Below are 72,089 nucleotides of genomic sequence, written 5' to 3' on the forward strand. Positions count from 1 at the left end.
TGCGCTGTTTTGAGTACTCCACCAACATGGCCAGTGGCAATGACGCCGTTCTCAGCTTAACTATCCCACTTCTATGCCTCCTTGAAAAAACAATTCGGGCGATGATGGAAGAGGATGTGGCACAGGATGAGGAGGAGGAGGAGGATGAAGAGGTAACATTTCCAAGGCTTTCAGGGCAGTCATTCGCAAGGGGCTCCGAGGGTGGGTTCCTGCACACGCAAACGCCAGGGACGCAATTGTCCAGCAGGGGCACAGTTCTGGAGGATGAGGAGGATGAGGAGGAGGAGGAGCTGGAGGAGGAGATGGAACCATGTTCACAGCAGGGTGGCACCCAGGCCAGCTCATGGCCATCACTGGTGCGTGGCTGGGGGGATACAGAGGACACGGACGATACACCTCCCACAGAGGACAGCCTTTCGTTGCCTCTGGGCAGCCTGGCACACATGAGCGATTACATGCTGCAGTGTCTCCACAACGACCGCCGAGTTGCCCACATTCTAACTTGTGCTGATTACTGGGTGGCCACGCTGCTGGATCCCCGTTACAAGGACAACGTACCGTCCTTAATTCACTCACTGGAGCGCGATCGCAAGATGCGCGAGTACAAGCGCACGCTGGTAGACGCCATGCTGCTGGCATTCCCATCTGACAGCGGGGCCACAGTGGAAGCACAAGGCAGAGGAGGAGGAGGAGGAGGTCGCCAACGCAACCAGGGCACCGCCAGCACCTCAGAAGGCAGGGTTAGCATGGCCGAAATGTGGAAAAGCTTTGTCAGCACGCCACAACAAACAGCAGCACCAGCAGCTCAGATGGAACGTCTTAGCAGGAGGCAGCATTTTACCAACATGGTGGAGCAGTATGTGTGCACACGCCTACATGTAGTGAATGACGGGTCTGCCCCCTTCAACTTCTGGGTCTCCAAATTGGGCACATGGCCTGAGCTTGCCCTTTACGCCTTGGAGGTGCTGGCGTGCCCTGCAGCCAGTGTATTATCTGAACGGGTATTTAGCACGGCTGGGGGCGTTATAACAGACAAGCGCAGTCGCCTGTCCAGAGACAATGTGGACAAGCTCACGTTCATTAAAATGAACCAGGCATGGATCCCACGGGACTTTTCCGTACCTTATGCAGAATAGCAATGGATACCGACCTTACCCACCCATTGTTCCATTTTTGCTCTTTCTCACTCTTTTGGGGTGTACCCTCATTTAAAATTTTTGAAAAGAAGCAGTGTTGGCTACCTCGTCCTCCTCCTCAGGGCCAGATTAATGTAGGGGCTATTGGAGCTGCAGCTCCAGGCCCCTACCTTTTATATAGGCCCCGGGTTGGCCATATTCACTGTTACCGCTCTTCTGTCACTTGTAAACACAGAAGTCTGGCTTCTATGCTCGCTTCCCCAGGCAGCACCCTCAGAACCTCCCCACACAGCGTGAAGGCCGGACAAGGAGGGACAGTTGGCGATGCATGGATGTGTTTATGGGCTTCAGAGACAGCATCCCATGTTGAATTAGGCATGCATGGCTGCACCCTTCCTCCTCTGGGTGCATGGCAAGGCACGGCCCTTAAGGCCCTTCAAAATCCTCAGCACCAAGCCCATGATGCTGTTAATCCGGCCCTGGTCCTCCTCCACCGCCGCTTCCACCTACACCGCCCATAGGTGTGCGCAGCCTATTGCATTAAGGTGTGCACCCCAAAGTTGAAATACACATGCATGTGTTTGCCAGCAGGGAGAGTAATGTATCGGGGCCATGTACCTGTAGGCAAGGAGAAATAGAGCAGAGCAGGTCCCAGGGAGATCTTTCCCATCTCCTCACTGGCAATGCTATGTGCCCTAGGTGATTAGGGTGTGCCCAGGCACACCCAGCACACCCTGTGCGCACGCCTATGTCACCGCCACATCCACCACCACCTCAACCTCCCTCCTACTCCATATGGGCCTCGTCCTTCAGAGATGAAGAAGAACATTGTTTTATTTTTCTGTTTTTTTTTGTTGTTTTAAGTTATTTCCCTATCCACATTTGTTTGCAGAGCACTTGCCATGCTCTTAATTACGTTTTGCTGCCATTTGCAGCACTCTAGCCCTTTCCTTTGGTGTTTTAGAGCCATTTTAGTGCCTTAAAGTTCGGGTCCCCATTGACTTCAATGGGGTTCGGTGTCCGGGAAAAGTTTGGTAAAAGTCCGGGACACGGACCCGGACTTTTTTTTAAAGTTCGGCCGAACCCGTCGAACACGGACATCTAGGTGTCCGCTCAACCCTACTCACAATGCAAACGAATATCAATAGCAGAAAGAAAACAACATCGATCGCGCACTTCCGGGACGCCGTGCGCTCCACAGAACCGGATATGCGTTCCAACCAGGCGGATGTGATGTGATGACGCTCTACGCATTTCGTCTGTCCGACGTCATCAGGAGTGGCGTCATTACGTCATCCCCGCCTATTTATAGCAGCATGGTAAACAGGCCACCTCCGCTAATCCAATGAGAAACCGGGACGCGGTGTCCAATCAAGTAACGCCTTGACGCACGCTGTTGCCACGTAGACCCAGTATGCTTGTCAAGCTGATTCAGGACACTTCCTGTTCTCCATATAATCTATCCCCGAAAGCGGATGTTTATAACAACAGAAGTGTAATTCTTTCTTTTAAAACGCCTTTTTCTTTCGGCAGATGGTGGTATGATATATACAATTAAAACTATTGTTACCATGATGCTACAAGGTAATAACTCCGTGCACATCAGTTATTGCTAACATGATGCTCTAAGGTACTATCCCCGTACACATCAGCATAGTACACAAAAAACTATATCTCAAACATGAATAAAACATTTAAAAACAAGACTTGCATCCTACAATCTTTAGTATGAGACAATTATGAACCCATGTAACCAAGAAATAGAAAGAAATATGTATAAAAAAATATATATATAAAAAAAATATATAAATGAAATACAGCATAAAAAAGAAGAGAAAAAAATACAATGAAAAAGGTAAGTATGTTTTTAGGGGGATCGGGTCCTTTCACTACAAATATTTTCGGTCCCAAAATAATTGATGATGGACTATTGGTTAAAACTCTTATTTTAGTCAAGGCATGTCTCAAACTCAATTGTACCAGGATCAGACATATATGAAAATAATATTGATATTAATGATGGTGTTTCAGATTAATTCCAATTAATTAGATATTACTTAGATTTAATATTTGGCAACAAAAAGTAAAATTTATTAACTAGAGGGTGTAAAACCAGAAGGTTATTCCTTTGGGCCGAGCCCTAAGGGAATTTTTTTACAAATATTAATAAAAAGAGAAAGATACTAATGACCTACTTTCCAAATATATTAATATTAAAATTAATATTAAAAATTAATTTATCTGTATTGTTATTAAAAATTCCAAACGGACTAAGTGTATATATTTTAATAAAAAAAATTAAAAAGTTAAAGAATCAGCGCTCAACTCTCAATGAGGGGGGCCACTAAATCTAATTCCAATGTGTATTGAACAGACGTGTCTTAAGATAATAAATAGTGGTCAAATTAATAAATGTGTCAATGAAAATATGTCAAAAAAATGGGGTGTATAAAGTGATGATAGAATGAATAGTTACATAGTTACATAGTTACATAGTTAGTGAGGTTGAAAAAAGACACAAGTCCATCCAGTTCAACCCATGATGCGTGTGTGTGTTTGCTTTTAACCGTACATTGTGTACCCCTGTATGTTGTGGTCTTTAAGGTGTACATCTAATAGTTTTTTGAAACTATCTATGCTCCCCGCTGATACGACTGCTTGTGGAAGAGAATTCCACATCCTTACCGCTCTTACAGTGAAGAACCCCTTACGCACTTTAAGGTTAAACCGCCTTTCCTCAAGTTTTAGTGAGTGGCCACGTGTCTTATTGTATTCCCTTTCTCTGAATAGTTTGTTCCTTATGCTAGGGTCGCCAGTACAGTATTTGTACATTGATATCATATCCCCCCTCAATCGTCTCTTCTCCAGAGAGAATAGGTTCAGTGCTTGTAGTCTTTCCTCATAGCCGATGTCCTCCATTCCCCTAATTATTTTTGTTGCCCTCCTCTGGACTTTCTCCAGTTCCAGCACATCCTTCCTGCGGACCGGTGCCCAGAACTGGACAGCATACTCCAGATGTGGCCGGACCAGAGTCTTGTAGAGCGGGAGAATAATCTCTTTATTTCTGGAGTGGATCCCCTTTTTTATACATCCCAGTATTCTGTTGGCTTTGCTTGCGGCGGCTTGGCATTGCATGCCACTGCCAAGCCTGTTGTCTACCAGTACCCCCAAGTCCTTTTCCATCCTAGACTCACCCAGAGGTTCACCCCCTAGTGAATAGCTTGCTTTCTGGTTTCTGGCACCCAAGTGCATTACTTTACATTTTTCTACATTAAACCTCATCTGCCATGTGGTTGCCCACCCCGTTATTTTGTTCAGGTCTGCTTGCAAGATTTCCACATCCTGCATAGAAGATATTGGCATGCCTAATTTAGTATCATCTGCAAATACTGAGATTGTACTAGATATCCCCTCCTCTAGATCATTTATGAATAAATTAAACAGGATTGGTCCCAGGACAGAACCCTGGGGGACCCCACTTTCCACACCCGCCCAATCCGAGTACTCCCCATTAATCACCACCCTCTGTACTCTCCCCTGGAGCCAGGTCTCTATCCAGGTACTCACCTTATGATCCATACCTACCTTCCTTAGTTTGTACAGTAAGCGTTTGTGAGGAACGGTGTCAAAGGCCTTTGCAAAGTCCAGATACACCACATCCACAGGCTTACCTTTATCTAGGTGGCAGCTCACTTCATCGTAGAAGGTTAACAGATTGGTTTGGCACGAACGATTTTTCATGAATCCATGCTGATTTCTACTTATAATACCATTTTCATTACTAAAGTCTTGTATGTGGTCCCTTATCATCCCCTCCAAAATTTTGCAGACTACAGATGTTAGGCTGACCGGCCTATAGTTACCCGGGATATATCTCGGCCCCTTTTTAAATATTGGTACCACGTTGGCTTTTTTCCAATCAGCTGGCACCATACCCGTCTGTAAACTATCCTTAAAGATCAAGAATAATGGTCTGGCAATCACCTGGCTGAGCTCATTAAGAACCCTCGGGTGCAAGCCATCCGGTCCCGGGGATTTATTTATGTTAAGTTTCTCTAGTTTAGCTCTAAGTCTATCCTCTGTTAGCCATGGCGGCACTTCCTGAGGTGTATTATTTAGTTCGGCCTTACAAGCGGGTTTCGTGTAGACCCCCGATTCCTTTGTGAAGACTGAAGAAAAGAAATTATTTAACACTTCCGCCTTTTCTCTGTCCTCTGTGGCCATTTTTCCTTTATCATCTTTTATGGGGCCAATGTGCTCTGGCCTGGCTTTCTTACTGTTTATATACTTAAAGAACTTCTTGGGGTTCTTTTTACTCTCCTCCGCTATATGTCTCTCGTGTTCTATTTTAGCCGCCCTGATTTCGTCTTTACATTTCTTATTACACTCTTTGTAGTGCTTAAATGCTGCCAATGACCCCTCAGTCTTGTATTTTTTGAAGGCCTTTTCTTTAGCTCTAATATACATTTTAATGTTGGAGTTTAGCCACCCAGGGTTTAGTTTTGCTCTTTTAAATTTATTTCCCTGTGGAATGCACTGGCCCACTCCCTTGTTAAGTATGCTCTTGAAGCACTCCCATTTTTCCTCCGTGTTCTTTGTTCCCAGGGTTCTATCCCATTTGATATTTTCTAGCAGCGAGCGCAGTTTAGGGAAATTGGCTCTTGTGAAATTCAGCGTCCTTATATTACCCTTGTGTTTCCTATTACTGTAATTAATACTGAAACCAATTGACCTATGGTCACTGTTCCCTAAGTTGTCCCGTATTTCTATATCCGTGATCAGGTCTGTATTGTTGGTAATCAGTAGGTCAAGTACCGCATTGCTTCTTGTCGGTGCATTCACCATCTGACCCATGTAATTGTCCTGCAAAACATTTAGGAACTGCCGAGCCTTGGCTGAGTGTGCGGTTCCTTCTGCCCAGTCTATATCTGGATAATTAAAGTCCCCCATTATAATGACATTTCCCATCCTTGCTGCCAATCCTATCTGTAACATGAGGTCCGCCTCACCCTCCTCCCTCTGGTTGGGGGGCCTATAGCATACGCCCAATATTACCTTCCCCGCCGTGCCTTCCCTTTGAAGCTCTACCCATAGGGATTCTGCCTCGTCCATAGCTCCATTATTAATATCATCCCTCATATTTACCTGTATACTGTTCTTAATATACAAACATACCCCTCCCCCTTTTTTACTTTCTCTATCTCTGCGATAAAGGGAATACCCCTGAATGGACGCCATCCAGTCATGAGAGCTGTCAAACCAAGTCTCAGTTATCCCCACAAAATCTAAGTCCTCCTCAAACATCAGCAGCTCCAGCTCTCCCATCTTGTTGGCCAGGCTTCTGGCATTGGTATACAAACCTCGTAATTTTGATCGGTTATATTTATCCTCTTTTGATGTTTTTAGGCTGCTCTCTTGATTTTTCCCCGTACCCACCCTGGGTATAGGAGCTCCGCACACCCTATCGCTAATGCCCCCATTTCTGCCCTCTGAAACTTGCTTTCCACTGGGTAATTCTACATCTGTACCCTCCCCCCCATTCCCTAGTTTAAAAGCCCCTCTAACTCTTTGGCCATCCTCGCACCCAGTACGGCTGCACCCACCCCATTTAGGTGCAATCCGTCCCTACCAAAGAGCCGGTGACCGACTGAGAAGTCGGCCCAGTTCTCCAGGAACCCGAAACCCTCCTTACTACACCAGCTCCTCAGCCACTCGTTAACTTCCCTAATCTCCCGCTGCCTCTCTGGTGTGGCTCGAGGTACAGGTAGTATTTCGGAAAATATTACCTTGGAGGTCCTAGTCCTTAACTTAGCGCCTAAGTCCCTGAAATCGTTTAGGACTCTCCGTCTTCCTCTGCCTATGTCATTGGTACCCACGTGTACCATGACAGCTGGGTCTTCCCCAGCCCCACCCAATAATCTGTCCACCCGATCCGCTATGTGCCGAACCCGAGCGCCCGGCAAACAACAGACTGTTCGGCGCACACGGTCTTGGTCACAGATTACACTGTCTGCCCTTCTAATAATTGAGTCCCCTACCACCAGCACCTGTCTTTCCTTTCCCTTTCTCCCAGCCTCACTGGAGGAGTTCTTCCCCTGGCTGCTAGGGGCGTCGCTCTGCTCCAGCAATGCTGGTCCCTGACTGGTTTCCCCATATACAATAATGAAAATCCAATCGAAAGTGAACCAAGTGAATAAAGTGCAATGCTGAGTGACTATTCATGCAAAACAAAATCATGTGTAGCTCTTATATGATCAAATAAACATGAGCAAAGTGACCAAAATAAAAACACCTAAAAATATAGCAATGATGCGCTAAAAACGTGCTTCAACAGTCCATAAAATGCATATAATAATCTAAAAAATACACATGATGATAGTCCCAAATAAAGTGAATAAAGTGCAATGTGCCAAAAAATTCTTCTATATATGGTGGTCTTTCCAATCAACTCTAAAGGTGAAATGTGCTCTTCAAACACAGCAAGGTGAGTGTGTCCCGGTGAGCGCACAATCCAGACACCGAGTGCAGTGGCCGCTCACCTCCACAACACTCAGATTGAGCATTATATATAAATATCCTGGCAACCCTTTCAACTCGTTCGCCAACAGCCCAGCGTGCTCCAGCAGCAATGAATCAAATAATGGGAATATAGCAGCATAGGAAGCTCAAAAATGCCTTAGTTCCTGTGTTGGTGCTTAAAAAGAGAGGCTCTCATGGTGCAGAAACGTAGGGTAGTATTTATTTAAAAAATTTTTATTGCAGGCTACTCACATTACAGAAGATACAACAGTGCAGACAGTGTCACAAACCGCCGATGCGGTGCGATCCGAAGCTTCCGGTCACGGCCGAAGACCCGAAGTGACGTCAGTACGGCTTACCCTGACGCGTTGCGCTACGAACACCCCTTTGAGAAAGCTACGGGTGTTCGTAGCGCATATTAAAAAATATCAACCAGACCAATAAATATATATAATAGATTACTTTAGACAAAGGAGACCCTTAATAGTGGCCTAAGTTCCCAAAGGGTACGACAAATAAATAAAACATGTCCTGCAGATATATAGAATGTCCTGCAAATATATAAAGAAGTGCTGGGCTTAAACTGACCAGAAGGACTTGTACACACATAAACACTGCTTAAACACGTATTCAGATATACAATAAAAATAAAAAAATAAAAAAAATAAAATAAAAAATATATATAGTTAGACCTAAACTGACCAAAAAGGACTTGGACACGAATAAATACTACTTAAAAATATAAATATTAAGGTAATAATTTAAAAATTTGAAATAAAACAATTTAGGTCTATGTCCAAGTTAAGTCCTTTAGGCTGGAGGGATTCGAGTAGATAAATCCACTTTGTTTCATTCTGGGAGATTTTTCTCTTTTTGTTCTCCCCTCTCCAGTGGCCATGAATAGAGTCTATGCCATAAAAAATTAAGTCCTTCGGGTTTTTATTATGCACCTCTAAATAGTGTCTTGAGAGGCTGTGTTTTGGAAAGCCGTTCTTTATATTTGTGATATGTTCTCTAATCCTCACATGGAGGGGTCTCGTGGTGCGTCCTACGTATTGCAGATTACATGTACATTCTACTACATATGTAACATGTGTGCTGTTGCAAATAATTAAATTGTTAATTTTGTATTTCCTATGGTTCGCTTTAGATTTAAAGTCCAGCATTTTCCGAGGCTGGGAAGGGTTGTTTCTACATGCCAGACACTTCCTGCATCTGATAAACCCCTTCATATCAGGAAAGATTTTTACATTTTTAGGAGGGTCTATAACATTTTTAACCAATCTATTCCTTAAAGTCGGTGCCCTACGGTAAATAAACCTAGGCCTTTCTGGAAGTACTTTGGCCAGTACCTTGTCCGTCCTCAATACTGGCCAGTATCTTCTGAATATTCTCTCCACATTTTTGTATTGTCTGTGGTACCCTGAGATGAAGGCACAGTCAAACGATCCGTTCGTTTCTTTTACTTTGGTCTCTAATAGGTCCTCCCTATCCATATTTCTAACCCCTGCCTTCATCTTTTCCAGGGTATCCATTTGATATCCCTTTTCCTCAAACCTCTTCATTAAAATTGATGTTTGTTGGTCATAGTCTTCCAGTCTTCCACAATTTCTCCTCATCCTCATAAATTGCCCCTTCGGGATATTGTTCTTCCACTTTGGGTGGTGGCAACTCGTTTTTGGGATATACCCATTTTTGTCTGTAGTTTTAAAAAAAGTTCTTGTTTGTAAGTAACCCTCTTCTTTAAAAATCTGCAGATCCAAGTAATCTACCTGATCTTGGCTCCAGTGGCCGGTAAAAGTGAGTCCATATTGGTTAGAATTAATCTCTTCTAGGAAATCTGGCAAAGATGATCTGGTACCTTACCAAATCATTATTATGTCATCTATGTAACGTTTATATAATTTAATCTCGGGTATGTTCTGGTTGTAAATTTGCTGTTCCTCCCACATATTCATGAAGACGTTCGCCACGCTGGGGGCATATCTAGCCCCCATGGCGACGCCTTTTGTTTGAACATAAAATGATTTCCCATACCAGAAATAATTACTTTCCATTGCCAATTTGAGGCCTTCAAGGATATACTGTATTTGAGTTTTCTTCAGACTTTTATCTTCATAAAGTGCTTTTTTTATTGCTCTAAGTCCATCTGTTTGTTTGATGCTTGTATACAGTGAATTTGCATTGATTGTGACTAAGAACTGAGATTCATTAATGTTTAAATTCCTAATCTCCCTTAATAATTGTGTGCTGTCCTTCAAGTAGGACCTTCCTTTGGAAACAAGGGGTTGGAGGAATTTATCTAAATATTCTCCCAATCGGGAGAACAGGGAGTCCACCCCACTGACTATGGGTTTCCCTGGTGGTTTCTCAAGTCTTTTATGTATTTTGGGTATGTGGTATATCACAGGTGTTTTAGAGGACTCCGGAACCAGATATTTTGCTTCCTTTTCCGTTAGGATCCCTATGTCTTTTCCTTTTTTTACGTATTCTTTTAATTTCCGCAAGTATTCCATTTTGGGGTTTTTCTTTAGTTTCTTGTATGTGTCTGGAACTTTAAGGAGGTTTTCCATCTCTTCCTCATAGTCTTTTTTAGTCAAAATGACCAGCCCTCCTCCCTTGTCTGCTGGTCTTATGACAACCTCTCTGTTTTTCTCGATATTCCTAATTGCTTTCCAGATCCTTTTGTTATCCTTTCCATGGATCTCCAATTTCTTTATATCCTCCTCCACCACCATCTTTTTAAAAGCGTTAATACAATCATTATTTGGTACTTTTGGATTAAAAACAGACTTATTCCTTAAAACAGTATGTTTAAAACGTGTAGAAATGGTGTTCTTATGTTCGCCCTTGATCTGGAAAAATTTTTTAACATTCAATTTCCGAATGAACTTCTGAAGATCAATATAGGTTTCAAATTTGTCTATATCCTTAGTAGGTACGAACTTCAAACCCAAATCTAAAATTCCCATCTCTTCTTTATTAAAAACAATGTTGCTGAGGTTAAAAATGCCTGTACCTAAAATTCCCTTCTTCGCTTTCTTCCTGCCCCTGCGTTTGCCTCTTGCCCGTTTCCTCTTGCCCCGTACCCGTTCCAGTTGTTCCAGCTGTTCTGTTGGTAGGGGATGTAGTTCCTCCCTTCTTCTCTTTGTGGGGATGCTTGTTCTCTCATAGGTCCTTGTGTCCAACCCCGGTTCCTCATGGGGTCTGGGAATCCTCTGTGGTAATTGGGTCCTTGGGGTCCTCTTCCTCCCGGTCTTCTGTATTGGTTGTACCAATTCTGTTGTCTCGGGGGTCTGCCAAGGTTGTTCCCATGGAAAAAAACCCTTCCCCGGTAGTTGTAACTCCCTCTTCTGTCATCTCTAGGTGTATACATTCTATCGTCCCTTAGGGGGGAGTATCTATTAAACGTGGGGACTCTGTACCCAGGTGAAGTAAATCTAGAGTCCTGAAATCTTCCTCCCTATTATAAGTGGGGATCCTGCTCCCAGGTGAATTAAATCTGAAGTCTGGGGGTCCTCCCCCTCTGTTATTCCTAGGTCTTGCTCCTCCGTGATTCCCAATGTTCCTAGGGGTCTGAGGTTTATCCTCTCTAGTAGTATTATCAAAGTTCACATTTCTAGGTGTTCTTTGAGTGGGGGTATCCGGGTAGGAATCTTGTTTCTCCACTTCCGGGGTGGTTTCCCTTGAATCCGCTACTAAAGTGGTATCTTGTAATTTCATGGCTTCGTCTTCCATGGATGTCTGCCAGTTATAAACTCTGTTATTCTTGTAATCTAATATATCCCTGCTGTATTTCTTCTGTTTCTTAGTTTGTATCTCTAGATCATATTTGGTGACATTTTCCTGAATTTCTTTTTCTTTGTTTTTGTACTCATTAGTAAGAGAAAAGGGTGTCAGTGATTCTTTAAGTTGTTTAATCAATTTTTCTACTTCCTTAAGCTTGTATTTCCTCCTAGTAATAATCTTTTGTAGGAGTTCAGTCTCACACTTATTAAAGAAGACATACCAACTGTCAGAACAGGAAGTGTCCTGAATCAGCTTGACAAGCATACTGGGTCTACCTGGCAACAGCGTGCGTCAAGGCGTTACTTGATTGGACACCGCGTCCCGTTTTCTCATTGGATTAGCGGAGGTGGCCTTTTTGCCATGCTGCTATAAATAGGCGGGGATGATGTGATGATGCCACTCCTGATGACGTCGGACAGACGAAACGCGTAGAGCATCGTCACATCACAATACTACTCTATGTGAGGCCCTTTCTTCCCCATATACATCTACGGAGCACATATGCAGTGTACAGTGAGAGTGGACTCGGGCAGGCTATAGGACAGCGCACAGGGTAAAGAGGATCGGCCAGCGAATCCTTACAGGATCCAGGGGCATCAGAGGCGATACTATACCCAAGGCTTGTCACCCCTGTAGGGGTAATCATTTCTGGTGAGTGCGGTACAGGGGACATGGGGAGCACAGAGTGATCACCATAGCCAGCACCCTTAAGGAATTATTGGAACACCTGCACTGAAGTCACCTTGTTGGGAAATTGTCTCTCTCTACACCAGAGTTATTTGTGATTGCCATATTCATGCTCTGTGGAATATAAGTTATTGGACACTTATTGTGGGACTTTTTATATCCAGTGAAAACCTTTTATCCCATCGATTGAAAGTGTGTTCTGATATTTATTCTTGCATTTACCCCAGTTTTTATGTGGAATTCCCTGCTGTTTTATAAGTTTATAATTTTATACATTGAGTATCTCTTAGCCAGTTTGTAATTAGCATCCTGTTGGTTTTACACCTTTTAAGACGTATACATTGTGGATCCTTTTTCACCATATTTAATTTTCTTAATTTTTACCAATATTAATTGAATTTTTTATATAATTCTATATTTCACACCATTACACAGAGTCACGGTACTCACCTTTTTACCACTAAATTGATATTTCATATATTTTTAGATATATGTACTCATCACTTTATTTATTCACCTAATTTTCTAATCCTAATATCCGCTATTAATTTCACAAGGTCACATTCTATTTATTTGCACTACAGCACTTTTTATCTCAACCAATCAGGAAGCTATAGGCAGCGCCACATACCTCCCTCTCAAGACTTGAAAATTGCTGTTCACAGACCCTCTCCATCCAATCTGACAGAGCTTGAGATATTTAGCAAAGAAGAATGGGCAGAAATGTCCCTCTCAAGGTGTGCAAAGCTGGTAGAGACATCCCCAAAAAGACTTGCAGCTGTAACTGCAGGGAAAGGCGGTTCTACAGAGTATTGACTCGGGGGGGGGGGGGGGGTTAATACAAATGCACACCACACTTTCCACATATTTATTTGTAAAAAAATGTTGAAAACGATTTATCATTTTCCTTCCACTTCACAAATATGTTCCACTTTGTGTTGGTCTATCACATAAAATACATTTACATTTTTGGTTGTAACATGATGGTTGAAAATGTGGAGAATTTTCAAAGGGTATGAAAACTTTTTCACGGCAATGTACATTTTTGAGTTTGGGGTTTACTACTGCTTTAATCTGAGCATGAAGCCTGACTGGCCAGGTGGGACCCGTGGCAAAGCTGATTGTCCCCATGAAGAGGAAGACAACAGCCTCTTTCCCTCAACCCTTTGCATTTTTCTAATGTCTTTTTCAGTGTTCTCTCTCTATCCTGGTGTCGCCATGAACCGTTGGCTCGTCCTCCTCTCTGTTCTCTTGGCAGCTGAATATGCTCTGGGTAAGCGCTCACTAGCTTTGGCGATATGTTGTAGAGATGTGTTGTAATATGCTGTCCCCATGCCTATGTAGTTGTTAAAGTAGCTATAAACCTCTGAAAAAAAAAAAATGAACAAAGCATATCCCTTTAGGATGTGTACTAGCCTCAGTCCAAAGCACCAAGTGTTGTTCCTATCTGATCTCACCTCCCTCTGCCAACTGCATGAGTCACTTCTCTCTGCCAACTGCATGAGTCACTTCTGACAGGTTATGCCAACACCTCCGAAACCCTGGAGACGGCCCTGCCTCCTCTCCAGCACACAGAAGGTAATTGCTTCCCTATGAGACTGTGTAGAGATGTGTGTGTCCATTCCCTCCACTCAGGTCTCAGATTACACTCAGCTCCCTACTCTATGCTACAAAGGTAATCACGCTACAGATAGAGCCACTGCATAATACCTCTGTTCAAAATGGAGTGATGAATGGGTGCCGGCTCAAAATGCACAATGCATAGCAGTGAAAGAAGACGTCTGCAAGGCCGCACTCCAATTAACTCTAGTTTATTTCAAAGAAAAAGCACAGCTACAGGATAAACAGACTGACATGTTTCATACTAAATCAGTGCATATTCATAGCCCCGCTCTATGCTGTACAGCATGTGACATCAGATCTCCACCCCCTGCCTTCTGCAACTAAGAAAAAGGCTTTGTTCTCTGTGTTTTAGACGGTTGTAAGAGATGGCTGCAGATAAACAGGTACAACTTATGTATGAGTATCTGTTTTATCACTGTGTATCACCTGAGGCCAGTCATTCCACTGGGTATATGTAAGGGTTTACAACCAGTTTAAGGGAGTTGTAGTGTCACACCAATCGCAAGCAGCCCCAAAAAGTTTATTGCATCTTCAAGACAGTGTACTCAACACATAAAAACCAATATGTTTAAAGCCTTAATGGGAGCATTACCCAACCTACTTGGCACCATGGACCGGGCGTGTGAAAGTCAACCCCCCACCAACCGGGGGGGGGGGGGGTTAAGGGGATTTGTAGTCTATAGAAGTAGTAGATATATGAAATATTCAAAAAACAATAAGGTGTGACCACCCTCCTCCTGCGCTTGGTATCCAGGCCCCTCGACCACACTCCTCCCGGGACTCACAACTGGCTTCTTAGATGGCTTAGGTCTTGCTGCCCATAACGGACTGGGGTAGTCCACCGGTACTGAAAGCAAAGAAACAAAAAAGGGCGCACCGACCTAGCGCATTATCCTCAATAGAAGGCTTTATTAAAGTAACATTAAAAAATGGCTACTCACAGACGTAGATAAAATAAATCATATCAAGCTCAATTGCTCAAACGTCCGGGTGTAGTCCATACAATCGTTCATAACTGATGAGTTGACAGCCGTCAACTCATCAGTTATGAACGATTGTATGGACTACACCCGGACGTTTGAGCAATTGAGCTTGATATGATTTATTTTATCTACGTCTGTGAGTAGCCATTTTTTAATGTTACTTTAATAAAGCCTTCTATTGAGGATAATGCGCTAGGTCGGTGCGCCCTTTTTTGTTTCTTTGCTTTCATATATGAAATATTATCTGTATCTTTAAAAGTTGCAATTTAGTTAGTCCAAGTACAGCAGCTGAGAGTAGACATGTGCAAAACAAAAAAATGTGCTTCAATTTGATTTGTTATTTAAATTATTTTGTTTAGTTAAATTAATTTAATTCATTTTCAGAAATTGTTTATTCATTTTTAAATTCAATTCAAATTTTCAGAATTTGAATCAGCATTCGAATGTGAATGTATTCTATTTGAAATTCGAATTTTCGGAAGACGGTTATAATCTTTCGATTTTATTCTATTGTTTTTTGTCTACTATTCTTTTCTATTCTATTCCCTTTATTTCTATTATATTTTATTCTATTATTTTATTTTCTATTCTATCATGTTTTATTCTCTTCTTTTCTATTCTATTCTATTTCTTTATTTTCTATTCTATTTTATTCTATTCTTGTTTTGCGAATTCCATTTCCTCTTAGAATCTGATTCAAATTTCAGCTGAATAATGAGAAATGTGTCTGAATTTTGATTCGGAATGAAATAAAGCACACATGTCTAGCTGAGAGTATAAAATGAACACATAAAAGCGTGATATCAATGCATCCGGAGTCCAGGCTGGGAACCCAGTGCCTGCAAAAGAGAGAGGGGAAAAATAGGGGCACCAGGTAGCAGTATTGGGTAGTAGTTAGTTTTATAGTGAAAATACAGTTTTACAGTTAAAAATACACTCACAAGCACTCTGTGAACAAAGGCATGTCACTGTAGAGAAGATGTGCAGGATCCAAGGTCTGGAGTGTGGGATGGATGGGATGGTGAGCTGCTGCAGGCAGGCCAGGACTGGCCATAAGGCAGACCGGGCACTTACCCGTTGGGCTGGGGTGGCATGTCTTTGTGGGGCCCAAGGAAGCTAGGCTGCTCCTTCAGCCCACGCCTCCCACCCGACCTCTTAGGCTGCCCGGCCGCCAGTTCATTTCAACCGTCGGCATTTGGGGGCACAAACATTAAGGGGGAGGAGCTAGAGGAGACACCTTTGGCCTCTCTGCGGCTACACAGCCACCAGCTCAGTTCAGCCGTCGCTGCCAGGGGGCATGGCCATGAAGTGGTAAGGAGCTAGCGGAGACACCACTGAGCCGGATCAGAGAGAACAAGAGTGCGCCCCCCCCCTGTGAGCCTGGATAGGAAGAGCAGTAGGGGCATTTTCATTTAGAAGAATCAAGCTCTCCATTTCCTTCTGCAGCCTCTGAAAGCCTGCGGGAGGGAGAGGGGGAGAAGCAGAGGCTACAGAAGGAAATGGAGTGCTTGATTCTTCTAAATGCACCTGCCCCTACAGCTCCTCCTACCCAGCGTCTTTTTTCTCAGACCCCCACCCCCCAGTGCTCTCAGACTCCCCCAGTGCTGTCTAGCCCCTCTGTGCTCTCCGATATCCCTCAGTGCTCTCCAGCCCCCCCAGTGCTCTCTAGCCCCCCTGTGCTCTCCAGCCCCCCCCCCCCAGTGCTCGCCAGCCCCCCTGTGCTCTCCAATATCCCCCAGTGCCCTCCAACCCCCCTGTGCTCTCTGACATCGCCCAGTGCCCTCTGGCCCCCCCTACAGCTCCCCCTGTGCTGCCCAATATCCTCCTGTGCTATCTGCCTCCTTCCCTATGCTCTCCGACATTCCCCAGTGCTCTCCGACCCCCCCAGGTGCTCTCCGACATTCCCCAGTGCTCTCGCGCCCCCCCCTCCCCCAGTGCTCGCTGCCCCCCCCCCCCACAGTGCTCACCAACGTCCTCCAGTGCTATCCAACATTCCCCAGTGCTCTCCGACATTCCCTAGTGCTCCCCCCCTAGTGCTCTCCGACATCCCCCAGTGTTCTCCGACATCCCCCAGAGCTCTTTGCCTCCCCCAGTGCTCTCCGACATCTCCCAGTGCTCTCTGACATTTCCCTGTGATCTTCAGCCCTCTCGTGTTAGTGCTTTCCGCCTCCCCCCAGTGCACTCCACCCCCCCCCCCCATTCTCTCTGCCTCCCCCCCTGTGCTCTCACCCTCCTAGTGCTTTCTGCTGCTCCCCATGCTCTCTGCTTCCCCCTCCCCATTCTCCTTGCTCCCCCTCAGGTTCTCTGCCCCCCCCCGTGCTCTCCGCCTCCCCCAGTGTTGTCTGACTTCCTCCCTGTGTTCACTGGTATCCCATGCTCTCCCCCCCCCCCCTTTCGAAGGGAGAGTGGGGAAGGACCGGTTAACATGTCATGGGCTGCTCAGTCTAAAATACCTGGGCCTATTTTTTGTCCCAGTCCAGGCCTAGCTGCAGGTGGAATTCCTACGGGATGTGCAGAATCCAGGGTCTGGAATGCAGGATGGATGGGATGGTGAACCGCTGCTGGAGTGATTCCTGGGGTCAGTGGAAAGATTGCTGGAGCTGCCGCAGACTTCCCTTATCTAGCACTGAGTGGAACTGTCAGGAGAGCCCTCTGGTGGCTGTAAGGTGACAGTTCAAGATGTGTTGGCTCACTCTGCCTTTTGCCAACCCCTGCTGTGCGGCCCAGCTCCCAGCAGGCCACGAGCCGTTCACTCTATGAGTCCCCTTTTCATTGGGGGCTCTGTAGAATAAAGCAGGGAAAAACAAGCCTCAGCAGCTTGTTTGAGCAGCTTAAAGTGATTGTAAAGTCTCAGTTTTTTGGTTTTTTTTGTTAAAAATAACAAACATGTTATTCTTAGCTACTCTGTGCAGTTGATTTTGCCTAGAGCAGCCCTAAAGGCCCGTACACACGTACCGATTGTCGGCCGAAAATGTTCGGCCGCCGAACGATCGGCCGATTTTCGGCTTGTTAGTATGATGATTCCGACAGCCGACATTCGGCCGAACAGAATCTGTCGTGCAGGCATTAAAATTTTTGTATGCCGACACCAGAACGGCCGATTGTTCGCCAGTCAGTACAGATTTCGGCCGACAGACAGCAGATTTGCAAGACTGGGCATGCTCAGAAAAGAAAAAAGACAAGGAAAGTTAACCATCACATGACATCACTTCTGCAGTCGGCTGTTGTTGGCCGTCAAAATTAGTGTGCAGTCTTTTGCACTTTTCAACAGACAAGACAGCCCTCGGACAAAAGACGGCCGATCGTTTGGCCGACGATCGGTACGTGTGTACGGGGCTTAAGCCTCCTCTTTCCGGGTCCCTCTTCACTGCTCCTGGTCCCTCCTTCCTGTAGAGTGCCCCCACAGCAAGAAGCTTACTATGGGGGCCCCCTGTGCCGAGCCGCAGCTCTGTGTGTCCATTCAGACACTGAGCCACGGCCCGGCCCTGCCCCCTCTCTCTCCTCATTGGCTCACTGACTTTGATTGACAACTATGGCACTTCGTTGCGGTCCCAGCCAATGAGAAGGGAGGGTCCCCGGCAGCCAAATCTCTTGTGCAACATTGTTGAATGGAGAAAGCGCTCAGGTATGTATTAGGGGAGCTGCTGCACACAGAAGACTTTTTATCTTAATGTATAGAATGCATTAAGATAAAAAAAAACCTTCTGCCTTTAAATAATTTTGGACTCCTTACTATTGGTGTTGCACACGGTCTAATAGGTGAATCAAAAAGCACAGCTATAAATGAAATATAAAGGTCGTAATTATATGACAAAGGCAGTCAATTAATTGATCATTAACTAATTCATCTGTTTTGCTGTCAAAAAGAATGAAGCCATATTTGTTTAGGCATCATCCAGGGTCACTATATACTGTACAGTACAACCTGTTGAAGAAACTGGAAAGAGAGCGCTGGACCCGTAGGGTTATCTTGATAGGGTACTATAAGGTATTGATGTTGATGTAAGTGATCTGGTTCTCAGGCTTGCGGCCTCTGCACCCCAGAGGATCTCCACAATCTCCTTAACTTGTAGTGTCATATCACTAGAATTGAAATTGAAGAGCCACACCACTGCTAAGAGTTCCAGATACTACTTTAATTCATTAAAAGTCAGGAGTACAATCCAAAAGGTAGCCACGCATTTTGGGGGATCCAAGAGTGCCACCTTAATCAGGGCTTGACTGTTGGCAGTTGCTGCCAATCAAACTGCAGACAAGGCCTGTGCTTGACTTCACACTGGAAAAAATACCTTTGTAGGTCTGTAGCAGCAAACAGTTGTTGGAAACCAGAAATGGAATTCGGACGTGAACTTCAGGAAAACAAAGTGCAGGGGGAGAACCAGCGCTATGGATAATTTCCCAGAGACTTTTATTACATAGGTTGCAGCCACAAACCAACCCCTAAAAATAGGGGTCACGTATCATATAGAGGGGGGAGGTAGTTGGAAACGGCGCTACCTTTTACATATACTGTATAGTAAAAACAACCAGTGTATCCAGATCGTATGATTAAAAGATATGCAACTTAAAGTGCCAGTGCAAAGGTTAGTGTGCATATGAGAAAAACGTGCAGATAAAAATTAAGTAAGTAAGGTAAAGTAAATGTAAGGTATATGGCTGGATAATTAAAAAATCACAAAGTGCTGGTGAATATATTTAATGTGACAAGATATGGTAATATGTGTGTAAACAATAAATACTATTAAAATACTAGTGAAAGAAGTGTCCATGAATGTGCTTTATCAAAAAAATGAGACGTGAGAATAAAGGTGATAATGGTGAGCTTCGGTTGCTTATGTCCCAACTTCCACTAGAGGTCGCACTCACCCCTCAGCAAAGGTAATGATCCTGGCTGCAAAGGGTAAGGCAAAATAAAACTTCCCAGATCTGGCACCAATGTATCCTTACAGACCGGCGGATCCCATCTGAGTATTAAGCAAAACACCTAATAGCGTAGTATGTAATATGGTATTACAATAGGGAGCAGCAGTGACTCACGGTTAAGCTGTAGTTGATCGATTCAGAACGTGTTTACAGCGCCGGGGAGCTTCCGCGTTCCACACACAGCAAACTGCAGACCGGAAGTGATGTTGACGTATGGTTCTGTCCTACGCGTTTCGTCATTGGACGTCCAGCCATATACCTTACAATTTTTATCTGCACGTTTTTCTCGTATGCTGTAACGCTCCTGCGTTTTATGTATAATGTGGATTTACAGCTGCAGAAATATTCCACTTCAGTAGTCATGTAGAGAAACGCTGAGACACCAATCCCAACTCCCAAGACTCATCATGTGTGGATAGTCTCAATTCAGCAAGTAAATACACACACTCAATAAGATGTTCCTAGAGTGACTTATATGTATAGTAATATAGTGATGATAGGCTGAAGAGACAGGTTGGGTAGAGATGGTAGATGACAGACACTTGAAAGGAATGTTCTTGAAAGTAAGATAGTAGCAGATGGGATGCAGATAGGTTTAGCAATCATGTATGGTAGCAGATGATAGAGTAGCAGGTGAACATACAGGATAGACCAACCCAGTGCAAGAGCAGATGGTATTAGGCTCAAGGGCTAGCAATCTTAGTTAGTGCAGATGTAGTAATAGTCCTTAGTATGCAGAGCTAGATAGTGTAAGCTTTAGTATGAAGGTTATAGAGGTTTCCCCTGTGGGGTACTTATCACTAGTAGCAATGTAGTAGAGGAGAGGTTCGGCAAGAGCGGATGATCCGGTAACGGGATACAGGGATCAGCAGCGTGGTTCCGATAGCGAGGTATGCTTGCAAGCATGAGAGCTTCAAGGCAGATTATGCGGCGTTGAACGAACATGTGAGTGAGACCGCCGGAGGTTGAAATAGCCGCTCCAGCGGCGCTCAGTGATGACAGCATCGGTCTTAAAGGTGTATGCGCACCTTACCAAAAGAGAATGGTGGGGCGCATACACTTAGGAAAAGTGGAATTAGGGTACCAAAGGTACCAGAACATTACATATGCACACTAACCTTTGCACTGGCACTTTAAGTTGCACATCTTTTAATCATAAGGTCTGGATACACTGGTTGTTTTTACTATATATGTAAAAGGTAGCGCCGTTTCAGGAAAACAAACCTCTTTTTATTCGCTAGCAAAAATGACTTACCCTGGCTCATGCCCGTTTGCCAAGTGACTAAAAAAGCGTGTGCATCACACATATATAAAACAACAGTTACCTCACAGATACATATTTCCCTAACTAGCCTGGCAAGAAATACATATCCTTCTCATACGGATGTTCCCTGTAACATTTATCTATGGCAATTAACATTCCTGGCTTCACGCTTATCTGTATTCTCATAAGTTACAGGAGAATGGAGAGAAAGAGAGGGAGAGAAGGGGGGTCTAAAATACGCAGCTTTACTGTCCTGGTCTCTGTAGTACCATAGGGATTGTCAGAATCTACCATTTTGTTTTGTTAATTATCCACCATTTTAGAAGGCTTTCCAGGTGATGCCACAGGTCCAGTTCACTTCTGGTTTGTTCACATTGTTGTCAGTCAAAAAAGAAGAGGGCACTCTTGGACCCCTGAAACGTGAGCTTAGCACTTGGTTTATTCACTTGAATTTTACCACCCCTCGACTGCAATTAAAATAATTGAATCCTGTCGCTCAGTACCCAGTGCAAGTGGCCATCATCCCCGATGATTAGATACAAAAAGAGATACCCCCAATGGTTTGGGACTTTGTATGCCACTAATGCACTGAAACAATTTAGACAAAAAAGTATAAAAATATAAATTTTATTGCATAAGAAAAACATTTACATTGACAATTTGTATATACCCGCTGGATATACAAAGGATTAAAATTTGCATGCAATGTTAAAATTGTTGATATTTTTTAGATAAACGGTATTCCTTTTGAATAAGTCTTTATCTGCACTATACTAAATGGAATTTATTTGTATAGGTACAATTAGTGTATTGAACTTTGGTTGACCCCTGAAGAAGGGTGCTACACCCGAAACCCGTAGGGTCCGGTTCTCTCCACCAATGTTCCTTAGGAGTCTTCTGTACAGAAACTGGTCTGTTATTGCATGCAAATTTTAATCCTTTGTATATCCAGTGGTTTGCTGGGTATATACAAATTGTCAATGTAAATGTTTTTTGATTTTTCTTATGCAATAAAATTGAAATTTTTATACTTTTTTGCCTAAATTGTTTCAGTGCATTAGTGGCATACAAAGTCCCAAACCATTGGGGGTATCTCTTCTTGTATCTCAACTGCAATTGCAAACTAAACCTCAAAGAAGAGCATACTGTTATGTATATTATTATTATTTTATTATTATACAGGATTTTTATAGGGTCAACAGTTTGCGCATCGCTTTACATTATTAGGGCAGACAGTACAGTTACAATACAATCCAATACAGGAGGAATCAGAGGGCCCTATGTTTATCTTTCTGGTGTTATACATTTTTTTTACAGAGTGGGCTTTGTTTACAAGTGACCCTGTGGCAATTCGCAACTATCAGCCCCCATTCACACCGAATGTGGCTTTGAAATTTTGCAACTTCACTTGAAATTGCACAATTTCAAAGCCGCATGTCAGAGTGCGACTTCAGTTGCGACTTGGCTGACATCTGTGTGGCTTCATGCACAGATGTCTATGCAAGCCGCACCTGAAATTGTCAAAAGTAGTGCAGGAGCTGCTTTTTCAGATCTGCGCAGCACCATGAAGTCGGCGTCGCACCGATTTGAACAGTTCCATTGATAAATAGGGTGTGACTTGTCCTGCGATTTGACCTTTCAAATCGCAAGACAAGTCACACTAAAATGAACGGGGGCTTAGTGTAGAATAGCACATGCGCACAGACGCAAATTTCCGAGCAAATTTCAGAGAGTTATATGTGTGCTTACTCTACTTTATGCTAAGGGCAGTGCAAAGCTCCGGAATTTCCGAGGACTAAAAATATGCGGCATATTTATGCTGCACGGGAAAATGTGTCCTTGTGCATGAAGCTTCATCTTTCTGGCGTTCCACATTTTTTAAACACTTTAACAATCATTTCAGGAACATTTTGTGAACTAGAACCAGTATTTGATTGTATATTTTTATTGCCAACATGAACTTTTCTTGACTATTCTTTGCAGGATGTCCACCTATTGTATCCCGCTCCCAGTGGGGTGCTAGGAGGACCACGTGCAAGACAAAGTTTCCACGTATTCCAGTACCGGGCGTAATCATTCACCACAGTGCCGGAGCTTTTTGTAACAACCGAAAATCATGCAGTGCCCAAGTGAAGGGCATACAGAACCTTCATATGAACTCCAACAAATGGTGTGACATCGGATACAAGTGAGAACCAATTATGAGTCAATTAACCACTTTACCACCGGAGGATTTTGCTGTCTTACGTCCAGGCCACTTTTTGCGATTCGGCACTGTGCGACTTTAACTGACAATTGCGCGGTCGTGCGGCACCGTACCCAAACTAAATTTACGTCCTTTTTTTCCCACAAACAGAGCTTTCTTTTGGTGGTATTTGATCACCTGTGCGATTTTTACTTTTTGCGCTATAAACAAAAAAAGAGCCTACATTTTGAAATAATAACAATATTTTTCACATTGTTATTCCCCCCAAAAAAAATGTAAAAATCAAATTTTTTTTATCATTTTTGGCCAATTTGTTTTCTGCTTCATATTTTTGGTAAAAAAAATTGCAATAAGCGTATTTTGATTGGTTTGCGCAAAAGTTATTGCGTTTACTAACTAAGGGAAAGATTTCTGTCATTTTTGGTGTTTTTTTTCTTAACGAGTAATGGCGGCGATCTGCGATTTTTTTTGCGGGACTGCGACATTGCGGCGGACAGATCGGACCCTTGACTGACATTTTTGACACTTTTGGGGGTACCAGTGACATTACTACAGTAATCAGTGCTATAAATATGCACTGTTACTGTAAAAATGACACTGGCAGGGAAGGGGTTAATTTTATTGGAGAGGGAGGGGTTAATGTATGCCTGGTGCTTATTAACGTGTGTGGGGGGAGGTGACTGAGTGACACAGGAACAGATTGCATGTTCAGCTATGCTGAACCCTGCAATCTGTCACTGCCTGTCATTTAGGAGATCCGCCCGCTCTGTTTACACAAGTGGGCGGATCTCCAAACTCGATTCCCCGACGATCGGGAAAGAGCAGCGGCGATCGCCGCTGCTCCTCCCCTGGCCCGACTCCCGCTGTGACTGAAAACAGCGAGAGCGAGCCTCTGGCGGCGCGCGAGTGCCGCCCACAAGGGGAGGAGTCCAGCGACGTAGGTCTACGTCGCTGGACGGAATCGAGCCACTTTGCCACAGTACTGTCCCAGTGACTGGTCGGCAAGTGGTTAAACTGAAGGAGATCTGTACGGTACAGGACACCTAAAACTAAGAACATGTAATGTATTGCAACTTACCCATCATTGGGTGTGATGGTTGCATAAGTTTTCTTTTATTTTTATTTTACTTGGTGATCCTGCCAGTAATAGGCTTTGGGGTTTAATTATTATAGGCAAATAGACTGTGCACTTTGCAAGTACCGTATTTGCCGGCGTATAAGACGACTTTTTAACCTTAAAAACATCCCCCAAACTCAGGGGGGGGGGGGGTTGTCTTATACGCGGAGTATAAAATGTGAGGACTACTTTACATGGCCCAAAACGAACATCCCTATTAATCTCCAAGCAGGGTAAGTACACAAACCTCCCTATTAATCTCCAAGGTAAGTACACAGGGTTTAATCTCTCAAAGCGCTGGCTGGATGTGCGGGAATACTGTATCGATATGTACCGTAGCTTCGGCTACATACAGTATACCACGCTGACAGAGTCGTAACTAGAACCTTCGGGGCCCCGGTGAGAGAGACCATGAAGGGCTCCCTGTACCCCTGGCTGGGTGGCCCTTCCCTTCAAGCCTGGGGCTCTTCCCACTGATTCTGGGGCCCTTTACCCTCGTTGCGGGGCCGTTTATTATGGTCCTGCATTGGGACCCTTTCACAAGTTCTGCAGTGGGCCCCCTTCCTGCCATCTTGGGGCCTCCCCACGGTGGTGGAATGCCAGGGCCCGGTCGCAAGTGTGACCTTTGTGATCCTGGAAGTTCACCCACTGGTGTCAGTAGTTTTTATTTTTTGGTATTTTAATTGTATTATTTTTTATCATTTTATTTTATTACAATGTCACTGACTATGACTCTGTCCATTCAGAAAAGGAAGGAGCTGGTAAATTAGATATTTACCGACCCCTTCCTGGTTCTCTATTGTGACACATCCCCTGCAGCAGCCGGCAGGAGAGGGGAGGGGGCACAGTTGGGGGGGGGGGGGGACACAGGGGCCCAGAGACAGCAGAGCACAAGTGAACTGTATAGGAGGAGTGGCGGGGGCAGCATACAGAGGAACCAATCTCCTCCATTTTCCTGCTGCAGCTACAGGAGAAAAAAGGAGGACAGTGATTTCTCTACATGCTGCCCCCGCCACTCCTATCCAGGTGTACAGGGGTGCCGCACAGGCCCCCTGGAGCATGGGGCCCGGCTGCAATTGCAACCCCTGTAGTTACGCCCCTGCGCGCTGAGCCAATCACGGTGAGCGATGTATTCATTATTAAATACAAAGCCAGCTCAGGTTGTCGGAGTCAGAGAGAGTAACTTTATCAGCCCGCCTCTCTGACTCCACCAATCTGAGCTGGCTTTTTATTTAATAATAGAATACATCGCTCACTGTGATTGGCTCAGCGTGGTATACTGTATGTAGCCGAAGCTACGGTAAATACCAGTACAGTTTTCCCGCACATCCAGCCAGCGCTTTGAGAGATTACACTCTGTATACTTACCTTGGAGATTATTAGGGACGTTTGTGTACTTACCCTGCTTGGAGAATAATAGTTTGTTTTGGGCAATGTAAAGTAGTCCTCACATTTAATATTCCGCTACCGTACTGAAAATCTTATACGGCGAGTATAGCCCAAAACCTATGTTTTAACTTGAAAATTAGGGGGGTCATCTTATACACCAGCAAATATGGTACAGTTGCTCCAGAGCATCCAATCATGTGCAAGCAAAAATGCTGCTTTTTTATTTGTCCCGCGGGTGATTGTGTATTCCAGGGATCTCCAAAACCTCCAGCTTTTGTGGAACTACCCTAATCCTATGAGGCATTGTAAAACACTGACATTCACAGACCAGTGTCAATTGCGTCGACTAAAACCGACTAAAACGTTTTCGTCGACTAAATTAACACAATTTTAGTCGACTAAAATACAACTAAACTAAAACAATTCAGATGACTAAAATACGACTAAAACTAAAATGGCATTTTAGTCTTAAAGCGGAGTTCCACCCAAAATTGGAACTTCCGCTTTAGGGAGTCCTGACCCCCTGACATGCCACATTTGGCATGTCATTTTTTTTGGGGGGAAGCGGGTACCTAGTTTTGACAGGTACCCGCTCCCACTTCCGCTCGGAGCGCCGCGGCGCCCTGAACGGAAGTTCTCCTCTCCCCCTCCCTCCCTGCAATCTTCTGGGACACGTCAGAGGTCCCAGAAGATTGCCGGCCAATCAAGACGCGCAGCGCGACTCGCGCATGCGCAGTGGGTACCCGGCTGTGAAGCCGCAACTGTCACAGCCGGGTGCCCACAGCAGTGATGCCGGCACAAAAGGGAGAGGATCGAGGCTTCGGGCGGCCGCATCGCTGGACCGTTGGACAGGTGAGTGAATGGCTGGAACTCCGCTTTAAGACTAAAATAGGACTAAAACTAAAATGGCATTTTAGTCAAAAGACTATAACTAAAACTAAATCGAAATTTGCTGCCAAAATTAACACTGGTGCATGCTCAAAGCTTAATACCATAAATAATAACATATTAGATTTTTCACTCCAGGACCAGCAGTAGTATATAATGAGTTTGGAAATTGCAGAGAAATGCTTAAATAATGCATTACAAATTACAATTGAACTACACCCATTCGATTATAGATGACTAAAATGAATTTTAGTCGACTAAAATGTAGGACGTTTTAGTCGACTAAAATGTACTGGAGTTTTAGTCGACTAAATACAACTAAAACACTTGCAGAAGACTAAAATGGGACTAAAACTAAAATGCCATTTTGGTCCTAAGACTAAGACTAAAACTAAATTGAAATTTGCTGCCAAAATTAACACTGTCACAGACATGACATGTATTGTGTCTATTGAGGAAGAACATGGTCAATCGGGGACAGAAAATGTGTTAGGACTACACAATACTTTCCTCTCTCCTCATCCTCATTACATAGGTAGCACACTTCTAGCATAAGATGCTTGGTATATTTAGGGTTTGGCTCCTTCTGTAATAAAGGGTGCAGTAGTTCTGGCCTGTTTAGGGTTTCACGGGCTAGGAGTTTGATTGCTTTCCCTTGCCTCTCGAAGAAGCATTCAAAGGTTAGGGCAGGAAATTTAAATAACCAGCCTGAATATGTATCAGGCTCCAGCCAATCCCTGGAGACGAGTGTCCAGTAGGGGGCTGGAAAGGTGGTTAATAGTCTGAAACGCTAGAGAGCTGGGTTCTCTCCCGACAGGAGGGTCCCAGAGCCTGAGGGGCTGCTGCATTCAGGAAGCCCCTGGACTATGTAGCTGTTCATGAGGAATAAGCGGAGTTAGGGCAGAGGGCCTGGATGGATCTGCTTTGGAGCTGATTGCAGGACCTCACCACAGGGAATCTGGTCTGGAGAAGGATTTTCCCACTCAATGGACAGTGTCTGGAGGAAGTCCTGGGGACTTGTGGGTAAAGACCCTAGCCTGATCCCTGTGATTGTGTAGTGTCCTGAATATTGCAATGGGTACCAGTAGTTGTGCATTGATGCCAAAGAGACTTGCCTTAGGTTGCTCAGAAACCTGCCTCATGGTCCCCAGCTATGAATTGTTAGAGGACAGGCTTCACCTTGAATATTTGTGGGCATTGGACAGTCTAACTATTATGTGCTAACTGTTTTGGAAAATCCCATGTCTTAACTCCTCTCCTGTTAAAGTTATTTAAGCAATAAATGTCAAAAACTACATCCTCCAAACCAGGGGTCTCCAAACCTCCTATACAAAGGGCCAGTTTACTGTCCTTCAGACTTGGGGGGGGGGGGGGGGGGTGGCCGTACTGTGGTCAGTGTGAGTAAAAAATGCTCTGGGAATAAACAATACCCTAAAACCCCAGGGGAAGAACTAGTGCCCCTTTGTTGGCATCAGGTAAAGGAATACTGCCCCATCATTGGTGTCAGTGGCTGGAATTACAGTGCCTTGCAAAAGTATTCGGCCCCCTTGAACTTTTCGACCTTTTGCCACATTTCAGGCTTCAAACATAGATATAAAACTGTAATTTTTTGTGAAGAATCAACAACAAGTGGGACACAATCATGAAGTGGAACGTAATTTATTGGATATTTCAAACTTTTTTAATAAATAAAAAACTGAAAAATTGGGCGTGCAAAATAATTCAGCCCCCCTTAAGTTAATACTTTGTAGCGCCACCTTTTGCTGTGATTACAGCTGTAAGTCGCTTTGGGTATGTCTCTATCAATTTTGCACATCGAGAGACTGAAATTTTTGCCCATTCCTCCTTGCAAAACAGCTCGAGCTCAGTGAGGTTGGATGGAGAGCATTTGTGAACAGCAGTTTTCAGTTCTTTCCACAGATTCTCGTTTGGATTCAGGTCTGGACTTTGACTTGGCCATTCTAACACCTGGATATGTTTATTTGTGAACCATTCCAATGTAGATTTTGCTTTATGTTTTGGATCATTGTCTTGTTGGAAGACAAATCTCCGTCCCAGTCTCAGGTCTTTTGCAGACTCCATCAGGTTTTCTTCCAGAATGGTCCTGTATTTGGCTCCATCCATCTTCCCATCAATTTTAACCATCTTCCCTGTCCCTGCTGAAGAAAAGCAGGCCCAAACCATGATGCTGCCACCACAATGTATGACAGTGGGGATGGTGTGTTCAGGGTGATGAGCTGTGTTGCTTTTACGCCAAACATAACGTTTTGCATTGTTGCCAAAAAGTTGGATTTTGGTTTCATCTGACCAGAGCACCTTCTTCCACATGTTTGGTGTGTCTCCCAGGTGGCTTGTGGCAAACTTTAAACAACACCTTTTATGGATATCTTTAAGAAATGGCTTTCTTCTTGCCACTCTTCCATAAAGGCCAGATTTATGCAGTATACGACTGATTGTTGTCCTATGGACAGAGTCTCCCACCTCAACTGTAGATCTCTGCAGTTCATCCAGAGTGATCATGGGCCTCTTGGCTGCATCTCTGATCAGTCTTCTCCTTGTATGAGCTGAAAGTTTAGAGGGACGGCCAGGTCTTCGTAGATTTGCAGTGGTCTGATACTCCTTCCATTTCAATATTATCGCTTGCACAGTGCTCCTTGGGATGTTTAACCGCTTGCCGACCGCCGCAAGTAAATTTACTGCGGCGGCCAGCCCCTCACAGGCAAAGTGACGTTAATTAACGTCACTAGCCTGGGAGGGTCTGGGGAGCGAGCGCGCACCGCCGGAGGCGCGCTCCTGCTCCCGCGCTGTCACGGACCCCCCCCGCGCGTGTGACCGGCGGACCCGATGTCAGCCGGTCACTCGGCAATCGTCGGGGGAGAGGGAGAAAGTCAGGCAGCTTGTGTAAACAAGCTGCCTGTCATTCTCCTCGGTGTAAATACACTGATCACACGGTTCTACTATGTAGAACCGTTGATCAGTGTCCTTACACCTCAAGTCACAGCCAATCACAATAAGAATCACGCCCCTAGGGACACACACAGCCCCTCCCTCTCAAATAAAGTTAACCCCTTCACTACCAATGTATTTTTAAAGTAACAGTGCATATGTATAGCACTGATTACTGTAGAAATGTCACTGGTAACCCCAAAAGTGTCAAAAATGTCAGTCAAGGGTCCGATCTGTCCGCCCCAATGTCGCAGTACCGCAAAAAAAAATCGCAGATCGCCGCCATTACGCGTTAAAAAAAAAAAACAACAAAAATGACAAAAATCTTTCCCTTTGTTAGTAAACGCGATAACTTTTGCGCAAACCAATAAAAATACGCTTTTTGCGATTTTTTTTTACCAAACATATGTAGCATAAAACAAATTGGCCGAAAATGTTAAAAAATTTTGATTTTTACATTTTTTTTTGGGGAATTTCATATAAAAAAATGTGAAAAATATTGTTATTTTTTCAAAATTTACGCTCTTTTTTTGTTTATAGCGCAAAAAGTAAAAAGCGCACAGGTGATCAAATACCACCAAAAGAAAGCTCTGTTTGTGGGGAAAAAAGGACGTCAAATTTGTTTAGGTACAGCGTCGTACGACCGCGCAATTGTCCGTTAAAGTCACGCAGTGCCGAATCGCAAAATACCCCCTGATCGTTTAGCAGCCAAATCCTCCGGGGCTTAAGTGGTTAAAGCTTGGGAAATCTTTTTGTATCCAAATCCGGCTTTAAACTTCTCCACAACAGTATCTTGGACCTGCCTGGTGTGTTCCTTGTTCTTCATGATGCTCTCTGCGCATTAAACGGACCTCTGAGACTATCACAGTGCAGGTGCATTTATACGGAGACTTGATTACACACAGGTGGATTCTATTTATCATTATTAGTCATTTAGGTCAACATTGGATCATTCAGAGATCCTCACTGAACTTCTGGAGAGAGTTTGCTGCACTGAAAGTAAAGGGGCTGAATAATTTTGCACGCCCAATTTTTCAGTTTTTTTATTTGTTAACAAAGTTTGAAATATCCAATAAATTTCGTTCCACTTCATGATTGTGTCCCACTTGTTGTTGATTCTTCACAAAAAAAATTACAGTTTTATATCTTTATGTTTGAAGCCTGAAATGTGGCAAAAGGTCGCAAAGTTCAAGGGGACGATTACTTTCGCAAGGCACAGTATGTCCCATTGTTGGTGTCACTTGGAGGAAGTGGGAGGAATAGTGTCCCAAGGGCCAGGTAAAGGCAAACAAAGGGCCACATTCAGCCCCCATGTGGCAATTTGGAGACCACTGCTCTAGACTGATTAATTGGAGCTGGAGTGTATGGACTGGTGCTCGGGGCTTCTGTTAGGGAAGAACTAGTTAATACCAGCAACGCTTACGGCAGGTAGTGCAACACATGGAAGGGAGTTGTTTTTTCTTTATTCACAGAATATAGCTGGAAAAGCCAATACTTTTAGATTTCAGTTCACTGAACAGGAAGTTAAGACACTGCATTTCTGGCAGGAAGGATCAACAGGCATTTGTGAGTACTTGCAGAGAAAGCCTGCAAAAAAAAAGCAAATGAATCCACTGTATCTGTTATTGGTTGAACTAGATGGACTTGTGTCTTTTTTCAACCAGACTAACTATGTATCTAAGAACTAGTAGAGTTGTATTAACCTTTTGTTTTTGTGTTTAAAAATTTTCATAGAAAAAAGTCTGCAAAAGTTTTTTTACAGTGTTTAACCACTTTACCACCGGAGGATTTTGCTGTCTTACGTCTGGGCCACTTTTTGCGATTCGGCACTGTGCGACTTTAACCGGTTGCCGACCGCCGCACGACTATATACTGCGGCGGTCAGCCCCGGCCAGGCAGAGTGACGTATCGGTACGTCACTCGCCTGTCACTGACTTGCGAGCCTATCGCGGGCGGGCGCGCGCCCACCGCGGCTCGTTCACAGGCAAGTCAGTGCGTGTGACCGGCGGACTCGATGTCCGCCAGTCACACTGCGATCGCTCCTGTGAAGGGAGAAAGACAGAGCAGCTTGTGTAAACAAGCTGCCTGTCAGTTCTCCCTGTGTAAAAGTGAAGATCTGTCCGTTCTACTATGTAGAACGGTTGATCTTTGCTTTTACACCAATAGGAATGTCCCTACACAGTAGAAAGCACGCCCCTAGGACACACTTAACCCCTCCCTGTCCAATAAAGTTAACCCCTTCCCTGCCAGTGTCATTTTTACAGTAACAGTGCATATGTATAGCACTGATTACTGCAGTAATGTCACTGGTAACCCCAAAAGTGTCAAAAATGTCAGTCAAGGGTCCGATCTGTCCGCCGCAATGTCGCAGTACCGAAAAAAAATCGCAGATCGCCGCCATTACGCGTTAAAAAAAAAAACACCAAAAATGACAAAAATCTTTCTCTTTGTTAGTAAACGCGATAACTTTTGCGCAAACCAATCAAAATACGCTTTTTGCGATTTTTTTTTACCAAACATAGGTAGCATAAAACAAATTGGCCGAAAAATGTTAAAAAATTTTGATTTTTACTTTTTTTTTTGGGGAATTTCATATAAAAAAATGTGAAAAATATTGTTATTTTTGCAAAATTTACGCTCTTTTTTTGTTTATAGCGCGTGATCAAAAAATCGCACAGGTGATCAAATACCACCAAAAGAAAGCTCTGTTTGTGGGAAAAAAAGGACGTCAAATTTGTTTAGGTACAGCGTCGCACGACCGCGCAATTGTCCGTTAAAGTCACGCAGTAAAAAATCGCAAAAAAACCCCTGGTCCTTTAGCAGCCAAATCCTCCGGGGCTTAAGTGGTTAACTGACAATTGAGCGGTCGTGCGACACCGTACCCAAACAAAATTTACGTCCTTTTTTTCCCACAAACAGAGCTTTCTTTTGGTGGTATTTGATCACCTGTGCGATTTATACTTTTTGCGCTATAAACAAAAAAATAGCGTTTATTTTGAAAAAATAACAATATTTTTAACATTTTTTTTATATGGAATTCCCTCCCCCCCAAAAAAAATGTAAAAATCAAATTTTTTTAAAATTTTTGGCCAATTTGTTTTATGCTACCCATGTTTGGTAAAAAAAAAATCACAATAAGTGTATTTTGATTGGTTTGCGCAAAAGTTATTGCGTTTACTAACAAAGGGAAAGATTTCTGTCATTAATGGTGGTTTTTTTTTTAACGCGTAATGGCGACGATCTGCGTTTTTTTTTTGCGGGACTGCGACATTGCGGCGGACAGATCGGACCCTTGACTGACATTTTTGACACTTTTGGGGGTACCAGTGACATTACTGCAGTAATCAGTGCTATAAATATGCATTGTTACTGTAAAAATGACACTGGCAGGGAAGGGGTTAATTTTATTGGAGAGGGAGGGGTTAATGTATGCCTGGTGCTTACTGACGTGTGGGGGGGGAGGGGACTGAGTGACACAAGGACAGATCGCAGGTTCAGCTATGCTGGACCCTGCCTGTCACTTAGGAGATCCGCCCGCTTGTGTTTACACAAGCGGGCGGATCTCCACACTCGATTCCCCGACGATCGGGGAAGAGCAGCGGCGATCGCCGCCGCTCCTCCCCTGGCCCGACTACCGCTGTGACTGAATACAGCGGGAGCGCGCCGCAGAGAAAGGGGAGTGTCTGGCGACGTAGGTCTACGTCGCCAGGCGATAATGAACCACTCTGCCGCAGTAGGCTCAACGTGAGCAGACGGCAAGTGGTTAACCACTTACCGACTGCCCGCCACAGAGATACTGCGGCAGGCTGGCTCGGCTGCACGAACCGACGTATAGGTACGTCGGTTCGCGGAAACACTTCTGGGGGCGCGCACACACGCCCTATTAGACAGCAGGAAAGCCAATCCATGGGGGCCGGCGCCCGCGATGGCGGACGGGAACCCGCGATCGCTCCCCGCTGAGAGAGAAGGACGGTCTGCTGTTGTAAACCCAGCAGACTTGTTCTCTCTGGAATGAACACAGCACCTTTGATGATCCTATTTAGGATAACAGGCCTCCGTGTTGATTCCCTCCCCTATACAGTTAGAAAACACTCTCCTAGGCTCACGCTTAACCCTTTGATCGCCCCATGGTTAATCCCATCCCTGCCAATGTCATTATTACAGTAACAGTGCATATTTTTAGCACTGATTACTGTAGAAATGTCACTGGTCCCCCCAAAAGTATCAAAAATGTCAGTTAGGGGTCTGATCTGTCCGCCGCAATGTCGCAGTCCCACTAAAAATTGCTGATCGCCGCCGTTACTAGTAAAAATAAAAATGACATAAATCTCTCCCCTATTTTGTAGACGCAATAACTTTTGCGCAAACCAATCAAATATACGCTTATTGGGATTTTTTTTACCAAAAATATGTAGCAGAAAACAAATTGGCCTAAAATGATGAAAAAATTAGATTTTTTTTTTATTGGAAATGTATATAGTAAACTGTGAAAAATATAGTTTTTTTTTTTAGAATTGTCGCTCTTTTTTTGTTTATAGCGCAAAAAATAAAAATAGCACAGGTGATCAAAAACCAACAAAATTTGTGGGGAAAAAAAGGACATCAATTTTATTTAGGTACCGCTTTGCCCCACCACGCAATTGTCCATTAAAGTAACGCAGTGCCGAATCGCAAAAAAATGGCCTGGTCATTAACCACCTCCCACCCGGCCATAGTACATATACGGCCGGGCGGGAGTCTCGTCCTTCTGAATGGACGTTCCGGAACGTCCTTCAGAAGGAGAGAGATTGCACCGCCGCGGGCACGCGCAGCGGCGCGATCTCGATGTGCCTGTGTCCCTCGGACACAGCGCAACATCATTCGGCAGGAGGGCCCTGTGATTGGCCCTCCTGATCACATGACGGCTGTGTCCAATCACAGCCATCATGTAATGTAAATAGAGCCGTTGTAACGGCTTCAATCTCTTCTCCTCCTGACAGATCCTGTCAGTGAGGAGTAGAGGAAAGGATCGGTGCTGCAGCTGGGGGGATCAGTGAGTATTTCTGATTACTCACTGATCACAGGGGGGGTCTGTGCTGGTAATCAGAACATTGATTACCAGTGCAGCCCTGGGGGGGGGGGGGGGGGTGCCACTAAGCCACCAGGGATGCCCACCCATGACCACCAGGGATGCCCACTATGGCCACCAGGGATGGCAAGCAGGGCCCAGAGAGCCTGCCAGTGCCCTCCCTATCAGTGTTGCCCACCAATGCCATTTATCAGTGCTGCCCACCAGTGCCGTTATTGCCATCTATCAGTGCCGCCCACCAGTGCCCATTATTGCCCATCAGTGCTGCCTATCAGTGCCCATCAGTGCCCCCATCAGTGCCAATCAGTGCCACCCATCAGTGCCGATCATTGCCGCCCAACAGTGCCACCTATCAGTGCCCATCAGTGCCGCCAATCAGTGCCCATCAGTGCTGCCTATCAGTGCCCATCAGCGCTGCCTATCAGTGCCCACCAATGCTGCATATCAGTGCTATCTATCAGTGCCACATATCAGTGCCCATCAGTGCTGAATATCAGTGCTACCTATCAGTGCTGCATATCAGTGCCACCCCATCAGTGTCTCCTCATCAGTGCCTGTCATTGCGGCATCATCAGTGCTCATCAGTGCAGGAAAAAACATATCTATTTACAAAATTTTATAACCTAAACAAAAAAACTTTTTTTTTTTTTTCAAACTTTTCAGTCTTTTTTTATTTGTGCACCAAAAAAGAAAAAACCTGACGGTGATCAAATACCACCAAAAGAAAGCTCTATTTGTGGGGAAAAAATTACACAAATTTGGTTTAGGTACAGTGTTGCATGACCGCGCAAATTGTCATTCAAATTGCAACAGCGCTAAAAGCTGAAAATTGGTCTGGGAAGGAAGGGGGTTTAAGTGCCCAGTATTGAGGTGGTTACGGGAGCAAATCCTTCCGGTCCAGAAATGGTTAAAGAATGCCCAAAGGGGTGTTGAAAGCTGTATTATGCTTGTAGAGTATGGTATTGATAACCGGTCACCATTTACTATTTTCTACACAGCTTCCTTGTTGGAGAGGACGGAACCGTGTATGAAGGTCGGGGATGGGCAACTGTCGGAGCTCATGCTAAATCTTATAACAGTGCCAACATTGGTATCTGCTTTATAGGAACTTTTACAAGTAAGTGATGGTGCAGAACATCATTAAAGAACCAAATAAGGGACTATAAAAATGTATTAGGATGAACTTGAGCACTGCTATATATAAACTCAAAGTGAATAAATGAAATGTGAATGTGTAATAATTAGGGATGCACCGATACCAGTTTCTTAAGATGAGTACCAATACTTTTTCTCAAGTACTCACTGATACCAATTACCAATACCTATACAAATATAATAACCACTTCAACTCCAGACCTTTTTTTGACACTTGCTTACATGTAAAATTCTGTATTTTGTTTCTAGAAAATTAGTTAGAACCCCCAAACATGATATATTTTTTAAAGCAGTGTCCCTAGAGAATAAACTGGTGGGTGTAGCAATTTTTTTATGTCAGATATTTTTCACATAATTTGCGCAGCGGTTTTCAAATGCAATTTTTTGGGAACAAATACACTTTTATTTAATTGTTTCCTTATTTAATTTTATTTTTTTACACTGTTGCTTTAAGTTTTTTTAGCACTTTTATTGCTGTGGTTAGTCTAAAGGCCCGTACAAAGGGATCTATTCCCCAGGTGTTAAAGTGGAGTTCCACCCATTTTCGTAACTTAAAGCGGTTGTAAACCCGAAAATGAAAAAAAAAAAAAAAACCCTGCAAGACAAAGCCATAATGAGCTAGTATGCATCGCATACTAGCTCATTATGCATTACTTACCTTAGAACGAAGCCCCGACGCGGACCCCCGGACATCGCTGCGGGCGCCGCCATGATCCGGAAGCGTCTCTTCCGGGTTCGGCGGCTCCGGCTCTGTGATTGGCCGGAGCCGCGATGACGTCACTCCCGCGCATGCGCGCGGGAGTGATTTTCCGGCAAGCTGCCGGCTAGGAAAACTGAAGGTCCCCCCGGACCTTCAGAGCGCATGCGCCGCTCGCGTGAGCGGCTGCATGCACTGCAAATATCCGTGCCGGTTTAGGAGATATTAATTATACCTACAGGTAAGCCTTATTATAGGCTTACCTGTAGGTAAAAGTGTCAAAAAGCGGGATACTACCGCTTTAAGATCTATGTAATCCCCTTTAAAACGATTTTTACCAATGGAAACTTTTTTTACCTTAATTTCTGCTTTATTCCTCCTCTCCTCACTTCCGGGTCCGATCGACGATGACGTCATTCGGCGATTCGCAGTGTGTGCTGGGATGTATTCCATTCCAGAAATCTCGCAGTATCACCCAGGAGCTGAGCTGTACTGTGTGTATTCAGGCCGTGACCTGCCCCGCCTCCTCTCAGTGAGTTGTACTGTATGCATTGTATTCAGGACGTGCTCTGCCCCGCCTCCGCCCTGCCTCCTCTCAGTGAGCATATAATGCTTTCAGTCCTCGCTCACTGAGAGGAGGTGGGGCAGAGAACGGCCTGAATACAATGCATACAGTACAACTTACTGAGAGGAGGCAGGGCGGAGGCGGGGCAGGTCACGGCCTCAATACACACAGTACAGCTCAGCTCCTGGGTGATACTGCAAGATTTCTGGCATGGAATACATCCCAGCACACACTGCGAATCGCCGAATGACATCATCGCCGATCGGACCAGGAAGTGAGGAGAGGAGGAATAAAGCAGAAATTAGGGTATTTACTAGCAAAAAAAAAAAAAAAAAGTTTCCATTGGTAAAAGTCGTTTTTAAAGGGGATTACATACATCTATGTAATCCAACCTATTAAAAATGGGTGGAACTCCGCTTTAAGCACAACTCAGTACACCATATTGGTAATTACAACATAAGGAGCTGCAGCAGGGATGTAAGTGTACGGCGGCGCCCTTGCCGAGGTGTTGTTGAGGGACATTCAGGCATGAACTAGTTGACCTGGTAATCCGCTTTATAACCAACTTAATGTACGGTACTATATTGAAAATGAATTCCTTTTGGTCTCATCATGGAAGTAGCTCATAAATTGTCCCCTGAAGAAACCGTCATGGTGAAACATGTTGGGATTGCTACTCCATGATACCAATATATATACATTTCGTCTTTGAATTGAGTATACATGCAGCCTATAAACTGATTTTAATATTATATGTCTTTCATATCTGTTATTTTAAATATAACAATAAAACTTTATATACTTTTTAAAAATCTTTATTGGTTCATTGGCACCTTAACCACTTGCCGACTGCCGCAGGACTATTTACGTCGGCAGTCAGCCCCTCACAGGCAGAGTGACGTAGATCTACGTCGCTAGCCTGTGAGGGTCTAGGGAGCAAGCGCGCGCCCCCGGAGCACGGACCCCCCCGCGCGTGTGACCAGCGGACCCGATGTCCGCCGGTCACTCGGCAATCGTCGGTGCAGAGGGAGAAAGGCAGGCGGCTGATGTAAACAAGCCGCCTGTCATTCTCCCCTGTGTAGAAACAGTGATCATACGGTTCTACTATGTAGGACCGTTGATCACTGTTCCTACACCTCAAGCCACAGCCAATCACAGTTAGAAGCATGCCCCTAGGGACACACATAACCCCTCCCTCTCAAAAAAAGTTAACCCCTTCACTGCCAGTGTAATTTTACAGTAACAGTGCATATGTATAGCACTGATTACTGTAGAAATGTCACTGGTAACCCCAAAAGTGTCAAAAATGTCAGTCAAGGGTCCGATCTGTCCACCACAATGTCGCAGTACCGCAAAAAAAATCGCAGATCGCCGCCATTACGTGTTAAATAAAACAACAAAAATGACAAAAATCTTTCCCTTTGTTAGTAAAGCAATAACTTTTGCGCAAACCAATCAAAATACGCTTTTTGCGATTTTTTTTTTTACCAAACATATGTAGCATAAAACAAATTGGCCGAAAATGTTAAAAAATTTAGATTTTTTCATTTTTTTGGGGAATTTCATATAAAAAAATGTGAAAAATATTGCTATTTTTGCAAAATTGACGCTCTTTTTTTGTTTATAGCGCATGATCAAAAAATCGGACAGGTGATCAAATACCACCAAAAGAAAGCTCTGTTTGTGGGAAAAAAAGGACGTCAAATTTGTTTAGGTACAGCATCGCACGACCGCGCAATTGTCCGTTAAAGTCACGCAGTGCCGAATCGCAAATTAGGCCCTGGTCAGGAAGGGGGTAAAATCTTCCGGGGCTTAAAGCGGAGTTCCGGGCACAAAAACAATATTTTTTTTTGTGCCCCTCCGCTAGGAATGCCTCACCTGAAAAGGAATTGGATAGTTATTTTTTTTTTTTTTTTTTACTTACCTTGCAATTGAAGATCGAAGATACTCACCTCAGAGTACTTCCTCCCTCGGAGCCGCGGCTCACCCCGTTACTTCCTGCCTCGCTATGATTCCTGGGAGCTGAACGTCACAGCTCCCAGGAATCAATGCGACGGCACCGGCCCCGCTCGTCATTTCCAGGCGACGCGGCATGCCCAGAAGCTGTGGAGGAATGCGGCGCCGCGCCGGAAGTGACGAGAGGGGCCGGTGCGGCGCATTCTGGGACAAGAAGACGCGGAAGAAGACACAGAAGAGGACCGCGCCGGCTTCAGCTTCCCACAAGAGAGATGGAAACGCTGTGGAAGAAATTTTCTAAGTAAGTATTTCTTCTAAAAGGTAAGTGCGAACCAGGACAGATCAAAGGCTAGCCATTGTGGAATGTACTAGCCCTGACTGTCCCGGGGGTATTTTTATTAAAAAATGACATCTGTGCCCGGAACTCCGCTTTAAGTGGTTAAAAATCCCCACCCTAATTTTCTCTTCCTCCATGATCTATGGGTGGTTGAGGTTTTTTTTCCTCATTTAAGTAGTATAGTTTTGGTCCGAATAAAATCATAAGAGCAAGACTATGCATGCTCGTAAACCAAATACATACAAAACAATTCAACACATGACATCACTTCTAAAGTTGAATTCTGTCATACGAGAATTTTCGTATGAAAGTAACCTCTTCACTTTCCATATGAGACTAGCATGCAACAAAAACAAGAAAATTTGTCCGATAATCTGATCGTGTGTACGAGGCTTAATACTAAATAAATTTTATGTGGTTCTGTTTATTTTATTATTAAATTATTATTATTATATTATATATATATTGCATTTTGAACCGCATCTGATTTGCATGACATGTGACTCAAGCTGGCTGGCTTTCTATGGAACTGTTTCGCATATTTGTAGGCCGGTCGCAGTGCGTTTTTTTTTTTTTAAATCAGGTACTATTTTCAGTCTGGTTCAGGTGCAATTTCCAGTATCATACACTGTAAAAATTTGCATCAGAATTTACGTCACACTCCTTGCCACATGGGCAAAGAGAGCTATTAAAAAAGTTGACTTGCCATTAGGCTTTTGTTCAGTTTTCTGAATGATCTGGCATATAACACATGGCTGCTTATAGCCGTATTAAACCAAAATGTAACATATTGCAGCTTAGCAATTATTGGATATGGTGGCTGCATTCGTTTTCTATTTTTAGGCTTTTTACTGTTTGATGATCTGGCCAGTAACACACCTCCTGTATTAGAGAGTCTCCACTCTGGATGAAGGAGCACCTTTGGACAGCAGCATTGTGAGTCTGGGGGAGGAAGGGAATGTTAGATGTACCAGTGACAGAGCTACCAGGGTCGCAACCTGGCCCTGGAGCACTGTTGGGGGGGGAGGGGCAAAGAGGTCGTACTGCAGCTACAGGGCTTTGAGCTGAGAGAGGCTCACTCTCACATCCGGCACTGACCGTTCCCCCTTCTCCCACACAGACAAAATTGAGAGAGCTGGTTCGGCTCATCCTCCTCCCACCCTCCTCCCATCCTCCTCCCAGCCGAGTGAGCTCTCCATCCATTCACTGTTAGTGAAAGTGATTGTAAAGTCTCGTTTTATTTCCTTTGAAAATAACAAACATGTTATACTTACCTGCTCTGTGCAGTTGGTTTTGCACAGAGCAGCCCAGATCCTCTACTTCTTGGGTCCTTCTTTCCTGCTCCTAGCCCCTCCCTCCTGTTCAGTGCCCCCACAGCAAGCAGCTTGCTATGGGGGCACCTGAGCCAAGTCACAGCTCCCTGTGTCCATTCAGACACGGAGCCCCAGCCCAGCCCCCTCTCTCCCTCGGATTGGCTAGCTAACTTTGACAGCAGCAGGAGCCAATGGCACTGCTGCTTTGTCTCAGCCAATTAGGAAGGAGAATCTCAGATGGCTGAGGCAATTGTGGACATCCCTGGACAGAGAGGGACTTCAGGTAAGTATTGGGGGGGGGGCATTCCAGAGTCCACAGAGATCCCCCTTACAGTGTAGGTGGAAATTCTGCAGACTCTGATTATGTTAGGGGTGCTCTGCGGACTGTGATGTAAGGGGCGCTCTGTGGACTCTGATGTAAGGAGGGATCTCTGGACTCTGATTTAAGGGGGGGGGGCGGCTCTGCAGACTTTGATGTAATTGGTGCTGTTATATCACAGTTCCCCTTTACACCAGTCTGCAGTGTTTCTTACATCAGAGTTCCCTCTTTACTTCAAGGTTTTCAGTGTTCCCCCTTGAATTAGAGTCCCCTGAGTTCTCCCTTACCTCAGAGTCTGCAGAGTTGCACCCTACAGTGTAAGGGAACTCTGTGGATTCGGATGTAAAGGGGAACTCTGTGGAATCAGATGTAAAGGGGAAACTCTGCGGATTCATATGTGAAGGGGAGCTATGCAAATTCAGATGTAAGGGGAAGTCTGCGAATTCAGATGTAAAGGGGGAACTTCATAGATTCAGATCCAAAGGGGAACACTACAGATTCAGATGTAAGGGAAACTGCAGATTCAGATGTAAAGGAGAACTCTGTGGATTCAGATGTAAAGGAGAACTCTGTGGATTCAGATGTAAAGGCAAACTCTGTGGATTCAGATGTAAGTGTAAACTCTGTGGATTCAGATGTGAAGGGGAACTCCACAGATTCAAATGCAAAGGGGAACTCCACAGATTCAGATGTAAAGGGGGAACTTTGTGGACTTTGATGTAAAGGTGGACTTAAGTGATTTAATCCATATGATTAGAAAAGCTCTTTATTCACAACATATATGAATAGTGTATACTACAACAAACAAATTTGCCATGTGCCAATAACGTGTTTTGGTTTGGCTTGAATAAAAGGTGGCAACCCTACCCAAGATGGCAGAAAGGGAGACCCGCTGCAGAACATGTGAAAGGGTCCCGCTGTGGGACCTTAATAATGGACCCTGTTATGGGAGTAAAGGGCCCCAGGATCAATGGAAAAGGCCACAGGCTGGAAAACATGGGGGGGGGGGGGGGGTGGGCAGGTTTTTCCTTTACGGCCTCTTTCTCCGGGGCCCTGCAGGTTCTAGTTAAGCCTCTGAGATGTACTAGCAGATTTAGATACAATAACAAATTGAGGCCAAACTCCAGCTAACACTTTATAATCAGATACAGCAAACAGCTGTTTTTCCTTTTAGGATAAAGGTTTTACATGAATAAATAAAAGCTGATCATTGTAAGAACCCCTGTCAGTGTTAATTTGTTTGTCTAAACTCTGTAATCTGTTACATCTGGAAGAAAGCTTGTGTTTTTGAAGAATAGACTTACTGGCCAGATCACCAGGTATAAATAGAAGTTTAAAAAAGAAAACAAATGCAGCCATCACATCTAAGAATTGGTAAGCTGCAATATAATAAATGTTTGCTTTTGGGTTTAATACCCCTTTAACAGATATAACCAAATCCTGAACCAAATCCTGTGAAAAAAAAAAGGTTAGGACTGAGTTGTATCTTAACCGCTTGCCGACCGCCAAGTAGATATACTGCGGCGGTCAGCCCCGGCCAGGCAAAGTGACGTATACATACGTCACTAGCCTGTCACCGGCTTGTGAGCCAATAGCGGGCGAGCGCGTGCCCGCCCCGGCTTGTTCACTGAGGAGTCCGTGCGTGTGACATCGGGGCCGCCGGTCACACTGCGATCATCGGTAGAGAGGGAGAAAGGCGGGCGGCTAATGTAAACAAGCCGCCTGTCATTCTCCCCTGTGTAAAAATGAAGATCAGACGGTTCTACTATGTAGGACCGTTGATCTCTGTTTTTACAGTAGTAGCCACAGCCAATCACAGTTAGAAGCACGCCCCTAGGACACACTTAACCCCTCCCTCTCCAATACAGTTAACCCCTTCCCTGCCAGTGTCATTATTACAGTAACAGTGCATATGTATAGCACTGATTACTGCAGTAATGTCACTGGTAACCCCAAAAGTGTCAAAAATGTCAGTCAAGGGTCCGATCTGTCCGCCGCAATGTCGCAGTACCGCAAAAAAAAAATTGCAGATCGCCGCCATTACTCGTTAAAAAAAAAACACCAAAAATGACAAAAATCTTTCCCGATAACTTTTGCGCAAACCAATCAAAATACGCTTTTTTTTTTTAACCAAACATATGTAGCATAAAACAAATTGGCCAAAAATGTTAAAAAATTTTGATTTTTAAATTTTTTTTTTGGGGAATTTCATATAAAAAATTTGAAAAATATTGTTATTTTTGCAAAATTGTCGCTCTTTTTTTGTTTATAGCGCATGATCAAAAAATCGCACAGGTGATCAAATACCACCAAAAGAAAGCTCTGTTTGTGGGGGAAAAAAGGGCGTCAAATTCGTTTAGGTACAGCGTCGCACGACCGCGCAATTGTCTGTTAAAGTCACGCAGTAAAAAATCGCAAAAAAACCCCTGGTCAGGAAGGGGGTAAAATCTTCCGGGGCTTAAGTGGTTAATAGAATGACTTTTACATATGAATAAGCCAACAAACTTTTTTGAAGGTATAAAATCCTCAAAAAATGGTAATTTCTTTGTTTCTTCTACTAAAGTTGCCAATTAAAGCGGAGTTCTGCCCTGAAAATTTTTTTTTAGATAAAAATACCCCCGGGACAGTCAGGGCTAGTGCATTTAAGCAACGATAGCCTCTGAACTGTCCCCTGTTTCACTTACCTTTTAGAAGAAATACTTACCTTGAAAATGTCTTGTCCAGCGCTGCCATCCCAGGTGTGGGCAGCTGAAGCCGGAGCGTCCCTCTTCCTGTCCTCTTCGGTGATGTCGGAGTCCCAGAATGCCCTGCTCGTCACTTCCGGTGCAGATGAATCATCCCTGCACAGCAGGGAATGACGCGCCTGCACCGGAAGGGACGAGCAGGGCCGATGCAGGCGCATTGACTCCTGGAATCGATGACACTCATCTCCCAGGAGTCAATGCAAGGAGGAAGTGACGGCGCGGGCCGCGGCCACAGAGGGAGGAAGAGGAAGGAAGGTAAGTATATAAGTAAGTGAATCAAAAAAAAAAAAATGTAATTATCCAATTCTTTTTCAGGTAATTTAGAGCAAGCGGACGGGGTAAAGTTGATTTTGAGGGTGGAACTCCGCTTTAATTTTCATTACTATTTTTTTTTTTTTTCCTCCATACAGATCGTGTCCCAAATAATGCAGCCCTGAATGCTGCAAAAAGTCTGATCAGTTGCGGGGTGGCCAGAAAGTTAATCAGAGGCGATTATAAACTGCGGGGTCACCGAAACGTGAATCCAACCGCCTGTCCCGGGAATAAACTCTACAATGTCATTAAAGGATGGCCTCGCTTTAAAGCTTGAGATGGATCCGCAGTATGCTCTGTGCTTATTGTATATCCCAAAAGGCAATTTCCCCAAATAAATTGAATAAAGCTTTTAGCAGAGAAGTAGAAGCCAAGATCACACTCATCTGTACTCGTGTCATTAAAGGTTATTAAAATTGCTTACAGATAACATCATGAAAAAGCCAGAGTGTCCATATCCACATCAATGCTTTGCTTTCACTTTTCAAGCAGAAAAAATAAAATAAAAAAAATTAGCATTTATTGTGTATGTTTTTCTTTTAAGGTTACATGTGGATCAAAATATTTTTTTTTTATCAATGTACAAAAAAAAAAAGGAATTAATATTTGTATACTTCCAAACCCCCCAGACAGGCTATGTGGGCTTGTTCCCAGATCAGTTTCCTATTTGCGGTCATAAATGCTATTGATAATGAGTGATGATTGAATGTGCTGAAATTTATTTTGACTCAAAATCCCCCCCCCCCAACTGGAAAAAAAAATCTACAAACTGAAATTTAGATTGCAATTGAAGTTAAAGCGGAGTTCCGGACTCAAAAAAAATTTTCTTTTTTTTTAAAATACTGCCTAAATAGAGATCCATCGCCCTTTAACCACCTTGCACCCACGAAAGACGGCTACAGCGCGGGCTCTAATATCCGGGAGGCCGTCATTAAACGGCCTCCCAGTAACAGGTTCCCGCGAGCGTGCATCGGGGAAAATCTGTGTCGGCCGTGTCCCTTGGACACAGCCAATCACAGATCGTGGTGAATGGCCAATCACAGAACATCCAATGAGAGATGATCTCAAATGTAAACATATGAGATCATCTCTCATTGCCAGCTCTCCTTCCTCACACAGAGACTGCATGTGAGGAAGAGGAGAGCCGATCAGACACAGAGAAATGTAATCAGGGCACTGATCACCAGTGCCCTGATTACACAAGAGGTAAATAAAATGCCATAAGTGCCCATAGTGCCGCCATCAGTGCCCACAATCAGTGCCCATAGTGCTGCCAGTCAGTGCCCATCAGTTATGTTATACTTCTCATATGTGTTTTTTCCACCGACTGCTTTCAAGGACTATTGCCGCTTTAATACTGCCCTAGACATTGCCGCTTTTACAATTAATGCACGCCCCCTTTTCTTCTATATAACCTCCCTTCCTTCCTCCTATCTGGACACTTGATAAAGGAGTGCGCATGCCCGACAGCGGCATGTTGCGCATGCTCTGAAACGCGTAGTGAAGCCCGGATACGCCCACACAGCCCACACTGTCTGTGACATCAGACGCTGCCGCTCCAGCTCTCCGCAGCTCCACCGCCGATCCGAAAGTCGCCTGAGCCTACCCCCGGACCTCTCCCGGATGATCGGACCGCACCGGAACCAGAGCAGGCACCCAGCCAGTGGACTACACCACGCAGCGCACTGCAATGAATTAACAGATGTGAGTCACCATACCTTCTTGTCCAATAAACCTGTTTTACTGCACTCAAGTGGCGCTTCTTCCCCCTTCTTTTATGCTTGATACAGAGCTGCTTCGCTCACCCGGATAGCAGCCCAGAGTGCCGACCAGCCCAACCCCCTCTATCCACTTCAAGAACAGTGGATCTACACCCCAGCTTCTCCCCGCCCTGAACCGAGACTAGCCCATCACAATCACAGGCACACAAACCCTCCATCCTATCCCTTCCAAGATCCTTCAAGCTTTCATTTTTCCGATGTGCCAGTGCCCTAATTGACCACCAACTGACCATTGTTTTCACTTGCAGCCAACAAAAGGATTAGCACCCCCTGTAAGCGCTTAAAATATACTCTCTAGTGCCTATCAGTGCCTGCTCATCTAGGCACTGATGGGCACTGACTAGCAGCACTATGGGCACTGATGGTGCTGCCCATCAGTGCTCATCAGTGCCGCCCAACAGTGCCACCCTTCAGTGTCCATCAGTGCCAACCATCAGTGTCCATCAGTGCCGCCCCTCAGTGCCCAGCAGTGCCACCTCTCAGTGCTCATCAGTGCAGCATATTAGTACCTCCTCATCAGTGCCACCTCATCAGTGCCCATCAGTGCAGCCTATCAGTGCCCATCAGTGCCACCTCATCAGCGCACATCAGTGAAGGAGAAAAATCTATTTATTTTCAAAATGTACTCACAGAAAATGAGAAAAACTTTTTTTTTTTCAAAATGTTCTGTCTTTTTTCTTTTTTTTGTAAGAAATAAAAAACCCAGAGGTGATTAAATACCACCAAAAGAAAGCTCTATTTGTGTGAAAAAAATGATAAAAATTTCATATGGGTACAGTGTAGCATGACCGCGCAATTGTCATTCAAATCGTGAGAGAGCGCTGAATGCTGAAAACTGGCCTGGGCAGGAAGGGGGTGAAAGTGCCCTGTAGGCAAGTGGTTAAATAACAGCTAATCACATACTTAGTAGTTTTATAGGGTATGATTTATGTCAAATTCTTACTTTTAAAAACGTTGTATGAGCGCGGCCATCTTTGCTGCGATGATGTGAAGCCGCAGTGTAATGACGTCTTGCCTTCTTCCTGCTTGCAGCTCATTCTGGCTACCCAGAATGCGCCACAAAATCTCACGCATGCGCAGTACTATGTGATCGGCATAGTACGAGTTTCCATAGGGACGGCAGCATCGGAGGAAGTTGCCACCCCTATAAAGCTGCTGCCCCCATAATAACAGTGCCATTAAAGCTGGTGCCCCTAAAACAACAGTGCAATTGAAGCTGCTGTCCCCAAAATAACAGTGCCATTAAATCTGGTGCCCCCAAAATATCAGTGCCATTAAAGCTGGTGGTGCCCCAAAAATAACAGTACCAGTAAAGCTGGTGTCCCAAAATAACATTGCCATTAAAGCTGCTGCTGACCCGAATCATACATACCAGAATTGCAGTAAACTGAAGCAAGTTATAAGGATGTTTCCCAAAGAAACGATCAGTCTGCCTCCTCTCTCGAACGCACAAAAGGGTATACTGGCAACAATAGCCTGTATACCCTTTTTAAAGATGGCGCCATACGCGCTGGACGCCGCCTATCATCGCGTTATTTCATGTTTGGAAATAACGCGATGAGATGAGCAGCCGGCCGCCCACGTCATTACCCATTGCCTCTTGGAAGTGAGGAGTAAGAGCTCCCAGGAGGCATTGCGGAACAGGAAGTGACGGCGTGGGCCGCAGCCGCAAAGGGAGGAAGTGGAAGGAGGGTAAGTATATTTTCTGCAAAAACAAGGTAAGTAAAGCAAAAAAAAATTTGTGTTTATCCAATTGTTTTTTAGGATATTTACAGCAAGCGGATAGGCCAAAGTTGTTTTTGAGGCCAGAACTCCGCTTTAACGAGGGACCATTTCTGATCCATTTATTGCCAATCAGATAGCATATCTGAGCTGTGGGGGACCTCTTCTAATGTAGAAACCAAAGAAAATATAAAACGAAACTGAACTTTAAAAAAAAAATAAAAATTGCACTGTAAAGCCTTAAGCACTTCAGCCCCGGAAGGTTTTACCCCCTTAATGACCAGACCTTTTTTTGTGATTTGGCACTGCGTTCATTTAACGAAAAATTGCGCGGTCGTGCAACGCTGTACCCAAATACAATTGATGTCCTTTTTTCCCACAAATAGAGCTTTCTTTTGGTGGTATTCGATCACCTCTGCGTTTTTTAGATTTTGCGCTATAAACAAAAAAAGAGCGACAATTTTGAAAAAAAATGCCATATTTTTTTACTTTCCGCTATAAAACATTCCCAATAAAAAATTTTTAAAAATTAAATTTTTTCTATCAGTTCAGGACAATTTGTATTCTGCTACATATTTTTGGTAAAAAAAAATCCCAAAAAGCGTATTTAAATTGTTTGCGCAAAAGTTATAGCGTTTACAAACTACGGGATAGATTTTTGGACTTATTTATTTTTGTTTTTATTAGTAATGGCGGCGATCAGTGTTTTTAAGCGGGACTGCGACATTGCGGCGGACAGATCGGATCCCTAACTGACATTTTGACACTTTTTGGGGACCAGTGACATTACTACAGTAAACAGTGTTAAATATTATGCACTGTTATTGTATAAATGACACTGGCAGGGAAGGGGTTAATACTAGGGGTGATCAAAGGGGTTAATGTATGCCTAAATATGCTTGCTCACTGTGGAGTGGGGGGGGGGGGGGGAGAGCTCTGTGACAGGCACAGAGATCGCGGTTTCAGCTTAGCTGAAACTTCTGATCTCTCCTTGCCTGACAGAAGACTCGTCTGGTTTGTTTACATAAGCAGGCAGATCTTCTGTCAGTTTATCTGACGATCGCGGGAGGCCGGCGGCAATCACCGCCACTCCTCCCACAGCCCGCCTCCTGCTGTGTCTAAACACAGCGGGAGAGCGGCACCGGCGGCGCGCGCACTCCGCCGAGACCTCATGCACAAAATCACGTAGTACTACGTGGTTTTGCGCAGCGGAGCCGCCCTGCCGCAGTAATCAAAAAATAGATGCAAAACAGGTTTTGTAGTGCTAAAACCACATATATACTGTATAAGTCTAGACTGCCTTAGAGGAAACATTGGCGCACAGTGCTGTTCATACCTAAAGACGGTCTCAGAGAAAACATACGGCCGCACAGTGCTGTACAGTGTTGTTTACATCTAGAGACAGTCCCAGAGGAAACATAATGCCCTATAGTGCCTTGCAGTGTTAATTTCATTAACAAAAACATTTTCGTCAGCGGCATTTTTACAGTGACGAAAAACGAAACGAAAAGCACAGCATTTTCATCCACTGATGAAAACTTTGACAAAAATCAAATCTGTTTTCGTTAATGAACGAAAATGGGATGAAAATGTGAGGCAGGAACGTTTACTAACTTCTGGTTTTTCATGGAGCTCCGCCTGCTTCCTCTCCCAGCAAGCAAGCGAGTTGAAGTTACTGTGTGCATCGTCCATGACGACTGCCAGAGGCCAGAGCAGCACTGTGCATTACAGGCCATCCCTCAGACCTGAGACCACCATCGAGCACTGTGCAGCATTACAGGCCTCTTCTGACCACTGTCCAGCATTACAGGCCTCCTGAGACCAGTGACCACGGGCATGGTGGTATCCAGAGCACTATGCATTACAGGTCATACCTCAGACCTGAGACCGCCATCCAGCATTAGCATTGTGCATTACAGGCCATCACTCAGACCTGAGACCACCATCCAGCACTCTGCAGCATTACAGGCCTCCTTAGACCACTGTCCAGAGCACTGTGCAGCATTACAGGCCTCCTCAGACCAGTGACATCCAGAGTACTGTGCATTACAGACCATCCCTTAGACCTGAGACCACAATCCAGCACTCTGCAGCATTACAGGCCGCCTCAGACCAGTGACATCCAAAGTACTGTGCATTACAGACTATCCCTTAGACCACCATCCAGCATTCTTAAGCATTACAGGCCGCCTCAGACCACTGTCCAGAGCACTGTGCAGCATTGCAGGCCTCCTCAGACCAGTGACCACTGGCATGGTGGCATCCAGAGCACTGTGCATTATAGACCATCCCTTAGACCACCATCCAGCACTCTGCAGCATTTACAGGCCGCCTCAGACCACTGTCCAGGGCACTGTGCAGCATTACAGGCCTCCTCAGACCAGTGACCACTGGCATGGTGGCATCCAGAGCACTGTGCATTACAGACCATCCCTTAGACCTGAGACCACCATCCAGCACTCTGCAGCATTACAGGCCTCCTTAGACTACTGTCCAGAGCACTGTGCACCATTACAGGCCTCCTCAGACCAGTGACATCCAAAGTACTGTGCATTACAGACCATCCCTTAGACCACCATCCAGCACTCTGCAGCATTACAGGCCGCCTCAGGCCACTGTCCAGAGCACTGTGCAGCATTACAGGCCTCCTCAGACCAGTGACCACTGGCATGGTGGCATCCAGAGCACTGTGCATTACAGACCATCCCTTAGACCTGAGACCACCATCCAGCACTCTGCAGCATTACAGGCCTCCTTAGACCACTGTCCAGAGCACTGTGCAGCATTACAGGCCTCCTCAGACCAGTGACATCCAGAGTACTGTGCATTACAGACTATCCCTTAGACCACCATCCAGCATTCTTAAGCATTACAGGCCGCCTCAGACCACTGTCCAGAGCACTGTGCAGCATTGCAGGCCTCCTCAGACCAGTGACCACTGGCATGGTGGCATCCAGAGCACTGTGCATTATAGACCATCCCTTAGACCACCATCCAGCACTCTGCAGCATTACAGGCCTCCTTAGACCACTGTCCAGAGCACTGTGCAGCATTACAGACCTCCTCAGACCAGTGACCATAGGCATGGTGGCATCCAGAGCACTGTGCATTACAGGCCATCCCTCAGACCAGAGACCACCATCCAGCACTCTGCAGCATTACAGGCATCCTTAGACCACTGTCCAGAATTACAGGCCTCCTCAGACCAGTGACCACTGGCATGGTGGCATCCAGAGCACTGTGCATTACAGACCATCCCTTAGACCTGAGACCACCATCCAGCACTCTGCAGCATTACAGATTCCTCCTCAGATCACCGTCAAGAGTCCTCTGCAGTATTACAGGCCTCCTCAGACCATCCAGAGTGGCTAAATCTGTATCTGTGAGTTTGTTTAAACCTTAACCACTTAAGCCCCGGAAAATTTTACCCCCATTCCGACCAGGGGGTATTTTGCGATTCGGCACTGCGTGACTTTAACGGAGAATTGCGCGGTCGTGCGACGCTGTACCTAAACGAATTTGGCGTCCTTTTTTTCCCACAAACAGAGCTTTCTTTTGGCGGTATTTGATCACCTGTGCGATTTTTTGATCACGCGCTATAAACAAAAAAAGAGCGTCCATTTTGCAAAAATAGCAATATTTTTCCCTTTTTTTTATATGAAATTCCCCCAAAAAAAATGTAAAAATCAAACTTTTTTAAAATTTTCGGCCAATTTGTTTTATGCTACCTATGTTTGGTAAAAAAAATCGCAAAAAGCGTATTTTGATTGGTTTGCGCAAAAGTTATTGCGTTTACTAACTAAGGGAAAGATTTTTGTCATTTTTGTTGTTTTTTTTTTTTTAACGCGTAATGGCGGCGATCTGTGATTTTTTTTGCGGTACTGCGACATTGCGGCGGACAGATCGGACCCTTGACTGACATTTTTGACACTTTTGGGGTTACCAGTGACATTTCTACAGTAATCAGTGCTATACATATGCACTGTTACTGTAAAAATACACTGGTAGTGAAGGGGTTAACTTTATTTGAGAGGGAGGGGCTGTGTGTGTCCCTAGGGGCGTGATTCTAACTGTGATTGGCTGGGGCTTCAGCTGTATGCAGAGTGATCAACGGATCTACATAGTAGATCCAGATGATCAGCTCTCATACAGCGAGGAGAATGACAGGCAGCTTGTTTAAACAAGCTGCCTGACTTTCTCCCTCTCCCCCGCCGATTGCAGAGTGGCCGGCGGACATCGGGTCCGCCGGTCACACGCGCGGGGGGGCCCCTGACCACTCGGGAGCGCGCCTCCGGGGGCGCTCGCTCCCTAGACCCTCACAAGCTAGTGACGTAGCCCTACGTCACTTTGCCTGTGAGGGGCTGACCGCCGACGTAGATAGTCGTGCGGCGGTCGGCAAGTGGTTAAGTGCCGGTTCACACTTATGCGCTTGTACTGCGAATGCTATGCGTTCTAAATAGTCTCCAATCGCATGCATTTACAAAATTCATTGAATTCGTGACACTCGTTCACATCTATGCGTTGCGATCCAGATGCGAATGTGATGCGATGATAAAAAGGGTCTTGTGCGAGTTTACAGAGTTGCGTTGCGAATTTAGTCTCCATAGACATCAATGTAAATCGGTCTGGACTCGCATTATCAGTTCAGATATGTGCGAATTCTTATGTGCGAATTTTTATTTTTTGTTTGATTTTCCCCTCAGCTCCACCCCTCCTGAGCTTAATTAACATAATCAACGCAATAAAATTTTCATTACAATCGCGCTGGTACTATTGAAAAACACAAGGGAAACTCGCACTGCAAATTCGCATTGCAAGCGCAAGCGCATAAGTGTGAACCGGCACTTAATGTTAAATAATAACATGATATTAGATTTTTTTTACTCCAGGAGTAAAAATTAGTTTGAAAATTCTATAGAAATGATTAAATAATGCATTACAATTTACCTAAACACAATTGATTTTAGTTGACTAAAATTAATTTATTCAACTAAAATGTACTGGAGATTTTAGTTGACTAAAATACAATGACTAAAATGGGACTAAAACTAAAAGTAGCAGTTTAATCAAAGACTATGACTACAACTAAATCAATTGCAGATGACTAACATGCGACTAAAACTAAAATGGCATTTTAGTCAAGAGACTATAACTAAAAGGAAATCAAAATTTGATGCCAAAATTAACACTTGCGCCTTGCAGTGTTGTTTAACCACTTCCCGCAATTGACGGCGGGAAGGTGGTTAAATTATCCTGACACACCGCATCTCCGATCAGGAAGAGCCGTTGATCGGATTTCCTCAGTTCGTGCCTGACAGGCACGAGTAGAGGAGAGCCGATCTGCGGCTCTCCTGACAGGGGGTGGGTCTGTGCTGGTAATCAGAGCATTGATTACCAATGCAGACCCTTGGGGGGGGGTGCCACTAGAACCAGCAGCGATGCCCACCCATGACCCCAGGGATGCCCACCATGGCCACCAGGGATGGCAGTCAGGGCTCAGGGAGCCTGCCAGTGGTGCCCTTCCATCAGTGCTGCACCCCATGCCATCTATCAGTGCTGCCCATCATTGCCATCTATTAGTGCCGCCCATCATTGCCATCTATCAGTGCCGCCTATCAGTGCCCACCAATGCTGCATATCAGTGCTACCTATCAGTGCCACATATAAGTGCCTATCAGTGCTGCATATTAGTGCCACCCCATCAGTGCCTCCTCATCAGTGCGTCTTCATCAGTGCAGGAAAAAAACTTATCTATTTACAAAATTTTATAACATAAACAAAAAAAACTTTTTTTTTTTTTCAAACTTTTCGGTCTTTTTTTATTTGTGTAGCAAAAAAGAAAAATCCTTGCGGTGATCAAATACCACCAAAAGAAAGCTCTATTTGTGGGGAACAAAATGACATAAATTTGGTGTAGGTACAGTGTTGCATGACCGCGCAATTGTCATTCAAATTGCAACAGCGCTAAAAGCTGAAATTTGGCCTGGGCAGGAAGGGGGAAAAGTGCCCGGTATTAACCACTTAAGCCCCGGAAGATTTTACCCCCTTCCTGACCAGGGGTTTTTTTGCGATTTTTTACTGCGTGACTTTAACGGACAATTGCGCGGTCATGCGACGCTGTACCTAAACTAATTTCACGTCCTTTTTTTCCCACAAACAGAGCTTTCTTTTGGTGTTATTTGATCACCTGTGCGATTTTTAGATCATGCGCTATAAACAAAAAAAGAGCCGTAAATTTTGCAAAAATAACAATATTTTTCACATTTTTTTATATGAAATTCCCCCCCAAAAAAATTTAAAAATCAAAATTTTTTAACATTTTCGGCCAATTTGTTTTATGCTACATATGTTTGGTAAAAAAAAATCGCAAAAAGCGTATCTTGATTGGTTTGCGCAAAAGTTATCGCGTTTACTAACAAAGGGAAAGATTTTTGTCATTTTTGGTGGGTTTTTTTTAACGTGTAATGGCGGCGATCTGCGATTTTTTTGCGGTACTGTGACATTGCGGCGGACAGATCGGACCCTTGACTGACATTTTTGACACTTTTGGGGGTACCAGTGACATTACTGCAGTAATCAGTGCTATACATATGCACTGTTACTGTAAAAATGACACAGGCAGGGAAGGGTTAACTGTATTGGAGAGGGAGGGGTTAAGTGTGTCCTAGGGGCGTGTTTCTAACTGTGATGGGACATGTCTCCTATTGTAAAAACAGAGATCAACGGTTCTACATAGTAGAACTGTCTGATCTCCATTTTTACACAGGGGAGAATGACAGGCGGCTTGTTTACATAAGCCGCCCGCCTTTCTCCCGCTCTACCGACGATCGTAGTGTGACCGGCGGACATCGCGCGGACTCCTCTGTGAACGAGCCGGGTCGGGCGCGCGCTCGCCCGCTATTGGCTCAAAAGCCGGTCACAGGCTAGCGACTTAGATCTAAGTCACTCTGCCTGGCCGTGGCTGACTGCCGCAGTAAATATACTGTGCGCAGTCGGCAAGCGCTTAAAGTTGTTTAAAACCTAAGACTGTCTTAGTGGAAATATACAATCACACAGTGCTGTACAGAGCTGTCTATATCTAAAGACTGACTCAGAGGATACATACTACCGCACATTGTTATACGGAGCTGTCTTAGGCTTTTTTTCTCCCGGGCTCAGGAAAGCTCGTACAAGCTTGGCCAGGCATATGTGCAGTTACGTAATGACGCTGCCTGGCGCTATTTTTAAATCAAAGGCACTCGTTCTCGGCAGCGCCGCGCCGGCCACCACAGCAGAGCAAAGAAGGACCCCTGGAAAGTGAAGACACATTTACAGGCATGAAGGTAGGTAGGATGAAAGCAACAATCTTACAGTTGTGTTCAAAATTATTCAACCCCCACTGAAATTGATTGTTTTGGCCAGTTTGACATTGATTTTGATCATTCAGTCATCCTGCTTACAATTAAATCAAAGAGGCACGTGTAGGTCAGACAGATATAACATAACATTTATAATGAAATAACCACAAATGTCTTTTCTGTGCTCACATCATTATCAGTTTTATTCAACCCCCAAGTGACATTCAATCTTAGTACTTAGTACAACACCCTTTTACAGTTATAACAGCTTTTAAACGTGAAGCATAGCTTGACACAAGTGTCTTGCAGCGATCTACGGGTATCTTCACCCATTCGTCATGGGCAAAAGCCTCCAGTTCAGTCACATTCTTAGGCTTGTGCACTGCAACTGCTTTCTTTAAGTCCCACCAGAGGTTCTCAATCAGATTTAAGTCTGATGACTGTGATGGCCACTCCAAAATGTTCCAGCCTTTAATCTGCAACCATGCTCTAGTGGACTTGGAGGTATGCTTGGGATCATTGTCCTGTTGAAAGGTCCAACGTCTCCCAAGCCTCAGGTTTGTGACGGACTGCATCACATTGTCATCCAATATCTCCTGGTACTGAAGAGAATTCATGGTACCTTGCACACGCTGAAGCTTCCCCTGTACCTGCAGAAGCGAAACAGCCCCAAAGCATGATTGACCCCCCGCCATGCTTCACAGTAGGCAAGGTGTTCTTTTCTTCATAGGCCTTGTTCTTCCTCCTCCAAACATAGCGTTGATCCATGGGCCCAAACAATTCTAATTTTGTTTCATCAGTCCACAGAACACTATCCCAAAACTTCTGTGGTTTGTCCACATGACTTTTGGCAAACTGCAGTCGACTCTTCTTATTCTTTGGAGACAGCAAGGGGGTGCGCCTGGGAGTTCTGGCATGGAGGCCTTCATTACGCAGTGTGCGCCGTATTGTCTGAGCAGAAACGTCAGTACCCACATCTGACAAATCTTTTCTCAGTTCCTCAGGAGTCACATGGGGACTTTTCTCCACTCTACGCTTCAGGTAGCGCACAGCAGTCAAAGTCAGCATCTTCTTTCTGCCACGACCAGGTAGCGTTTCAACAGTGCCCTTTGCCTTGAATTTGCGAATGATGCTTCCTATGGTGTCTCTTGGTATGTTTAACATCTTTGCAATCTTCTTATAGCCATTGCCCTTCCTGTGAAGAGTAATCACCTCTTCTCTTGTCTTCCTGGACCATTCTCCTAGACTTCACCATGTTTGTAACCACACCAGTAAATGTCTAGAAGGAGCTGAGTATCACAGTCATTTTAAAGCTGCCTAATTGGTGCTTATTAGGCTTTATTGCTGCTCCCTGACATCCACAGGTGTTTTCAATACCTGATTGAAAACACTTCAATGAACCTCTGTTCTTCAGAGTGGTAGTCTTTAAGGGGTTGAATAATTGTGTCAATGAAGAATTCACAAAAGAAACATTTACTACTGTATTACAAAACCAATTGATGTCATTTTAGCTGCATATGGTTCTTTAACCACTTAAGCCCCGGAGGATTTTCCTGCTAAACGACCAGGGGGTATTTTGCAATTCGGCACTGCGTGAATTTAACAGACAATTGCGCGGTCGTGCGACGCTGTATCTAAACGAATTTGGCGTCCTTTTTTTCCCACAAACAGAGCTTTTTTTTGGTGGTATTTGATCACCCGTGCGATTTTTACTTTTTGCGCTATAAACAAAAAAAGAGCGTACATTTTGCAAAAATAACAATATTTTTCACATTTTTTTATATGAAATTCCCCAAAAAAAAAATGTAAAAATCAAAATTTTTTAAAATTTTCGGCCAATTTGTTTTATGCTACCTATGTTTGGTAAAAAAAATCGCAAAAAGTGTATTTTGATTGGTTTGCGCAAAAGTTATCGCGTTTACTAACAAAGGGAAAGATTTCTGTCATTTTTGGTGTTTTTTTTTTAACGTGTAATGGCGGCGATCTGCGATTTTTTTTTGCGGTACTGCGACATTGGGGCGGACAGATCGGACCCTTGACTGACATTTTTGACACTTTTGGGGTTACCAGTGACATTTCTACAGTAATCAGTGCTATATATATGCACTGTTACTGTAAAAATACACTGGTAGTGAAGGGGTTAACTTTATTTGGGAGGGAGGGGCTGTGTGTGTCCCTAGGGGCGTGCTTTCTACTGTGATTGGCTGTGGCTTGAGCTGTAAGGACACTGATCAACGGATCTACATAGTAGATCCATGTGATCATTTTTTTTTTACAGCGAGGAGAATGACAGGTGGTTTGTTTACACAAGCTGCCTGACATTCTCCCTCTCCCCTGCCGATCGCCGAGTGACCGGCGGACATCGGGTCCGCTGGTCACACGCGCGGGGGGGTCCGTGACCGCGCGGGAGCGCGCTCGCTCCCCAGAGTCTCACAGGCGAGCGACGTAGACCTACGTCACTCTGCCTGTGAGGGGCTGACTGCCGCAGTAAATATACTGTGAGCAGTCAGCAAGCGGTTAAGAAGTCCTTGTAGGATTTCATTCTGAATACAATTACAAATGTACACTAAATTACCTAAAACCCTTTACAGCATTGGGGGTTGAATAATTTTGAACACAACTGTATGTGCAAAAATATCTGGTAACATGATGTGTGAATAAAGTGTCAAATGTGCTCAGCTGTGACCATACAAAAATGTAATATGTAAATATAAATAAAGTGCAAGGTGTAAATAACTACCATAAAATCTCATTATACTTGATAGTAAAATTAAACCAGATAGTATGATTAGGTTTTATCGTACTTATTTACATGGAAGTGGGTGTGGTCAGTAATTGATAGCTGTGCTGCAAAGTGTCCCTGGAAATTTTTTTCAAATGTTGGCAACTATGATGTACCTATTATTTTTGTTGGACATTGGATTTCATTGTCTGTACTATGGTTTTTGCTATATCTGGAAAATCCAATAACAATTATTTGAAAAAAGAAAAAAAAGAAATGGGAGCTAATGAGTGAATGACACATTCACATGTTCCTGTGCACTGCAAAGATCAGTGATGGCAGCAGCAGCTGCAAGTAGTTTTAACCCTCACCCTACTCCACTCCTACAAACCTGATCTAAATGTTGTCTCTGTATGTAACCTTTATATTAACTGTTCAGCTACCCTATCCTAACTTCTTGACCTCTACTCTGCCAGTGTGTGTGCCCTGTATATTGTCCCTTCAACTACTCCCTCTATGTATTACCCGTATATGTTGTATCTAGAGTGATCGACCAATATCGTTTTTTTTATTGCCGATACCAATATTTTTTTTTTTGACAGGTACTCTTGTGGAGGAGCCTGGGGGTCTAAACGACCCTTTCTCTGCACTTTAAGGCCCCATGCACACGGGGCGTTTTTGCAGCCGCTGTAAGCAGCGTCAGACGTTTTTTTTTTTTTTTGCAGCTTGGAAACGCCCCTCCATGTTATTCTATGGCCTCATGCACACACAGACGTTTTTGAGCTGTAAGTGGCCTAGGCATTTTTAGGCTGCAAGAAGAACCCACGGCCTGCGCGTTCTGAGGACCAGCGGTACAGCTGTAAAAACGTCTGACGCTGCTAAAGGCTGAATAACGTTGCTTAACGTGCGTTAAGCCATGTTATACGTTTTTTCTTCCATTCAAAATCAATGGTTCCCTATGGGAGCCTATTGATTTGAATGGAAGTTGCACCGCAAGTCGGATCACAATGATCCCACTTGCGGCGCGACTTGCGCTGTGAGAATCTTGAGGGGGAACTCCACGCCAAAATGGGAAAAAATGGCGTGGGGGTCCCCCCAGGCCCTTCGGGTCTGGTATTGAATTTGAGGGTAGCCCCACGCCGAAAAAACGGCGTGGGGTCCCCCCCCAAAATCCATACTAGACCCTTGTCCGAGCATGCAGCCTGGCAGGCCAGGAAAGGGGAGGGGACGAGCGAGAGGCCCCACCCCCCCAGGCCACATGCCCTCAACATGGGGGCTGTTTGTGCTTTGGGGCAGGGGGGGCTTTGCACCCCCCCCACCCCAAAGCACCTTGCCCCCATGTTGATGAGGACAAGGGCCTCATCCCCACAACCCTGGCCAGTGGTTGTGGGGGTCTGCGGGCAGGGGGCTTATCGGTATCTGGAAGCCCCCTTGAACAAGGGGGCCCCCCCAGATCCCGGACCCCCTCCTTATGTGAATGGGTATGGGGTACATTGTACCCCTACCCATTCACCCCACAAAAGGCAGTGTATGTGAATAACGACAGGAGATGTTTTGGAAAGTTTATTTAAAATCTTCATCCGGTCTTCTCCACTCCGGTCTTCTCCACTCTTCTCTTCTCCCCCTCCGCTCTTTTGCTGTCCGCTCTTGGCTCTTCTTCTTCCTCCGGTCCTCCTCAGACGATGTCTCCGGTGATTATGCCGGTCTCTGCAGCTTAATATATAGCCATCAGGGGCGTGGCCTATTGATGACATCACAGGGAGGCCCGTCTGTAATGTAGACGATGTAATCTGTAACATAATGGGGCGGGGTCTCCCGATGACGGCTTTGATCGGGTCTTCTCTTCGGCGGCCATGCAGGTAGGATGCCCGGGTCTCCCGGGGGGACGGGAGACCCGGGCGAGCCGCGGAAAGGCATCCCCTCCCACTCCTTGTAATGACAGCCGAGCGCCTTCTCGGCCGCATCGGTTGTCATTACAAGACAGCCGACTGCCGGCTATGGACGCCGGTACCGGGGTGATGCCTCTAGCTGCAGGTATCCCTCCAGTACAAGCACTTTCCCGAAATATCGGTCACCTTGGTGGCCGATTCCGATATATCGCGGAAAGGGCATATCGGCTCTCGATATATCAGCTTTGCCGCTAATCGGTCGATCTCTAGTATCTAGTGCACCATTACTAAGCTCCATGTTTTAAACCTCCTAAATACCACAATGTTTCTTCATTTCCAAAAAAATGTGGCAAAACATGAGATAACTTTTCCGGAAACAAATTGTCATTTTGGTGGTTTTCATACTATCCTAGCATTTTTAGTTTATTAGGAAGTAAGGAAAACAGCCTTTTTCTCTTTACATGGTGGGGAAAAAAAAATCCAGTGGGTATTTTAATAAAGCCAAAAGAAAGTGCCGTCTCAAAAAAAATAAAAAATGTATTTGTATAGTTTGCATGACCGTCAGTAACTGTCAGTCAAAATATCAAAGCACTATGCCATCCCCCCTTTCTTTTTTTAATCTGAACTCTTAAGGCTCGTTCGTACACAGTATAAGAAAATCATGTGAGAATTTTCATCCAATGAACTCTCGTACGATTTCCGCATAGTGCTGTGTACACAACTTGACAGCCAATTCCGACTTTTCCTATGAAAATTCCCAAAGGGGCAAACTCCAAAATTTTTCTCGTATGGGAACATAACAAAGGATTTTAGTTTAATGTGTGCCAATTTCGTACGATTTTCAAGAAAAAAATCAGAAAAGAAAGACATGTTCAGAAACAATACCAAAAAAAAAAAAAAAGCCTTTATCGTATGAGAATTTTCGTTCATCGGTTTCGATTTGCTGTGAAACAACTAGGAAAATCGGATGATCGTTCATCCGGTTTTCTTATAGCGTGTACCCCAATTAACAGAAATTGCGAACAATGGGTCTTCTAAGGACAAGAGGCAAACCCTGGTCGTGTTGGCCCATATTTTATGTATACAGCTGCAAGAAAAAGTATGTGAACCCTTTGGAATGATATGGATTTCTGCACAAATTGGTCATAAAATATGATTTGATCATTATCATCATCTAAGTCACAACAATAAACAATCACAGTCTGCTTAAACTAATAACACACAAAGAATGAAATGTTGCCATGTTTTTATTGAACACACCATGTAAACATTCACAGTGAAGGTGGAAAAAGTATGTGAACCCCTAGACTAATGACATCTCCAAGAGCTAATTTGAGTGAGATGTCAGCCAACTGGAGTCCAATCAGACTGCTCAATGAGATGAAGAAGAATCCTAGAGTGTCAGCTAAAGACTTACAAAAGTCACTGGCAAATGCTAACATCCCTGTTAGCGAATCTACAATACGTAAAACACTAAACAAGAATGGATTTCATGGGAGGATACCACAGAGGAAGCCACTGCTGTCCAAACAAAACATTGCTGCACGTTTACAGTTTGCACAAGAGCACCTGGATGTTCCACAGCAGTACTGGCTAAATATTCTGTGGACAGATGAAACCAAAGTTGAGTTGTTTGGAAGAAACACACAACACTATGTGTGGCGAAAAAGAGGCACAGCACACCAACATCAAAACCTCGTCCCAACTATGAAGTATGGTGGTGGGGGCATCATGGTTTGGGGCTGCTTTGCTGCGTCAGGGCCTGGACGGATTGCTATCATCGAAGGAAAAATGAATTCCCAAGTTTATTAAGACATTTTGCAGGAGAACTTAAAGCGGAGTTCCAGCCATTTACTCACCTGTCCAACGGTCCAGCGATGCGGCCGCCAGAAGCCTCGATCCTCTCCCTCGGTGCCGGCATCACTGCTGTGGGCACCCGGCTGTTACAGTTTGCGGCTTCACAGCCGGGTACCCACTGCGCATGCGCGCCGTGATTGGCCGGCAATCTTCTGGGACCTCTGACGTGTCCCAGAAGATTGCAGGGAGGGAGGGGGAGAGGAGAACTTCCGCTCAGGGCGCCGCGGCGCTCCGAGCGGAAGTGGGAGCGGGTACCTGTCAAAACTAGGTACCCGCTCCCCCCCCCAAAAAATGACATGCCAAATGTGGCATGTCGGGGGGTCAGGACTCCCTAAAGCGGAAGTTCCACTTTTGGGTGGAACTCCGCTTTAAGGCCATTTGTCTACCAGCTGAAGCTCAACAGAAGATGGATGTTGCAACAGGACAATGACCCAAAGCATAGAAGTAAATCAACAACAGAATGGCTTAAACAGAAGAAAATACGCCTTCTGAAGTGGCCCAGTCACAGTCCTGACCTCAACCTGATTGAAAAGCTGTGGCATGACCTCAAGAAAGCGATTCACACCAGACATCCCAAGAATATTGCTGAACTGAAACAGTTCTGTAAAGAGGAATGGTCAAGAATTACTCCTGACCGTTGTGCACGTCTGATCTGCAACTACAGGAAATGTTTGGTTGAAGTTATTGCTGCCAAACTTTTTCCACCTGCACTGTGAATGTTTACATGGTGTGTTCAATAAAAACATGGCAACATTTCATTCTTTGTGTGTTATTAGTTTAAGCAGACTGTGATTGTCTATTGTTGTGACTTAGATGATGATGATGATCAGATCACATTTTATGACCAATTTGTGCAGAAATCCATATCATTCCAAAGGGTTCACATACTTTTTTTGCGGCTATATATATATATATATATATATATATACACACAGTACAGACGAAAAGTTTGGACACACCTTCTCATTCAAAGAGTTTACAATTTTCATAGTCATGAAAATAAAGAAGAGTCACACTTCAAGAGGTAGTCACCTGAAATGGTTTTCACTTCACAGGTGTGCCCTGTCAGGTTTAATAAGTGTGATTTCTTGCCTTATAAATGGGGTTGGGACCATCAGTTGTGTTGTGCAGAAGTCAGGTGGATACACAGCTGATAGTCCTACTGAATAGACTGTTAGAATTTGTATTATGGCAAGAAAAAAGCAGCTAAGTACAGGAAAACGAGTGGCCATCATTACTTTAAGAAATGAAGGTCAGTCAGTCCGAAAAATTGGGAAAACTTTGAAAGTGTCCCCAAGTGCAGTGACAAAAACCATCTAGCGCTACAAAGAAACTGGCTCACATGCGGACCGCCACAGGAAAGGAAGACCAAGAGTCACCTCTGCTGCGGAGGATAAGTTCATCCGAGTCACCAGCCTCAGAAATCGCAGGTTAACAGCAGCTCAGATTAGAGACCAGGTCAATGTCACACCGAGTTCTAGCAGCAGACACATCTCTAGAACAACTGTTAAGAGGAGACTGTGTGAATCAGGCCTTCATGGTAGAATATCTGCTAGGAAACCACTGCTAAAGAAAGGCAACAAGCAGAAGAGACTTGTTTGGGCTAAAGAACACAAGGAATGGACATTAGACCAGTGGGAATCTGTGCTTTGGTCTGACGAGTCCAAATTTAAGATCTTTGGTTCCAACCACCGTGTCTTTGTGCGACGCAGAAAAGGTGAACAGATGGACTCTACATGCCTGGTTCCCACCGTGAAGCATGGAGGAGGAGGTGTGATGGTGTGGGGGTGCTTTGCTGGTGACACTGTTGGGGATTTATTCAAAATTGAAGGCATACTGAACCAGCATGTCTACTACAGCATCTTGCAGTGGCATGCTATTCCATCCGGTTTGCGTTTAGTTGGACCATCATTTATTTTTCCAACAGGACAATGACCCCAAACAGCACCTCCAGGCTGTGTAAGGGCTATTTGACCAAGAAGGAGAGTGATGGGGTGCTGCACCAGATGACCTGGCCTCCACAGTCACCAGACCTGAACCTAATCGAGATGGTTTGGGGTGAGCTGGACCGCAGAGTGAAGGCAAAAGGGCCAACAAGTGCTAAGCATCTCTGGGAACTCCTTCAAGACTGTTGGAAGACCATTTCAGGTGACTACCTCTTGAAGTGTGACTCTACAATTTTCATAGTCATGAACATAAAGAAAACTCTTTGAATGAGAAGGTGTGTCCAAACTTTCGCTCTGTACTGTATATACACATACACACACACTACCCTGTCTCATGTATGTATACAGAATTTTGTTCCGGTGTTTTGCTCTTCTACGACTATGTCAAGTTCCTTCACCCCAAACTCGCTCACCCATGTCTTTATGGACATTGCTTTGTGCACTGGTGTGCAGTCATGTTGGAACAGGAAGGGGCCATCCCCAAACTTTTCCCACAAAGTTGGGAGCATGAAATTGTCCAAAATGTCTTGGTATACTGTCGCCTTAAAAGTTCCCTTCACTGGAATTAAGGGGCCAAGCCCAACCCCCGAAAAACAACCCCACACCATAATCCCCCCCTCCACCAAATGATTTGGATCAGTGCACAAAGCAAGGTCCATAAAGACATGGATAAGCAAGTTAGGGGTGGAGGAACTTGAGAGTCCTGACTTTCCTGTGTTGTGGAGCTTGCCCTTTGCTGCGGACTGCCTCTTTTTCCTTAATGGACTTTCATACTCTCACAGTATGTCCTATGCACATTTGCACCATTGTCATCTAAAGTTACGACAATTTTATCATATGCTGGTCACACTGATTTCTAGTAACCATCCTGAGCGCCAGCCTACCTACTGTTTGGGGTGGAGGAACTTGACTGGCCTGCACTGTCCAGACCCCAACCCAATAGAACACCTGTGGGATGAATCAAAGCGGAGACTGCGAGCCAGGCCTTCTCTCCAACATCAGTGCTGACCTCACAAATGCACTCCTGGAAGAATGGTCAAACATTCCCATAGACACACTCCTAAACCTTGTGGACAGCTTTCCCAGAAGAGTTGAAGCTGTTATTGCTGCAAAGGGTGAGCCAACTCAATATTGAACCCTACGGACTAAGACTGAGATGCCATTAAAGTTCACGTGCGTGTAAAGGCAGGCGTCCCAATACTTTTGGTAATATAGTAGGTGTGTGTGTGTATATATATATATATATATATATACACACAGTATCTCACAAAAGTGAGTACACCCCTCACATTTTTGTAAATATTTTATTCTATCTTTTCATGTGACAACACTGAAGAAATTATACTTTGATACAATGTAAAGTAGTGAGTGTACAGCTTGTATAACAGTAGGAATGCACCGAAATGAAATTCTTGGCCGAAGCCGAATAATAATGAAATGCTTGGCCGAAGGCCGAATACCGAACGCGGTGTTTCGCATTTTTTCCATTTATTTTGCCAATTTTTTGTCCTCTCTCTTGTCCTCTCGTCTCTCTCTCTCTTGTCCTCTCATGTCTCTCTCTCTCTTGTCCTCTCATGTCTCTCTCTCTCGTCCTCTCACTCTCTCGTCCTCTCATGTCTCTCTCTCTCTCTCTCTTGTCCTCTCCTGTCTCTGTCCTCTCATGTCTCTCCTTACCTCCCTCCCATCTGCAGAGTCGATGTTTGCTGTATGGCTCCTGTGCCCTGTCACAGGCGGAGTACATTTGGTATCACTCCGCCTGTGACAGAAGCCGGCACTAAGCGGCTATACAGGAAGCATCCGCTCTGCTTCCTGTAGTGCCTCCGGCTATGTTTACAGTGATGCTCGGGGATGGCGGGTCCCCGCAATCTGGGCTTACCGACCCACCATCCGCGTCATTAAAAACGTCATTGTTCGGCACAAATTTATTCGGCCTTTTTACTTATTCGGCCGAACACCGAAAGTGCTTTTTTTGCTATTTTCGGCCGAATAATTTCGGTTGCCGAACATTCGGTGCATCCCTATATAACAGTGTAAATTTGCTGTCCCCTCAAAATAACAACACACAGCCATTAATGTCTAAACCACTGGCAACAAAAGTGAGTACACCCCTAAAGTGGGGTACACACTATAAGAAAATTGGGTGAAGGATTGTCCGATTTTCCTCGTTATTTCACAGCAAATCAGAACCGATGAACGAAAATTCTTACTAAAATTCTTAAGAAAATTCTCATACGACAAAGGCTTTTTTTGTTGTTTATTGTTCGTCATGTGCAGTCTTTCTTTTCTGATTTTGCTTGTACAAAAATCATACGAAGACGGTACACATTAAATGAAAATCGTTTGTTTTTTCCCCATACGAGGAAAATTTTGGAGTTTGTGCCTTTGAGAATATTCGTACGAAAAGTCTGAATCGTCTGTAGAAAGTGCTGTACACACAATCCGAAAATCTTACCAAAATTCTTTGGACGAAAATGTTCGCCGGATTTTCTGATAGTGTGTAAGAGCCTTAAAGTAGAGTTCCACCCCCCCCCCCCCTCCAAAAATTAAAAGTCAGCAGCTACACATACTGTGGCTGCTGACTTTTAATATTAGGACACTTACCTGTCCTGGAGTCCAGCGATGTCGGCACTGCACCAGTTTCCATCGGCTGACGGGTGCTCCCGCCGCTATTGCTGGTAAGGGAACCCGGCAGTGAAGCCTTGCGGCTACACGGCGGGTCCTTACTGCGCATGCGCGAAGCGCATTCGGATTGGCTCGGCGGCGGAGGGGACCTAACTTCGACGCTGCACCGTTCCCGGGAGTGGGGAAGGGTACCTGTCAAAAACAGGTACCTGTTCCCTCCTGAAAGGTGCCAAGTGTGGCACCGGAGGGGGGGAAGCAAATGAGCGAAAGTTCCACGTTTGGGTGGAACTCCGCTTCAAGTGAAAATGTCCAAATTTGGTCCAATTAGCCATTTTCCCTCCCCGGTGTCATGTGACTTGTTAGTGTTACAAGTAGTGATCGACCGGTATTGTTATTTTAATGCCAATACCGATATTTTGGTCATTGGATATCGAAATCGGCTGATATTTTTGAACATGTAAAAAAATTTTTTTTTTTCTAAAAGGTACTCCTTGTGGAGGGATCTGGGGGGTCTAAAAGACCCCAAACCCCTCCTCGGCACTGAAAAGCATTCAAAACGCCAAGTTTGGCTGTTTTGAATGCGGTCAGTTTTTTTAATTTGTCGCCGGATACCCAGGAGTGATGTCATGAAATCACTTCCGGGTTTTTTACATGGAGACCTGGGTCTTCTCTTCGTCGGCGATGGAGGAAGGATGCCCGGGTCTCCGGTGGGACGGGAGACCTGGGAGAGCCGCAGAAGGCGGCGGGAGGGGGACGTCCCCTCCCGCTCTTTGTAATGACAGCCGAGCGGCTTCTCAGCCACATCGGTTGTCATTACAAGTCAGCCGACCGTCAGCTATGGATGCCGGTACCGGGGTGATGCCTCTAGCTGCAGGCATCACTCCGGTACATGCACTTTCCCGAAAGATGGGCAATATCGGTAACCTCAGGGGCCGATTCCGATATATCGGGGAAAGTGCATATCGGTGTTGCCTAGTTACAAGGTCTCAGGTGTGATTGGGGAGCATGTGTGTTAAATGTGGTGTTATCGCTCTCACTCTCTCATACTGGTCACTGGAAGTTCAACATGGCACCTCATGGCAAAGAACTCTCGGAGGATCTGAAAAAAAGAATTGTTGCTCTACATAAAGATGGCCTAGGCTAGGAAAACAGAAAAATGGCCCGATAGTAAATACAGTGATACAGGTTGGTACTGAAGTAGTAAAAAAAAAAAAACACAATTTGTAAAAATAAGATCGCTTTGAAAGATTTCAGGTCTGGAAACAGGAAAGAGTGAATAAAGGCAATTTTTTCTAATACAATTATTTATTTTTTATGGGCTGTTTAAAACTGTGCAATTATAAAGATGTGCATTCAAAGAAAAGTCACTATAAAAAGAAGTCTACAGAGACACGTAATTAAAGTCTGAGCCCCCGGGTTCCTCTTCTTCCTCCAGTTTTACAGTGAAGATGTTAAAGTTGGTCTCATTTTCAGCATTTGCATCCACTTCTTGTTCACCGTTTTTCTCTTTGGGATGATCTGAGCTCTTGGGACAGTGTAGGTTACCAATGTGAGTTTTTTGGTGCTTTACCAGCAGAACCTTCTTGGGAAAACGAACCCCACAGTGTGAACACGAGAAAGGTCTATCTCCTGTATGAAGCCTCGTGTGTTCTACAAGAGACGCCTTCCAGTTGAAGCCCTTCCCACATTCCGAGCAGGAAAAAGGTTTGTTCCCTTCGTGGGTGGCCTTGTGTCTCGCTAGGCCTGCGCTGGTGTCATAGCCCTGCCCACATTCCAAGCAAACAAACGGCTGTTGCCCACTGTGCACCTTCTTGTGCTTATCAAGGTGCGGCTTCTGATTGAAACGTTTCCCGCACTCTGAACAAGAATACGGCTTCTCCCCAGAATGGATGCGCTCGTGTTTTACGAGGACCGAACGGACGCTAAAGCTTTTTCCGCATTCCGAACAGGAAAAGGGTCTCTCCCCAGAGTGAGTTCTGTTGTGTCTGGCAAGGTCAGCCTTCTGCATAAAACCTTTCCCGCACTCCGAGCATTTAAAAGGACTGGCCCCTTTGTGAATTTTTTCATGCTGTGTGAGTGAGGAGTACTGCACAAAGCTCTTCCCGCACTCCGAACAGATGAACGGCTTCCTCTCAGTATGGGTGGCCTGGTGTCGTACAAGGTGTGCGTTATTGATGAAGCTTTTTCCGCACTCATTGCAGGTGAACGGTTTCCCGTTCTGGTGTGTTTTCTCATGCTGCTTTAGATTGTACTCCCTGGAAAAAGATTTGCCACAGTCCGAACAGGAAAATGTTTTGGTCTCACCATGGGTTACCGTATGGCGGGTCAGCTCGGGATCGGTCAGGAAATTCTTCCGGCAGTCTTGGGAAGAGTAGTCTGTGGAGGGCTCGGCGACCTTACTATGAGTACATTGATGGTTTCCCGCATGGACCTTCTGGCTAAATCTTTCCCTGCAGGTAGAACAGGCAAAAGGTTTTTCCTCGCTGTGGGTACTTTGGTGGGTAGCAAGAGCAGTTTTATCAGAGAAGCATTGGCCACATTCAGCACACAACTGAGGCTTGACTTCTGTGTGGGTCTGCTGGTGCTCAGACAATACTGACATGCTACTAAAACACTTCCCGCACTCAGGACAAGGATAAAGCTGCTCTCCGGAATGAACCTGCAAATCTTTACAGAGTTCCAACACTTTGCCAGAGTCTCCGTTTGAACATCCTTTCTTCTCATGGTCTTTACAATGTTGCTCAAGGGCAGCCTCCAAGTGAAAACACTTCCCGCACTCAGAGCATGGAAATGCTCCCTGTGTGTTATGAAGTGCCTGATGCCTTGGATAAGGTTGCTCTCCAGAATGAACCTGCAAATCTTTACAGACTTCCGAATTGTATGTCAACACTATGCCAGAGTCTCCCTTTGGACATTCTTTCATCCGATGTTGCTCAAGAGTGGCCTCCAGGTGAAAACACTTCCCGCACTCAGGGCATGGAAAAACTGCCTTTGTCTTATGAATTTCCTGATGCCTTTTCAGGTTCCTCCTACGTGAGAAACGTTTATCGCAGTCAGAACACGCAAAGGGTTTTTCTCCGGTGTGAATGCTCCGATGCTGCTCAAGATTGGCCCGTTTATAAAAACACTTCCCGCACTCAGGGCAAGAAAGCAGATTATCAGTGGAGTGGACCTTTAGGTGTTGAACCAACGATGACTTCCAGTTAAACGCTTTCGGGCATTCTGAACACGCAAAAGATTTCTCTCTAGTGTGGATTTTAACATGTTCCAAGAGCGACGACTTCCACCTGAACAGTTTCCCACACTCAGAGCAGGAAAATGGCTTATTGCTCGAATGGATCAGTTTATGACTAGCGAGTTCACCTGCAGATGGGAAAGACGCTGAGCACTCCCAACAGAAGTAACATTTCTCCTCTGAATGAACAACTTTGTGTTTGTCCAGATGGTTTTTCTGCCTAAAACACTTCCCGCACACAGGACAGGCAAACGGTCGCTCACCGGTGTGTATTCTATAATGTTTAATGAGGATGGAGCTTGCGCTAAAGCATTTACCGCACACGTTGCAAGAAAAGGGCTTCTGTTCTGTGTGGGTTTGGACGTGTTTACAAAGGTCGGAGTTCTGGCTGAAAACCATGCCGCAGTCAGAACAGGAAAGCGCCACCTCCCCCTTGTGATTCCTCCTGTGCAGTAAAAACGTTGGGTACTGAGCAAAACATTTTCCGCAGTCCGAGCAAACAAATGGCTTTTTGTCAATGTGAGTGATCTGATGACGGATGAGGTGCACTCTGGTGCTAAAACCCTTCCCGCACTTATGGCAAAGGAAAGGCTTTGATCCTTGGCAAGGTTTAGGATGTTCCTTAGGAACTGACTTGTCACAAACTGGCTTTTCATTTTCCAAGTGACAAAGTGGCTGCTCCTTGGTGTCAGCGGTCTGGAGGTCTAAAGGCGCTGGCTTGCAGCTGTCATAATGCGTCTCTGCATTGTGAGGACCTTGCTGGGCTCTTATATTGTGCTGCCGTGTTACTCGTGCCTCAGAATCTGGAAAAAAAAAAAAATATATCAATCAATCATGTGCACACAATAATATGAAGTCAAACATAATAATTTCACCTTTGTGGTAAAGGATTAGTGCATCTAAGGCAGGCATGTTCAAAGTCCGGCCCACGCGCCGCTTTAACCACTTAAGATTTTACCCCCTTCCTGACCAGGGCCTATTTTGCGATTCGGCACTGTGCGCCTTTAATGGACAATTGCGCGGTCGTGCGACGCTGTACCTAAACGAATTTGACGTCCTTTTTTCCCACAAACAGAGCTTTCTTTTGGTGGTATTTGATCACCTGTGCGATTTTTTTGATCATGCGCTATAAACAAAAAAAGAGCGACAATTTTGCAAAAATAACAATATTTTTCACATTTTTTTATATGAAATTCCCCCCAAAAAAATGTAAAAACTCAAATTTTTTTTACATTTTAGGCCAATTTGTTTTCTGCTACATATTTTTGGTAAAAAAAAAAAAAAAAAAAAAAAAAAATCGCAAAAAGGGTAGTTTGATTGGTTTGCGCAAAAGTTATTGCGTTTACTAACTAAGGGAAAGATTTTTGTTGTTTTTTTTTTTAACGCGTAATGGCGGCGATCTGCGATTTTTTTTGCGGGACTGCGACATTGTGGCGGACAGATCGGACCCTTGACTGACATTTTTGGGGTTACCAGTGACATTACTACAGTAATCAGTGCTATACATATGCACTGTTACTGTAAAATTACACTGGTAGTGAAGGGGTTAACTTTTTTTTAGAGGGAGGGGTGGTGTGTGTCCCTAGGGGTGTGATTCTAACTGTAATTGGCTGTGGCTTGAGCTGTAGGAACAGTGATCAACGGTCCTACATAGTAGAACCGTATGATCTCCATTCTTACACAAGGGAGAATGACAGGCGGCTTGCTTACATTAGCCGCCTGCCTTTCTCCCGGTGTCACGGAGGCACGCTGGGGTCCGTGACCGAGCGGGAGCGCGCATTCGGCGGCACACGCTCGCTCCCCAGAGCCTCACAATGACCTACGTCGCTCTGCCTGTGAGGGGCTGACTGCCGCAGTAAATAGACTGTGAGCAGTCGGCAAGTGGTTAATACGTCCCCACAGGTAATTTTGAAAACTCTATTGTTGTGGCCCCTTGTGAATCCCCGAGCGCTGCTCAGGATCCCTGCGATCTTTCAACGCCACGGAACTGCACGTATCCAATATTGTGAAAGATTTAAGGAGTAAGGCGCCTCCCCTAACTGTGTCTGGGTATCTTATGTCGAGCTGCCTTCAATTTAACCAGTTTACAACTGCTCACTGTGCTGCTACTGCGGCACAGTGGCAGCCCTGGGTCCAGCGACGTAGACTCCTAGTGATCTCGGTGGGACGCGCGCGACGCCAGGAGGCTCGCTTCGGCTATGTTTAGACACAGCGGGAGTCGGGAAGGAGGAGGAGAAGCGGCGATCACCGTCTCCCTTTCCCGATCGTCAGGGAAAGTGTGAGAAGATCCGCCTGCTTATGTAAACAAAGCAGGCGGATCTTTTCTGTGACAGACAGGGACAGATCACAGGATTCAGCATAGCTGAACCTGCAATCTCTGTCTGTGTCACAGAACCCCCTCCCCCCACACACGTCAGTAAGCATGAGGCACACATTTAACCCCTTGATCACCAACAGTGTTAACCCCTTCCCTGCCAGTGTCATTAGTACAGTAACAGTGCATATCTTTAGCACTGATTACTGTAGTAATGTCACTGGTCCCCCCCCCAAAAGTGTCAACAATGTCAATTGGGGGTCCGATCTGTCCGCAGCAATGTTGCAGTCCCGCAAAAAATTGCAGATCGCCGCCATTACTAGTAAAAGAAAAACAATAAAAATTATAAATCTTTCCCGTAGTTAGTAACTAGTTAGTAATAACTTTTGCGCAAACCAATCAAAATACGCTTATTGCAAGTTTTTTTTTACCAAAAATATGTAGTAGAAAACAAATTGGCCTAGAATGTTAAAAAATTTTAATTTTTAAATTTTTTGGGGGGGAAAGTTATATATTAGAATGTGAAAAATATTGTTTTTTTTTTTTTTTCAAAATTGTCGCTCTTTTTTTCAAAACTTAAAAATCGCACAGGTGATCAAATACCACCAAAAGAAAGCTCTATTTGTGGGAAAAAAAAGTACATAAATTTAATTTGGGTACAGCGTCACACGACTGCGCAATTGTCCGTTAAAGTAACGCAGTGCCGAATCGCAAAATATGTCCTGGTC

General features: G+C 44.8%; 2 protein-coding genes across 2 annotated transcripts in view; one reads left to right on the forward strand and one right to left on the reverse strand.

Moving 5' to 3' along the window:
* The first annotated feature begins 13,332 nt into the window (after positions 1-13,332).
* LOC309560271 (peptidoglycan-recognition protein SC2-like) lies at positions 13,333-44,254 on the forward strand. Its single transcript, XM_082263856.1, has 4 exons — positions 13,333-13,404; positions 22,908-23,112; positions 35,537-35,655; positions 44,035-44,254. The coding sequence occupies exons 1-4, from the start codon at positions 13,350-13,352 to the stop codon at positions 44,211-44,213; spliced, it is 558 nt and encodes a 185-aa protein (XP_082119982.1). The 5' UTR covers positions 13,333-13,349; the 3' UTR covers positions 44,214-44,254.
* A 22,858-nt stretch (positions 44,255-67,112) lies between these two features.
* Positions 67,113-72,089, reverse strand: part of LOC309559977 (uncharacterized protein) — a 20,903-nt gene continuing 15,926 nt past the window's right edge. Inside the window, exon 4 of the mRNA XM_082263460.1 lies at positions 67,113-69,850. Within this exon, the coding sequence (XP_082119586.1) occupies positions 67,194-69,850 (2,657 nt within the window). The 3' untranslated portion in view covers positions 67,113-67,193. The remainder of the gene's footprint in view (positions 69,851-72,089) is intronic.

This window comes from Pelophylax lessonae (genome assembly GCF_965119305.1).
Source record: "Pelophylax lessonae genome assembly, chromosome: 7".
Taxonomy (NCBI): Eukaryota; Metazoa; Chordata; class Amphibia; order Anura; family Ranidae; genus Pelophylax; species Pelophylax lessonae.

Excerpts from the sequence above, each read along its gene's own strand:
- LOC309560271 (XM_082263856.1), top strand. The coding sequence starts at position 13,350 with ATGAACCGTTGGCTCGTCCTCCTCTCTGTTCTCTTGGCAGCTGAATAT. Across the intron at positions 13,405-22,907 it reads GGCAGCTGAATATGCTCTGG|GATGTCCACCTATTGTATCC; the intron begins GTAAGCGCTCAC and ends TATTCTTTGCAG. Across the intron at positions 23,113-35,536 it reads TGGTGTGACATCGGATACAA|CTTCCTTGTTGGAGAGGACG; the intron begins GTGAGAACCAAT and ends TTTTCTACACAG.